Here is a 71,494-nt window from a genome sequence, read left to right as displayed (position 1 = left end):
GATGCTCTCATCCAAAGTGACAAACATGGGGGGGCTCCGTCCCTGAGCTGCCCCCCCTCATCCCTCCTATACATGCACTACATGTCGTAGACGAGCTGTCCTTACATGGTCTCAGTGAACATGGAAGACAGAAAGAGAGACAGAGAGACAGAGAGGTATCTGGACACACAGGGTCAGATACTGTCTGTGTGCTCCGGTGCTCCAAACCAGAAAGGCTCTGAGTCATAAGGATTAGCTGCTGGGGGGGGGGGGGGGGGGGGGGGTAGTGGACCCTAATCCCCAGGGGGAGGCAGAGGGTATTTCAGTTTCAGAGCACCAATTATGGCCTCATGTAGCGCTAGCTGAAGGAAATGATCTGTGGAGAGGTGGAGGATGAGAAGTAAATATAGAGGAGAGGGAGTGTAGGTTGAAAGAGACAGAGGGAGGATGAGGAGGGAGAGAGAGATACAGAGAGAGAGAGAGAGAGAGAGAGAGAGAGAGAGAGAGAGAGAGAGGGGCACAGAGAGAGAGAGAGAGAGAGAGAGAGAGAGAGAGAGAGAGAGAGAGAGAGAGAGAGAAGGGGGAGACACAGGTAGATGTTATTCTCAGATAAATGATGAGTTGGTGTTCTGGTCATCTAGGTCACAATGACACCTCAGGTCACACATTGTGTGCTTGTGTGTGTGTGTGCTTGTTTGTGTGTGTCATGTGTATGCAAGTGTGTTCAATGTTCTTTGTGGGTACTTCACTTTCACATCCAAGTCACAGTTCATTCCCAAGTATTATAAGCCTTCCTTCCCAGGAGATTCAAGAAGAGTCTGAAAGCCAAGCTTCATCTCTGACAGATATAGATGGAACAGGGTTAGGGGAACATGATGCTCCACGACGGTAGTGAATAACGTCTCCACTGGGATATCTAAAGCCTGGATATCTAGGGCCTGGATATCTAGGGCCTGGATATCTAGAGCCTGGATATCTAGAGCCTGGATATCTAGAGCCTGGATATCTAGGGCCTGGATATCTAGGGCCTGGATATCTAGAGCCTGGATATCTAGAGCCTGGATATCTAGAGCCTGGATATCTAGGGCCTGGATATCTAGAGCATGGATATCTAGAGCCTGGATATCTAGAGCCTGGGTCTACAGTCACGGACAGAGAGGAGCTGAAACCACGAGAATAATCACCAATGCACAGACCTGCCTGGTTACTGATCAGGTGGATCTGCTGATTGAGTGTTCAGCTGTATTCTGGAGGTCCTTCCAGGTCCTCAGGAGCCATGCTTCCTCCAAGGAGTGGAGCTGACCTCTGTCCTGGTCACCTTCTGAGCAGGAAACATCAGGTCACATGACCTGCTCCTGACAGAGAGGGGGAGAGATGGTTATGAGGAGATGGCAAAAGTACACATATCCTTCAGTCAAGTACAGAGAGTCATGTTTAAAAAGACTGGTAAAAGTTGAAGTGCTGACAAAAAAAATTCACTCAAGTTCAAGTAAGTTAAGTGTGGGCTCTGACATACAATTAAGTAAAAAGTTGCCATTATTACTACCTGTTTTAGTGTTACGGTGGTAACTGGACCTCATATATTAATACAAAAAGACAAAGACATGCAGCACATTTTGTTCAACCTTTTGAAAACAAAATTGGGAAATCTTTTTTCAACCTTACCTTATTATTTTTTTATAAGCTTTCTTGAATTTGTAAAAACAATTTTTTTACCTTTCTTAACATTTTTTGCGAAAATATGTTTTCAACCTTTCTAAACTTTTTTGCGAAAATATTTTTTCAACCTTTACTAAATGTTTTTCTAAGCTTTCTTGAATTTAGAAAATATTTTTTAACCTTGAAACTTTTTTGTTGCTTTTTTTCACACACAGTGAAAAAGGAGTAGAGTGGAAAACAGAGAACTCTTAAACAGAGTAAAGCACAGCAAAGTACAATAGAGTATAGGAGAGTATAGGAGAGTACAGTAGAGTATAGGAGAGTACAGTAGGGTACAGGAGAGTACAGTAGAGTATAGGAGAGTACAGTAGAGTACAGAAGGGTATAGGAGAGTACAGTAGAGTATAGGAGAGTACAGTAGAGTATAGGAGAGTCTTCATCAATGATACAAACATTTTTATTTTAACTTTTCAACCTTTAGATTTTTTGAAAATATTTTTGTCAATCTTTTGAAACCTTTTTGTTATTTTCTTTTTCAAACATCTATTTTTTTCAAAACGTTCCCCCCCCCAAATTTTTTTTAAATGCGAACCTGTCAAACTTTTTTAGGGTAACTTTTTTTCACAATCCACATGAAAAGAGAGAGGAGGAGAGAGAAGCCCATAGTCAGAACATTGGATAATGAAGGTAAATACTGATACCAGAATAAATCTACAGAGAGACAGCCAGCGAGAGGAGAGCCAGAGAGATCATCAGGTGTCTCTACTCAGAGCTGGTCTCTCCAGACAGCTCTCCTTATCAGCTCAGTGATGACATGAAGCTGTCAATGTTCCGCTGACACGCTGTGTGCGTGTGGACGTGTGGATGGTGTGTGTGTGTCTGTGTGTGGATGGTGTGTGTGTGGACGTGTGGATGGTGTGTGTGTGTGTGGATGGTGTGTGTGTGTGGATGGTGTGTGTGTGGACGTGTGGATGGTGTGTGTGTGTGGATGGTGTGTGTGTGTGTGTGGATGGTGTGTGTGTGGACGTGTGGATGGTGTGTGTGTGGATGGTGTGTGTGTGGACGTGTGGATGGTGTGTGTGTGTGTGGATGGTGTGTGTGTGGATGGTGTGTGTGTGGACGTGTGGATGGTGTGTGTCCGGTGACAGTGACTCACGCTGGCGTGCGAGCAGAAGTGATCTGAGCTACAACGAACGATTATGACAGCCATTTCCTGACATGTTCCAGCTGCCTCCACACACACATACGCACGCACACGAACACACACACCCTCAACCAGAGTGTTAGAAATGCTGTCTCTCTGTCACTTTCTCCCCCCCCCCTCCCCCCGAGGTAGTGTGATTGAGGCAGCTTTTAAAGTGGAGCTGGTCATCGAAACACGAGAAGAGAGGGGGGGAGGAGAGGAGGGAAGAGAGAGGACAGGACAGGAGAAATAAACATCCTGAGTGCATCAAACAATATCATGAGTGCCTCTCTTACAAGACGGAGGTAAAACAGGATCTCTAATGCAACATGCAGAGAAGGTATTACAGGAAGTATAGAGGTTTAGCAGGAAGTATAGAGGTGTAACAGGAAGTATAGAGGTGTAACAGGAAGTGATAAACAGCGTAGTGCTGCTGGCGTCAGGCCAAGAGAGGCCTGGAGAGGATGGCTGGACTAAACAGGTTCATTTATATTAAATTCATGTTTAACTATTCAAGTTTTATTTGGAAATTCTTTGAGATTTGTCATGTCAATGAAGAAATATCTAATATCTAATTGTGTGATGAGAGATGGATAGAATGAAACAGAAACACAGAGAGAGGCGGGGAGTGAGTTTGGGAGAACATTGTTATATATAAAGGTCAGCTTCTGAGAAGGCAAGGAAGAAGACACTCCTATTATCTGTAACTAGGCTGGATACCACACACACACACACACACCTCCCTTTCTCCCCCTGAGGGTCAGGAAAGCTTAGTCTGACATGAATTAGGTCCAAATCTATACAGTAAGTGTGGAATGATGGCCTTTCAATGTCCATGATGGGACACTTTCCTAATCACCCACCTGCTACTGACACACACAGCCACACACGATGAAGCACAGATACACACTCTGACTTACACCCACAGCCCGTAAAGCTCCTGGAACACTTTCTTTTAAACTTCCAATAGATAGAAGTGCTTCTCCCACAGTCAAGAGCAGGGATGGAGGGGGAGGTAGGAGGAGTGCCGGAGCGGGGGAAATTAAGCATGCTAATGTGTTCTCTCATATCTCCTGCTCACCAACCTCTCTCTCCCCTTCTCTCTCTCTCCCTGCCCCAGGGTTCTGATCCTCCAGCAATTCAGCTTTCACATTAAGACTCATATTCACTTGAGATGTAAAATAACATGACACACACACACACAAATACTCACACATGCACACACATGAATGTAGACTTTCAGACACACACACACACACACACACACACAGACAGACTTCCATAATGTCACCAGTATGCACTCACAGCCATAAAGCACAACCTTCAGGGAAGATGATGTTTTGGCCAATCATGTGTCATGTCGAATTAGCTCAGTGAAATGTCATTGGTCAGGCTATAATGTATGCACAGAACTCTGACGCAGAGTGACAGATGAAGGCCAGAGACAGAGTCTGGGGGGTGGACCAGAGAAAGGAGAGGAGAAGGTCTTGGAGGGGAGCGGAGGGAGGAAGGAGAGAGGAGAGAAGGAACAGCCATGTCGAAAGGACAAGAGGAGAGTGACTCAACAGTTACAAGGTCGTGACTGTGGAGGGATACGTGCCCCTGGGCCTGACCACAGAGTGACTCCTCCGCCCTACTTCCTGGTCCCTCCAGGACCCTGTAAGTGGAGCTCCTGACAGGGGAGACGAGAGGCTGATTGTTAGGAGAGGCTGAAGGAGCAGCCAGCGCCGGCCCCTAGATAGGAATGAGGGCTAATTAGGACACGATTACTGCAGAGTCTCACTGCTGTACAATCCATTAACCTTTAATCATCCAGTTCAACACATGCTATGGTGGTGGAGTGTGCATGAGTGTGCGCTCCCACCACCCTCTCACACACACTCTGAGATTATAGGCCTGGGTCTGGAGAAGTGAACAGGAGAATGAAAGAGGGAGAGATGTTCATCTACTGTCAGTTTATTTCCCTGTGTGTGTGTGTGTGTGTGTATGTGTGTGTATGTGTGTGTGTGTGTGTGTGTGAGAGAGAAAGTGGCTACACTGTAGTTGGGTATGTGTGTGTGACTCAGGAGGAATTACTGACCTCTGCTGGTGAGTAGGAAGAAGTGCAGGATCACTAGCTGCAGAGCACACACACACACACACACACACACACACAGACACACACACAGACACACACACACACACACAACTATAGAATGAACACACACAACTAAAGAATTGTCACACACACATACCCAACTAGAGTGTAGCCACTTTCTCTCTCTCACACACACACACACACACACACACACAGCTGAGAGGGTTATTTAATTAAAGGGTGTTTTGGGTCAGAGCAGGCAGCTGACCTATCAGCTTAGTCTGTCTGACATCCTCACCTTCCAATGTGGCTACAAACACACACACACACACACACACACACACACACACACAGACACACACACACACACACAGCATCTGAAGCTAGATGGGGTGTGAATCCTAATTGCACATGAAGCCCACACACAAGCAGCGACTAAACCAATCAGAGCAGAGACACACAAACACATCTGTCACCTCATTACAATATGAGATACTGTACGCACGACACAGGAGAGAACACAGTGTGTGTGTGTGTGAGTGTGTGTGTGTGAGTGTGTGTGTGTGTGTGCAGTGTGTGTGTGTGTGTGCAGTGGGTGTGTGGGTGTGTGTGGGTGTGTGCAGTGTGTGTGTGTGTGTGTGTGTGTGCGTGTGTGTGTGTGCAGTGTGTGTGTGTGTGCAGTGTGTCTGTGTGTGCAGTGTGTGTGTGTGTGTGCAGTGTGTGGGTGTGTGTGCAGTGTGTGTGCAGTGTGTGTGTGTGTGTGTGTGTGTGCAGTGTGTGTGTGGGTGTGTGGGTGTGAGTGTGCATTGCTGTGGCGGTTCTTGTGATGAGAATGTGGTAAAACATAATTATAGCATATCTGTTGACATGTGAGACTCGGAAAAGGGAGGGAGAGAGAGAAGGGGAGAGAGTGGGAGGGAGAGGGAGAAGGGGAGAGGGAGAAAGGAGAGAGAGAGGGGGAAAGAGAGATGGAGGGAGAAAGAGGGAGAGAGAGAGGGAGAAAGAGAGAAAGAGGGAGAGAGAGAGGAGATATCTGTCAACATAATATCGTACTTCACACAAATGGAACACAAACAGAAACATGTAAACACACATCAACACTCTTTCCCACACACACACACACACACACACACACTAACATACTCTCTACCACACACACGCACACTGTGACATATATATTACCAGACACACACACACATGGTGTATAGCACTGTCTGTGTCCAAGCAGCTGTAACAGCAGAAGCTGCATCAGAATCCTGCCTTCCAGAAGGGACAACTGAAGCCTTTCCAAAGAGAACATGCATACGACTAGAAACTACAGCTTAGATTTACCTTCTCCCATCCCAACACTTGGGTAAAACCTCCAAAGTTGGAAAGTTGCTTGCACACACACACACACACACACACACCAACTTCCTCTATCCCTTTCAACCTCTTTCCATCACAGCACCATTCAGCAACATTTACAATCTGCAGTAGTGTGTGTGTGTATGCATTTTTCTACTAGTGAACAGACATTTAGAAAGCTGTGATTTCCTTTATTCAACAGACAGCCTCATATATCAATGAGTGTGCATACCTGCATAGACGAGGTGAGAAACGTGTCTCCAGGTGTCAGGGGAGAGCTCCCTCCTCTGGGTGTCAGGGGAGAGCTCCCTCCTCCAGGTGTCAGGGGAGAGCTCCCTCCTCTGGGTGTCAGGGGAGAGCTCCCTCCTCCAGGTGTCAGGGGAGAGCTCCCTCCTCTGGGTGTCAGGGGAGAGCTCCCTCCTCTGGGTGTCAGGGGAGAGCTCCCTCCTCCAGGTGTCAGGGGAGAGCTCCCTCCTCCAGGTGTCAGGGGAGAGCTCCCTCCTCTGGGTGTCAGGGGAGAGCTCCCTCCTCCAGGTGTCAGGGGAGAGCTCCCTCCTCTGGGTGTCAGGGGAGAGCTCCCTCCTCTGGGTGTCAGGGGAGAGCTCCCTCCTCTGACACCGCAGGGGAAGCCATGTCCGGCACTCCTGCCTCTGAACCAGCCTCCCTCACCTTCCTGTCAAGACCAGCATGCATCTCACTAGCACACAGCCACAGGGTCCAGCCACTGGTAAATGTCAACTATTTTTAGACACAGTTCAACAGAAGGAGCCCCCTAGCCTGGCCTGGCCTGACAGATCCTGGTTTCAGATCTCCGTGGTTCTGGCCTGATAGCATCCTCCCTGGTCCTGGTCCTAGATCCCAGCGGCTGACCCACGGCAGAGATCTGAAACCGTCTGAAACATTCCGGTGGTCAGGAGGACGGGGAAGGGTCGCTGACCCTGGCAGCAGCTACGATCGCTGACACACACCGTAACCCTGGAAACCAGGAGACGCACCGTGCCCCCAGACAGGAACGTCTTCATGAGGACCAACGTCCCACAGCAACACCTCGTAAACCAGAACACTCCTTACAGTTCAGACTGGCCACACAGAGTGTTATTGACAGCACCCCCCCCCTCCCCTAGCACGCCCCTCTCCCCTAGCTCCCTCCCACCCCTCCCTCCCTCCCCCCTAGCTGCCCTCCCTCCCTCCCCCTAGCTCCCTCCCTCCTGCATCATAATTTGACTCCTGTTGATATTACTATGCAAATCAAACGGCTTCAAAAACATGGCAGAATCTAGTTATTCTCCTGAATGAACAAATGTCATACAGCGCCTGGGTAAATAAACACACACACACACACACACATGCACACACACACACACATGCACAAACACTCCTACACATACAGAGAGTAGAGGATTGCAGCAAACAAAACAGAAGAAAAATGACCTGAAATTGTCCTGCTGCGTCTTCGGGCTAAACAGGAATGATCTAGAAGACACGGGGGGGCGAGCTGGTGTAAGATGACTGTTTAAACAAGGAAGGGGGGGGGGGAGAGAGGGAGAGAGAGATGGACAGCTCTCTCTAGGTGATTCATAACGGACCTCTCAGTTTCCTCAGTGTTGTTACAGGTCAGGATGATCAGGTCACTCAACCAGACTGCTGCCTACATACCTGTTATCACAGATGATTACCACACTCACTGCTGCCTACATACCTGTTATCACAGATGATTACCACACTCACTGCTGCCCACATACCTGTTATCACAGATGATTACCACACTCACTGCTGCCCACATACCTGTTATCACAGATGATTACCACACTCACTGCTGCCCACATACCTGTTATCACAGATGATTACCACACTCACTGCTGCCCACATACCTGTTATCACAGATGATTACCACACTCACTGCTGCCCACATACCTGTTATCAGAGATGATTACCACACTCACTGCTGCCCACATACCTGTTATCAGAGATGATTACCACACTCACTGCTGCCCACATACCTGTTATCAGAGATGATTACCACACTCACTCACTCAACCAGACTGCTGCCCACATACCTGCTATCAGAGATGATTACCACACTCACTCACTCAACCAGACTGCTGCCCACATACCTGCTATCAGAGATGATTACCACACTCACTGCTGCCCAGATACCTGTTATCAGAGATGTTTACCACACTCACTCACACACACACTCACGTCTTTTCCATTGATCAAAGGGAGTATGTGGTATTCCTCAGCTCCACATACAGTACGGGGGCCTGCTGTGCTGACTCGTTAGCCGACACCCTGGGTCCACACGGCGTCTGTAGCGCTGAGCTCGGGCCTGGCTGAGGGCTGTCCCGGCCAGTCAGGGGAGCAACATGCTGTCCTGGGTCAAGTCATCACATCTCAGCTGTGAGACATGAGGTGCAACCACATGCTGTTAACACACAGCGGGAGTGAAGACTGCTCATGACAGCTTCCTGTCCCTCTAAGCACACAGGGAGTGAAGACTGCTCATGACAGCTTCCTGTCCCTCTAAGCACACAGGGAGTGAAGACTGCTCATGACAGCTTCCTGTCCCTCTAAGCACACAGGGAGTGAAGACTGCTCATGACAGCTTCCTGTCCCTCTAAGCACACAGGGAGTGAAGACTGCTCATGACAGCTTCCTGTCCCTCTAAGCACACAGGGAGTGAAGACTGCTCATGACAGCTTCCTGTCCCTCTAAGCACACAGGGAGTGAAGACTGCTCATGACAGCTTCCTGTCCCTCTAAGCACACAGGGAGTGAAGACTGCTCATGACAGCTTCCTGTCCCTCTAAGCACACAGGGAGTGTTTGGTGTGAAGGCTTGTGAGAGCAGAGCTCATCAGACTGGGGTTACTTCTCAGGCTGATGGTAGGTGGTAATCAAAAGGACCCAATACTTTACTAAAATGTATATAATTAAGTATTTATATAATAATTTACTAAATACTCACATTCTGCAACACACAACCTGGTTTCACAAACAACGTAGCAACACCCACACACAGAACCTGGAAGCACACACATAAATCCTCGCAACACACACTACCTAGGAATACACACACACAACCCTTTATCCAAACACTCTGGAAGGTTAATCTTTATTCACTGATAGTGTGTGACTGTGTGTCAGAGACAGAAAAAGACAGCAAAACACAACGTGTGTTAGAGAGAGAGAGGGAGAGTTTGTGTGTGAGACAGAGAGAAGGAGAGTGTTTCCAAATGCCTGTCAAAATGACTGCTTCATCTGGACTCTTCTATTTTGGTTCTGTACCAGGTGCGGGTGGGAGGGCAACATGCCTTCCTCCAATTCACACACACACACACACATCATACACACACACACACACATCATACACACACACACAGAGATCATACACACTTGTACCATACACCCTAACCCAGTCTAATCAGACGTGCATAGTCAGATCATGTGTGTGGGTGAGTCTACTGGCAAGCATGCTTCCTAAACATGTTTTGGGATAGATTAACACAAACTAAGACTGGATTCTACACAGCAGGGCTGGAAGCTTTTCAAATAAGACTTACATGAAAGTGAAAACATTCAACAATTCAAGTCAAACCAAACCACTAACCCAGACGTCTGACATCCTCTCGGACTGGCATAAGACCAAACACGCTTCAAAATAGACTTCCACGAAACACTGTTAATATTTCATCATCCCACTTAGCGAGACGAACATCAATGATTCATAGAAGGGAGTTCACAATTAGAGCTCTGCCAATCCGAGCTGCCATTAGAAATGGGTGTGGCAAGGAAGGAGGAAGGTGGAGAGGTAGAGGAGAGAAGTCTTCACACCTTTATTGCTGCAATTTCTTCTATATACATTGAGGATGAAGGAACATGGTGTTTTATGATTATGAAAGGTCTTTATATTACAGTGTGTGTGTGTGTGTCCTTTAGATCAGAGACGGAGGGGGAGGAGGGAGAGACGGAGGGAGAGACGGAGGGAGAGACGGATAATCAGCCCACTCCAGCCCTCTGGGACCAGAGCAAGACAGAGAGAAATGAAGAGATGGAGACCAGGGAGGGGAGGAGAGGTGGGAGGAGGGGTGAGGAGAGGAGGGGGAGGGGGAGGAGAGGAGAGGAGAGGAAGGGAGGAGGAGGGGGAGGGAGGGAGGGAGGGAGGGGGGAGGGAGGGAGGGAGGGAGGGAGGGAGGGAGGGAGGGAGGGAGGGAGGGAGGGAGGGAGGGAGGGAGGGAGGGAGGGAGGGAGGGAACCAGGAAAACACACAGGGACAGGGATTAAGTTCTTCTATCAGGTGAAGAATGAAGAGCTGGCAAAAAAGATCATGAGGACTTCCACACACCCACGCTGTCTCATGTTGTCAGCCAGAGATCTGCTCAGGATCTCTGTTGAATAGACCCTAGGCTACCGTTAACGATGAGCTACACTGAGAGCACTGACCAAGGTACAGCTCAGCGCGTGGACGGGCATGGGGTCCCGTGCGCAAAACTACATCCTTCTTACTTGTTGTTACAAACACCGCCTTCAAGGCTAGTTTCAGCACAACTTGCCTGAATTATGATACTGTAACCTAGTTGTACATCAATGACATGCTTTCTAGTTATGTTTCAGATTTAGCCAACATCATTAACATTAATAATTCTAGTTGAAAAGTAGGGTTTCTAATCAATGAGGCCTAATTAGGCTGTATCATTAATAACTTCGAAACGGCTGTAATTACCGTGGTGCGGCTCCGTCAATGTCCGTGAAACGTCTAGGGAAGAAACTAACAGTTAACACGCTGTTCACTCATTCAGGCTACATGTTGTTGCAAGTTTAATGTACACTGGGCCAACATACCTGGGCTGTTTGCTTTATGCAGGACGTTTCTCTGAATATGTTCCGAGAACTTTGTTCTCCGTCAATATTCTGATCTTGTCTAAATGTTTTTGCTATTAAGCAATCACGAAATCACAGCCAGTCCAAAAACATTTGCGGGTTTATTTCTTAATTCTGCACAGAATGGTCTCTTTATCTAGCTCACACGCGACGTTAAGATCGACTTCTTTAAAACCACCTGCGATGTCAAAACACTTGTTTTTAAATGTTTGTCTCCCTGCCAGAGACTAACATTTTAACCTACCTGAGTAGGCTAATCCTCCGTCAGACGCACCAGTAGTCGACGTAATCTTCGATGATTCCTCCACGGGACAAAGAGAAAATCTATGCTCCGAAGACAACCACCGTTCCCGATAGTCGTATAACTGTACAGTTGTGACGCTCGCACTGTCTCGAGAAATGCAGGGAGGGAGACAAGACTACATGTACAGCGAGTTTGAGTTCAACCCCTAGTGTTCGCTGTTTCAAAAGGCAACAACGATCTTAACGCAGTCTGACGGCGGTTGGAAAATCCATTCTTTTATTTTTATTTTACGGAGTTCAGAAGACTATAGGTCTATTTTTCTGTGTTGTGCGTCATTCCAGCGGACCGGCTCAGCTGTGCTAGATGTCCTGGTAGACTAGCCTATAGGCTACGTGCACTGAAGGCTATTGTTCTCAGCACTCAAAGAGTAAAATGGGTCGGAGCAGGTCGCGCTGTGGTCTGTAATCCCAGTGTGTGTAATTTGATTTGAATAAAAGTAGATTTGAAAAAGATTAAGGGAAAATTGTTTCTATAATGATTCCTCTAAGACAGTTAACTTGAGGATTACGACCGCTCTGTCTTCATATTAAATCCTCTTACGGGCCGCAGATAGGCTTGGACGGCCTAAACAATCCGTTGGAGAAAGGGCCAAAATGGGAAGAATACATGTGAAGCCCTTGCGAACACAGGAACCTCAAGAGATGGGGAAATTTAAATGCTGAAACTTTAACCCACATCGACTGTTTCCATGCCTTCTTTCTATGCGTTTATCCGTGAAACGCGACGCTGTTGACATGGTAACAGACGGCCGTCCAGGTCCGGTTCTCACACGTGAGAAGGCAGGCAGGTTTCGAGCTTGGCAGGGCAGAGGAGCAGAACCAAATACTTCTACGGTCACGTGCTGAAGGTTACATTGATAAACAGCAACCATCAGGCTCTGGCAGACAGGAAAAAATTACAGGGTGCACACACACACACGTCTAGTGAAATGAATGATTTCCAACTCTCTTCATCGTCTGAGTTTTGGAACAAACAACACCTCCAGATATCTGTGTGTGTATGTGTGTGCGTTTGTATGTGTGTGTGTGTGTGTGTGCGTGTGTTCACAAGACCCTTAATACAACTTCCCAAACATGCCAGACCCTCTCCTCTGGTGGTGAGAGATAACCTTTTATGGGTTTTAGTTCTGAGGAGTAAATCTCCTCCCAAGCCTCATCCCTCCTGGCCAGCGCTGCTGCCCCCAGGGGGGCCCTGCCCACACTGCTGCCCCCAGGGGGGCCCTGCCCACACTGCTGCCCCCAGGGGGGCCCTGCCCACACTGCTGCCCCCAGGGGGGCCCTGTCCACACTGCTGCCCCCAGGGGGGCCCTGCCCACACTGCTGCCCCCAGGGGGGCCCTGCCCACACTGCTGCCCCCAGGGGGGCCCTGCCCACACTGCTGCCCCCAGGGGGGCCCTGACCACACTGCTGCCCCCAGGGGGGCCCTGACCACACTGCTGCCCCCAGGGGGGCCCTGTCCACACTGCTGCCCCCAGGGGGGCCCTGACCACACTGCTGCCCCCAGGGGGGCCCTGCCCACACTGCTGCCCCCAGGGGGGCCCTGACCACACTGCTGCCCCCAGGGGGGCCCTGCCCACACTGCTGCCCCCAGGGGGGCCCTGCCCACACTGCTGCCCCCAGGGGGGGCCCTGCCCACACTGCTGCCCCCAGGGGGGCCCTGACCACACTGCTGCCCCCAGGGGGGCCCTGCCCACACTGCTGCCCCCAGGGGGGCCCTGCCCACACTGCTGCCCCCAGGGGGGCTGTGTGCAGCGGGCTGGCGTCTCCAGTTTGTTTGAGATACCAAAAGCTCCTAAAAGGGACACACACACACACACACACCTGTGTTCATAAATCACAGTGTAATTCTAGCCACTTCGTCCAGCTCGCTCCTTGGATAAGATGGATGCTCATTCTCGGGTAGTAAATACGTTTGAGGCTGTGTTAATATTATCCAGCAGGGTTCAACTGAAAATGATGATTCCTTTTCCCTCTCCTCCCTCCCTCCTCCCCCTCCCTCTCTCCCTTCCCTCACCTGTTTAATAGCCCTGCCCAGGGTTATATCATTGCCTCCCTAAATGGATAGTTTGTGGGTAAAGCGAGTGCTAAAAAATACTGGACCCCCAGGAGAGGAAAGGTGTTTGGATGGAGGAACACAGCCAGGTAGTCACTCACCTCAATCCTCTTTTCAAGTCCCCCTCTATCTCCTCTCCCACACATCTACATACTATCTGCAAGTCATTCTATTGCTCACCGTATCCATGTGAAATGACATTAATTACACATCATTACACTCACATGCCTTTAAACTTTAAAGTGAAGATACACACTGGATGTGTGTTCACAGCAGGTCTTCTACCTGATGGATTACAGCACCTGATGGAAAGTTCCACTTTCCTTTAGATTTTATTTCACTAGTTTCTTAACTCATGACATGGATTTAGTCTGGATCAGTGGTTCTTAACCTTTGTCCTCAGGGACCCCCTTGCCCTGCATGTTCTAGATGTTTCCCTCTTCCAACACACCTTGTTCTAATGAATGGATTACTATGAAGCGCAACAGAAGCCTGATAACGACCATTCATTTGAACCAGATGTGTTGGAACATCATATAGGGCGGGGTTTCCCACAGAAAATGTGTAAGTTAAGGTGGTAGGGAGAGGGAGAAAACAAGACAGAGTAACACGGCGGATATCACTCATAAAAAAAAAGCATAACTAATTTGACGGTTGTGTTACTAGTACTCTAACTACTGTACAGTAATGGTGTTGCGTACGTTAACTACTGATATTAGTCTAACAGGCTATTATCTTACGATAAACGTTTACTAAAGCTGGCTATATGAAATATCACGATATACTCAATTGATAAGAGGTCCACTACTGTGTTTAAATATGAAGAAAAATCCGTAATTTGATCAACATACCAGCTAATGTGCTTCGGAAACACTGAAAACGAATGGGGTTGAACGATGGAATTACACAACGTTTGTAACTATGGGTCGGCCCATGACAAGTATTACTTCCGCACTCTTCGATTACAATCAAATGATTTATATTGTTCTTCTATACTCTTTGTTACAATGGAAGTCTAGGGGAGTGTAACAACTCTCTTTTTCTAAGGCTCCGGCTACAACTAACGCTAGCCATACCTCGAACTATTCACATGCAAGGTTTATTTATATCAGTGTCAAGTAATTCCAACTGGGCCCTAGAATTGGCCACCCATTTCGAGAAACGCACACACAAAGTTTAAGATTTTTTACAAATCCCAGAGGATGTATTTACAAATAGACCCTTATGTATACAAATCAAAAATGACTAAAATAACTAAATGTAAATCATAAATATAGATTCAAATGCAGAAATAGAAAAAGTACACACACCCTTCACTCAGGTAGAAGTACAAAAACTAATGTTTAAAAAGACTTTGGTAAAAGTTGAAGTACTGACTACACTTTTTAATCAAGTATACATAAACATACTGAAACCTTTAAAAACTGTATGTCATTTTTGTACCTCTTTTTGAAACTTTTTTTGAAAACAAAATATATTTCAGAAAAAAAGCTTGGGCAAAAAAGTTTTGAAAGGTTGAAAAAATATTTTGCCAAAAAGTTTTCAACCTTTCAAAACGTAATAACCAAAAATAAATACAAATTCACACAGTGTAAGTACATATATTTGTGTAAAGAAAGTTACGAGTAAAAAAAATAGTGACGTAAAGTACTGATGCCAGAAAAATCTACTTTCATCTCTGTTTAAATGCCAATTTGGGAGGCAGGAGCAGAATGGAGCTGTGCTTGTGGATGGGAAAAACACATTTTTAAATAGTGGAACATTTGTAGATCATGGTATTTGCATTGCCTATATAAATCATTAGAGATATTTTCCTGCTCATATTTGAGCAGTATTACTTTTCTTTTCACTGTTAAGTTCAGTGCAACCGGATCGCAACTGCCCCTTTAAATGAGAAAACGAATGTTTTGGAACGTGATGCCATGTTTATGACGGTTTCAGACGCAAACAATTTCTCGTCTGAGAATAAGAGCTGACAATTTCACGTGTGTTTTACACTGAGAAGTTATGTTTAGTGTTTGTATGAAATATGTAACGTGTTATTTAAATATGGATATGATATAGTCTACAGTTGTCTCAGCAAGGCAGAGTTTGGAAGCTAGCAACGTAAGTAGTCTATAAAACTTAAAAGACCGTCTTGTTACTAATATTGTTTGGTTTGCACGCAGTAGCTCCTAAAGGCAGACACTCCTATTACAAAAAGTAGTTAATCAAAGACAATTCCATAAAAAAAAACAGAAAACTGTTTATTTTTTACAGAACTCGAGGCTGTCACTAGTTACATTGTGTCTGGAAACAAGGGAAACGTGCATTTCCGCTGATTATGAACATGAAGCTTGGCAGCTGCAACGATTACCCTACAGGGCAGGCCGTAACTACTGTAGCAGGCTATTCCTTAAATAGTTTTTCCCATCGAATTTACCCACCGTCACAGTAGTAGTTAACACTAAGTTCTTAAAGATGGGATATTTTTCCTTATAAGGAATTCGAGTCTTAATTCATAGTCAGAAAACCATCCGTAAGTATCCTGTTTCATTTAATTCTTTTCACAAATTATTTAATCCAAAGCGACATATAAATAATGCCTATATGACTACAACAGAAGATCAAGAATCAGAAGTTTGTAGTTGTAGTGTTTCGGTGGTCAGAGTCATGGAACGGTCTGTTTTTACCGGGCACAGAGCACAGTTTGCACACCTCTTTTTGAAAGCCCCTTTTTACCACATATAAATGCCAATTGAGATTCCCTTTTTTTGAATTCCGACTTAAATTCTCGCAATACAGCTTTATTTTTCGGTATTCTGACAAATAAATAGTTCTTGGTTCTTGTTCTAATAGTACTTGCTTTGACATCTAGATGAATCTAAAGGTCTTAGGCCAGCAGTAACATAAAGCAGACCAAATTAAAACCACTCTGAAGAGTTCTCCACTGTTCCCTCCCTTTGCAGGTGTGCTGTCCTCGCTGGGATGAGTGAGGAGGGTCTGGAGGTGAGTGAGGAGGGTCTGGAGGTGAGTGAGAGGATGGAGTACCGCTACCTGGTTCAGGAGGAGGAGGAGGTGCAGTATGTTCGTCACAGACGCTACGTGGGCCCTGCCCTGGTCCTGTCCAGGCGCTGCTCACTCCTGCTCTGTGTGGGAGTAGCCGCCCTGCTCTTCCTCGCCGCCTATCTGGCCTACCTGGCACAGACCCCGCGCCCTGGACACCTGGAGGTCACCACGGACTGTGGACGCTTCAGAGGAACGCAGGTAGGCCCAGACCAGACTGTATGTGCTGTCAGGGCCCAGACCAGACTGTGTGCTGCACAGGGGGGATTCCAAAACCACCACTGAGATACACCCCCCCCCCCACCCCTTGTCCTCCTCAGAAAGACGGCGCTTACTCCTTCAAAGGCATTCCCTACGCCGCGCCCCCCACGGGCCAGCGGCGCTGGGCGCCCCCGGAGCCCCCAGCGTGCGGCGAGGGGGTGAGGGACGCCACGCGGGTGCGCAGCATGTGCCCCCAGGTGCGCCCTCTGTCCTCCGCAGGGACGGTGATGGGAAACGAGGACTGCCTGTTCCTCAACGTGTGGACCCCCGGCATGGCGCCCGCCACGCCCCTGCCCGTCATAGTGTGGCTGCATGGGGGTTTCCTGCACATGCTCAGTGGGGCGGAAGAGGGCTACGCTCCCTCGGAGGCGCTGGCGGCACAGACAGGCATCGTTTACGTCAGCTTCAACTACCGGCTTAACGCCCTTGGGTTCCTGGCCCTGGAGGTGCTGAGAGAGGGGTCTCCCACCAACACCTCAGGTAGAGAGAGAGAGAGAGGGGGGGGGGAGAGGGAGAGGGAGAGGGAGAAAGGCTGAGGTAGAGTGGGAGGGGAGAGAGAGGGGGAGGGGATGGATCTCAGCTGGTTACCGCACAAACACAACTCTGAAATATTCATAGTATTTAGGCTGTGTTCCCTGTTGTGTTCGCTGTTTAAAACTGTGTACACCTATCCATTAAAATGTGAATATTTAATGGCCTAGAAGTGATTTTGCATTAGTGGTAATATGTTTCTCTTGTCACTGCCAGAAATTTGAGGTTTTACTTCCTACACAAAGACCCTCACACATTCAATTCAAACCCCTACATGCACATAGACAGACAGACACACACACACAGACATTCAAACACTGACACACATGCATGAACATCACACACCTACACACACAGCATTTACTGCAGGCCTGTTACGTTTAATTCTATAAAATCATTCTATTTCACCCTAAGGCCATGTTCACGCTTGACTCCTTTTTTTAACATTATTATCAGTTATTTTCCGTTAGTTATTAATCGACAGCTAGCTACTATGGCCAATAAAATGCAATTACTTGCTTTAGCTTTGGCGTTTGAGGAGCCAAAGCATGGTAACTAAGGTTGAAGGTTACTAGGGAGGGACACACTTGTGACTACTCTCCTCGTCCTGATCAGCTATCAGAAAGGCACTTGACGTCACCCAGCGCTATTCTGAAAAGTTGAGAAAACTGAACTCAAAAAGGCGTCGGGCTCAGCGCTTTTTTAGAAGTTTTTTAAAAGGCGGAAGCTTTTTAAAAAGGCGTTCCCTTTTTCCTTTTCCCATAGGGTTGTATGTAAAAAGGCCTAATTCTTCTGTTCTCCCGTTAGGGAGAGCAGCATCAGTAGGTGGAGAGCTATAGCGGTGCAGTAGACCAGTTAGGAAACAAGGACTAATCAAACTGGGATTAAGGCTGCGTTCTAAATCACATACTTTTATTAGATAATGTAGCTGCCCTTAAAATGCTACCCTTAAAATTTCCCCCAGGAAACTACGGCTTCATGGACCAGATCGCAGCCCTGCAGTGGGTCCAGAGGAACATCCAAGCTTTCGGAGGAGATCCTCACAAGGTCACCATCCTGGGCCAGAGCTCAGGTACCAACACCTCAGCACACTAGCCCCAGCACCCTAGCCCCAGCACACAGAACATGGGGATGGGTATAGCTCAGTGGTAGAACATGGGGATGGGTATAGCTCAGTGGTAAAACATGGAGATGGGTATAGCTCAGTGGTAGAGCATGGGGATGGGTATAGCTCAGTGGTAGAGCATGGGGATGGGTATAGCTCAGTGGTAGAACATGGGGATGGGTATAGCTCAGTGGTAGAGCATGGGGATGGGTATAGCTCAGTGGTAGAGCATGGGGATGGGTATAGCTCAGTGGTAGAGCATGGGGATGGGTATAGCTCAGTGGTAGAACATGGGGATGGGTATAGCTCAGTGGTAGAGCATGGGGATGGGTATAGCTCAGTGGTAGAACATGGGGATGGGTATAGCTCAGTGGTAGAGCATGGGGATGGGTATAGCTCAGTGGTACATGATGGTAGAACCCCCTCTGGTTCCCATCTCTAGGTGGGACCTCTGTGTGGGTGCTGATGATGTCACCTCTGGCGAGGGGGCTGTTCCGGGCGGCGGTGGACCAGAGTGGTTCGGCTCTGCTAAACGCCTCGCTGGAGAGGGCGGAGAGAGATAACCTGGTGTTCCTGAACCACACCGGCTGCTCTCACCTGGCCTGTCTTAGACAGCTGACCACCACTCAGATACTGGAGGTACACACACACACACAGCCCTCACACACACACAGCCCTCAGACACAGCCTCATGACCCCTCCCCTCCCAGGCCATCCCCTGGAGCCAGTTCCCGTCATGGGGGGCAGACGCCCTGCTGGACCTGCCCACCCGGGGGGAGATGCTGGGGGCAGTGGCAGTGGTGGACGGGCACCTCCTCCCGGCTCCCCCCCTGCAGATCTGGGAGGAAGGGGGCCACTTCAGCGACGTGCCCTTCCTCATAGGAACCACAGAGCAAGAGACGGACTTCCTGTGAGCCATCCTCCAATATGTGGACCTGGTCTGGTGTACATTATAGTTACACTTGACACATTTACATTAACTGTGTGTGTGTGTGTGTCCTAGACCGCCTTATGACAACATCTCCATGTGGACATGGGGGGACTATGATTGGTTCGTGAGGGGTGAGAACCAACTGTTGACTTCCTTCTATTCGGCCAGCAGGGGGCAGTAATACCCAATGGCTGTAGGCATCGTCACTTAACGTTAATACCATTGTCACGTAACGTTAATACCTACATACAATGTCATGAATTTATACAGCAAACATCATTAGATTTTTTAACGAGAAGGATGAATAGTAAATAATATATAATGTCTTTCATATATACAACATTTTTTTATGTTATTGTGTGTGTCTATTCAGAGAAACTCGACTCGTTTGGAGGGAATGTTTCTGAGGATGCGCTGTCTCTGTACCCCAGCTCAGCGCCTTGCCCCACCCCTGTCCGCTGCCCAGAGAGGGCCTTCACCACCATGGTGTCTGACCTGAGGGCCACCTGCCCCAACAACCACCTGGCCAGGAGGGCAGCAGGTGGGCACTCACATCCCGGATCCTCCTCCGTACAGCCCAAGCTGTCTCCGAGTGCTTCAGTGCCCACGCATCAGCTCCCACAACCAACCTGAAGGGGTTCAGCTTAGTCCTGAACTTACAGAACATGTCATGAAGATTTCTATGACGATGATGAATCCATGTCTGTGAAACAGGGCCTTGGAGCTCTTCAGTCAGATTAGATTAAAACGTTTGCGTAAAGGGCCTTTTCTCAAAGTGTGTGTTCCGTGTTTATCCCCCACAGCGGCTCTGAGCAGTCCTGTGTACCGCTACCTGGTCACACACACCCCGTCCCGGCCGGTAGCGGCCCAGGGGGGCCCCGGGGCCCCCGGGGGGGGGCTGTGGTCTTTCCCTGGCCGGTTCTCCTTCCACGGCCTGGACACCATGGCCTTCTTCCTGGGACTGGAGGGGCTGCTGGGGGGGCTGTCGTCCCAGGACGCAGCCTTCCAGGAGCTCATCATCCACAGCCTCGTCCACCTGGCCAGAGAGGGTGAGACACTCTTCATCCTGATCCTCCTCCTCCTCCTGTCCATCCTAACCTGTCTCCTCTTCCTCCTCCTCTCCTCATCTGCAGGTAAGATGCCGGAGGGGTGGCCAGAGTACCCAGAAGGCACTGCAGTGCTGTCGGCCAGTCTGAAGGTGGTGAGCTCCTACTCTGCTGACCGCTGCAGACTGTGGGAGGAGAACGACTTCTACAGCTACGCCTGGATCAACTGACCCCTGACCTCCTCACCCCCTGACCCCCCTCACCACTGACCCCCTCACCCAGGAGGAACACAGGAGCAACTAAAGGGAAGACATAGAGACAGAATAAATACCTTCATGATCGGCAGTTAGATGTTGCATCCAAGGTCATGTTGCATCCTCTGGATCCGAGGTCTTTTGGAGTTATTTTTGACTGATGTGATTGGAGAAAGTTCAAAGTTAACTAAAGAAGGGACACATGTTACTGGTTTATTTCCACTTGAAATGATGAAATGTAAAATCCACTGCATTGTTGCATACAATGATGATGTCACTTCTTGTATGTTTTGCATAGCTTCCTGAGGCACAGCCAGTAAAATGACAGGAGTATAATATATGATATTAATATAATATGATACACAGACAAATCTGGTTTATTATTTATATCCCCTCTAATGGACATCGATTTAGGGTTAATAACTTTGCAACCAAATTGCCCTTCAGTAGTGATTTAGTCCAATTTAGAGAACATTTAGGATTTCCTAATGAGGTGACAAACGTGAATGTAATTCTAGTTGGTTAAGCAGTATAATAGTTTAATCTTTTTAATTGTTATAGTCATGCATTTGGCTTGCTATGTTGTAAAATAATTTTAGTTTCCTTAAAATATGTTTGAGTTACCCAGTTGATAATGACGCCTTCATTACTGTGGTGGTGCTTTTATATGAGCTGATGTTCTGACTGTCACAAGCATGTTTTGCTTTGAGGGATACACAGACCTTGTTTTGTTTATTTTCTTTCATTTGTAACTTTGCACTCAGGCTTAAAGCAACAGAATGAGGCTAATGCGTCATGCAGCGCACCCAGAATGCCTCCTCGCCATTACTGGCTGGATTCTGCTTATTTAACTTTGTGTAGCTGGCAGCCTTTTACTCACATTCATACACACACACACACACACACACACACACTTGCGCACACACTCAAACGCACACACCCACACCATCCTTTGAAAACGTTCCTTTCATGCAACTGTTCCAGAAGGCTGAAGAGAGGATGAAGAGAGGATGAAGAGAGGATGAAGAGAGGGAGGTAAGAGAGGATGAAGAGAGGGAGGTAAGAGAGGATGAAGAGAGGGAGGTAAGAGAGGATGAAGAGAGGGAGGTAAGAGAGGATGAAGAGAGGGAGGTAAGAGAGGATGAAGAGAGGGAGGTAAGAGAGGGATGAAGAGAGGGAGGTAAGAGAGGGATGAAGAGAGGGAGGTAAGAGAAGGATGAAGAGAGGGAGGTAAGAGAGGGATGAAGAGAGGGAGGTAAGAGAGGATGAAGAGAGGGAGGTAAGAGAGGATGAAGAGAGGGAGGTAAGAGAGGATGAAGAGAGGGAGGTAAGAGAGGATGAAGAGAGGGAGGTAAGAGAGGATGAAGAGAGGGAGGTAAGAGAGGATGAAGAGAGGGAGGTAAGAGAGGGAGGTAAGAGAGGATGAAGAGAGGGAGGTAAGAGAAGGATGAAGAGAGGGAGGTAAGAGAGGATGAAGAGAGGGAGGTAAGAGAGGATGAAGAGAGGGAGGTAAGAGAGGATGAAGAGAGGGAGGTAAGAGAGGATGAAGAGAGGGAGGTAAGAGAGGGATGAAGAGAGGGAGGTAAGAGAAGGATGTCTTCCTGTTACAGCTGTGATCTCTCCTGTCACACCATGTTCCTCTGACCTCTGTTTGCCAGCACATCTGCAGGGTTATTCATGAACCTTGTAGTGTTCAGAACCATTCTGCTGTTTTGTACTACTGCACACTATGCTGTTACGCTTGTTCTTCACCTGTCATGCATCAGGTCTGAATACTCAAAGATCACGAAGAGATCACTTAATAAAGGAAATTGACACCAAACTGAGACTTAGTGTCGTGGCCAGTATAACAAGGTGTCATGTGGCCAGTATAACAAGGCCATTCTGGACAGTGAAATGATTGTGACATAAAAGTGAACGTCATATAAAACGCTGCAGCAGACGTAGTAAAAACTAGGATTAGGGCCTGGAAAGGCATCTGGCATTGAGACATTAGCGACACAGTTGCCGACATAAAATACATAAATACAAATATGGCAACAACAAAAGTCTACCAGACTGGAAGCTCCGGTACCGTCTACCAGACGGTCATGAGAACTGTGTTTTGTTGTGATGGTCACAGGGCTCTCAAGTGTCACGCATTGAGAGCCATGCGGTCAGTACTTTAACTCTGTTTTCGAGGTAAAATTATCTAAAGCTAGCAGAATAGCGAACATGTCTATACTCCATGTAGGCACAATAGAAACGACTACAACTATGTCCAGCGGAGGGCGCCACAGCGCAAATACACCCAACCGGGTACCACATCGCACGAGGTGAGTCGAGACAAAAATAACAAACCGTCTGCATCACTGTTCCTTTAAGAAAGCATCAGAAAGCTCTCGTGTGTTTCTGTCACCAGTGCCACGCTGCCGCGCGTGCTCAGTGCACAGTTCTGCACTAATGTATCACAGGCTCGCGACCCCGTTGGCTGCGTGCGTTCCGGCGGACCGGGAACGGGCTATTGTTGTCATCTCTGCGATTTCGGTGACAGCTCCGCTGAGTCTCAACATTTCACGAGCGACTAAATAATGCCAAAAGGAAGTATTTGTTTTGCAACTGCACGGATAGCGCAGAGAGATATCCTAAATAAAAGGTAAATACACCGCTATTAAAAAAATTGTAGTCATGTACCGCTTAGTTATCACATAAATACCGACATACAAATATCTATATTTCTACACAACGCAGTGGCTTAACGTGCTAGGTCTCACCCGTTGGTGGTCGATGTTAAATAAATGTGAGCGATTCAATGACGTTCTGTTAAATTTGAGGTGAAACTGGGCCGCTGAAGTAAATAACAACACACGGCTCTGCATCAACCAGCTCGAGCTTGAATAGTGTTATCATCATAGTTAACATACAGATGCACGAGGGTTTCATAAGTTTGGCATTGTTAGGCTTCATTGTACCTGTGAGAGAGAGAGAGAGAGAGAGAGAGAGAGAGAGAGAGAGAGAGAGAGAGAGAGAGAGAGAGTGAGAGAGAGAGAGAGAGAGAGGGAGACAGAGAGAGAGAGAGAGAGACAGAGAGAAAGAGAGAGACAGAGAGAGAGAGAGAGAGAGAGAGAGAGAGAGAGGAACAATAAGGGAGTGAAAGAGATTTTTAGTCCAGATGTATGACTGACATCACAGATAATAGAGGTCATCCTACAATCCAGTTTCACACTCTCACTTATTACACTTTCATTCAGCACCTTGGTCCAAAGTGACGTTCAAATAGAGTCAAATTACAGTGTATTTCTGTGGTCAGAGTCCAGGAAAGGTCTATTTACCAGGAGCACTCCAGTTACCACATCCCCCCACACAGCAGGGGGGTGAAGTGGGAGGGGGGAGAGAGGGAGAGAGAGAGAGAGAGAGAGAGAGAGAGAGAGAGAGAGAGAGAGAGAGAGAAAAGGGTTTGAGCCTGCAGAGGAACCCCATCAGTTAAGAGTGACCTACTGCATCAGTTCAGTCATAACATGACATGACATCATCAGCTCCTCTACAACTCTGCTGTCCTCACACCACCTCAGAGTTCACACATCCCCTGGTCTCCTGCACTGTATCCTATCTAGACCCTGCCCTCTGACCACACAGGTGTAGAGACCCTGCCCTCTGACCACACAGGTGTAGAGACCCTGCCCCCTGACCACACAGGTGTAGAGACCCTGCCCCCTGACCACACAGGTGTAGAGACCCTGCCCTCTGACCACACAGGTGTGTAGAGACCCTGCCCCCTGACCACACAGGTGTAGAGACCTTGCCCTCTGACCACACAGGTGTAGAGACCCTGCCCCCTGACCACACAGGTGTAGAGACCCTGCCCCCTGACCACACAGGTGTAGAGACCCTGCCCCCTGACCACACAGGTGTGGAGACCCTGCCCTCTGACCACACAGGTGTAGAGACCCTGCCCCCTGACCACACAGGTGCAGAGACCCTGCCCTCTGACCACACAGGTGTGTAGAGACCCTGCCCTCTGACCACACAGGTGTAGAGACCCTGCCCCCTGACCACACAGGTGTAGAGACCCTGCCCTCTGACCACACAGGTGTAGAGACCCTGCCCCCTGACCACACAGGTGTGTAGAGACCCTGCCCCCTGACCACACAGGTGTAGAGACCCTGCCCCCTGACCACACAGGTGTAGAGACCCTGCCCTCTGACCACACAGGTGTAGAGACCCTGCCCCCTGACCACACAGGTGTGTAGAGACCCTGCCCCCTGACCACACAGGTGTAGAGACCCTGCCCCCTGACCACACAGGTGTAGAGACCCTGCCCTGGCCCTGACCACACAGGTGTAGAGACCCTGCCCTCTGACCACACAGGTGTGTAGAGACCCTGCCCCCTGACCACACAGGTGTAGAGACCCTGCCCCCTGACCACACAGGTGTGTAGAGACCCTGCTGTAGAGAGGGTAAACGAGGGTTAGGATTAGATCTCTGCCTAAACCACACATTAGTTGTTTGATGGAACTCCCTTTGTTCTGGAATCCTGAATCGCACACTTTGATTACATAATCCTGCTGTGGGAGATATTCCCAATCCAGAGGGTTAACGTGCGTCCAGATTATGACCCTGGGATCTTGCACTGGAGAATGTGGATTAACTGGGATTACGCCTCTCCACTCTTTGTTTGAGAGGGAAGATTTTTATAAGCAGTCTGGTTGGTTTAGTGGTTTCCCTTCCGGCTAGTGAGGAAAGGGTTGGGGCTGGGGCTGGGGCTGGGGCTGGGGTTGGGGCTGGGGTTGGGGTTGGAGTTTTCCTTGCTGTAAATATTAAAACTTCCTAACCTTAATTAACCTCTCCAGAACTCAGACATTGGTCAATGCCTTCCCCTCCAAGGTCAAACATGTACTGTAGAAATGCCAACCCAGGTTAGGTAACCCCTCCTAACCCTTTCTTAACTATCATACAAAGATCTGAGTGGGTTTAAAAGCATCTGTCATCCTTTGTTTTGAAAACCTATCATTCGCCCACAGCCATCTGTTGCCTTCAGTTTTTCTGCGTTGGCTGATGAGAAAGATATTTTTCGGACATTTTTATATTATTTTGTGTTGTCGTCCTCGCAGATATTGACATGAAGAAAGATATTGCAATGCTGATAGCGGAGGAACGAGCAGACATCATCTTGAAGTATGACAAGGTAGGTTCTGGATCCTCATCGCTACTGTGTAGCCAGGTACTGCATACAGGTGAGGTCGCCTGTGCTCATTAAGTAGTGTGATGGATTCCAGGAGTTCCAGCGTGTTCATGGTTTTCTAGCTTTCTGAAGCTCTTGAATGGTTTTACATGTGTGTGCGTGTTTGAGTTTAAGTTGCATCTGACTCCTGTGTGTGTGTGTGTGTGCGCCCAGGGCAGGCAGGAGGGAGGAGAGAGGGAGCAGTGGGAAGATGCAGACTACAGTCTCTACAGAGTCACAGACCGCTTTGGCTTCTTGCAGTAAGTCATCTCTAACACACACACACGCACCTGTTCTGTGACACATGTGTGTATCAGTGGTGGTGGCCCCCAGTGTTCCTGATCTCACCTGCTCTTCCTCTGTCCCTCAGTGAAGAGGAGCTGCAGAACACTACTGCCCTCGAGGAGAAGGTATGGGGCCGGGGGAGGGGGGCTGGGGGAGGGGGGCTGGGGGAGGGAGGCCGGGGGAGGGGGGCTGGGGGAGGGGGGCTGGTGGGGGGGGGTGTAGGGGGGCCGGTGTATGACTGTGTTCTCCTTCTCAGAGGAAGCAGCAGGAGGTGGACAGGGTGGACAAATGGCTGAAGATGATGAAGAAATGGGATAAATATAGAAACAGTGACAGAGTGAGACTAACACACACACACACATCCAAATCACACTTAGGGTAGAAAGCCTCTTACTGCACTCACCCCACCATGTGTTTACATTCTGCCCCTGTCCCTGCCCCCTCCCCTTGCCCCTTCTCCCTGCCCCCTGTGCCCTCTCCCTGCCCCCTTTGCCCTCTCCCTGCTCCCTGTGCCCTCTCACTTTGCCCTCTCCCTGCTCCCTGTGCCCTCTCCCTTTGCCCTCTCCCTGCTCCCTGTGCCCTCTCCCTGTGCCCTCTCGCTGCCCCCTGTGCCCTCTCCCTGCCCCCCAGATGAGGAGGAGAGTGTACAAGGGCCTACCCCTGCAGGTGAGAGGGCAGGTCTGGGCTCTGCTGCTAGACCTGGACAAGATGAAGACTGAACACCAGGGGAAGTATGAGGTAGGACTCTCTCTCTCACACACACACACACCCACAGAGACACAAACACAATATGGCCGGATTGTTCTTCATAGATGTCAGAACTGAAGGATTACACACGCACACACGCACACACACACACAGACACACAGACACACACACACACTCACACCAAATGCTTCCCCCCCAAAACCCAGAGGATTACATCAGTTAAACCAACAGATGGAGATGAAAGTGAGAAACACAAACACCAGAGGTTCACCCCTGTCCTGTTTACTCAAAACAACAACAACAAAATAAAAGGATATTATTATTGTACGTTGTTTCAGAAGTAGCTTAAGCAGTGTCATTGTTTTATCTGAATTTGTTATTGTTTTTAGAAAATGAAAGAGCAAGCCAGAATATCTTCTTCCGAAATAAAACAGATTGATCTGGACATCAACAGAACGTTCAGGAACCATATCATGTTCATGGATCGATTTGGAATCAAGTAAGTTACCAGCTGTGTGTGTTTGCATGCGTGTGGGTGGGCGGGTGTATGTGTGTGTTTGTGTGGGTTTGTGAGCTGTAACCTTGCTGCTATGGGGGGGTGGTGGGGGTGGTGGAGGGCGATTCAGCTAATCACTTCCCCCCTCTTTCTCCCTTCTCCTCTCCCTCCCCTGTCCCTCCCTCCTCTCCCTCTCCTCTCCTCTCCTCTCCTCTCCCTCCCCTCTCCTCTCCTCCCCTGTCCTCTCCCTCCCCCAGGCAGCAGTCCCTGTTCCAGGTCCTGTCTGCGTACTCTGTCTACAACACGGTGAGACTGCCCTGCTTGCTGTGTGATGTGCAGCTTAGTGGTTAGAGCATCTGCATGCACACACAAGAGGTCAAAGGTTAACAACCACCCCTTCCCCCTGACCTCTGACCCCAGGAAGTGAGCTACTGTCAGGGCATGAGTCAGGTGGCTGCTCTGCTGCTCATGTTCCTGAACGAGGAGGATGCCTTCTGGGCCCTGGCGCAGCTGCTGACCAATCACAAACATGCCATGCACGGTGAGCGGACCAATCAACACTCAGATATGATGGGATTCCACCAATCGCATGTTTCATGTGCAGGGGTCTAACCAATCACATCACACCAATGAGCGTGTTTATTTATAAACAAAATAAATAAACACGCTCATTGGTTCTCGTTATTACCTCAGTGATGTTGGGATAAAAGTGTAAATGTTATTCTAGAGAACATGATATTATTCATAAATGTTAAACAGGATGTTTTTCCTGTCCCAGGGTTCTTTGTCCCTGGCTTTCCCAAGCTGCTGAGGTTCCAGGCGCATCATGACCAAGTCATCTCCAAGCTGCTTCCCAAGCTGAAGAAACATCTGGTGAGGTCCACCTTTAGGGTGCCCTGCGTTAAGCAAGCAGGTTAAGGAGTTAAGAACAGGTTATGAACGATAGGATCTGGTACTTTATTATCACACCTGCTGAGAGACATGAGCTCTGATCATCCCTCTCTCTCTTTCCCTGTCACTCTCCCTCCTGATCCCTCTCTCTCTCTCTCTCTCTCTCTCTCTCTCTCTCGCTCTCTCTCTGTCTCCCCCCTCCTCTTTCATCCCCTCTCTCCAGGACAAGGAGCAGATGTTTACAGGCATCTACAGCACTAAGTGGTTCCTGCAGTGTTTCATTGACAGGGTGAGAACAGCACAAGTCTTTTTCAACAACGACAAAATCCCCAAAAAGTTTTGAAAGTGAGAAAAAATATTTCGTTTCGATAACATGTTTCAAAAGGTAAAAAAAAAATCTAAAAACATTTTGTATACAAAGTTTCTAAAGGTTGGAAAAATATTTTTGAAAAAAGTTTTGAACGGTTCAACAAATATATATTTTAAAACGTTTGAAAAAAATCTTTTTGAAAAGAAGGTTGGAAAAATATTTTCAAAACTGTTTTGAAAGGTTCAAAAATCCAACATCACTGCAACATTACAGCAGTCAGAATTCCTGGCAGCCATTAAGGAACATTTTCCCAGACATTTTACATCTGCATTGGACATTAACAAAATGTACCTTCGATCCAGAGAGGCTTAACCAAACATCCACTCATCACCCTCTCAGCATCCACAGCCCTCAGCCCTGTGGGCGAGGAGGGTCTGGAGGGGAACGAGCCCTCTCAGCATGTTCCTGGGGGGGGGGGGGGCTGTGGCCTGGGACAGAACCAAGTCTGAACTCCTGAACAGTAGAGGGGGATAGAGGGTTGTTGAGGAGGAAAGGGGAGAGAGAGATCCTGATGGAAATAAAACCACAAAGTGACTGTACTGTATAATTTTGTGTATTTGTGGTGCGCGTGTGTGTGTGTGTGTGTGGTGGACGTGATCCAGACCCCCTTCACCCTGACCCTGCGGCTGTGGGATGTGTTCATGCTGGAGGGAGAGCGTGTCCTGACAGCTATGGCCATCACCCTGCTGAGGGTGCACCACAGTGAGGCCACACGCTCACACGCTCACACACAGACACATACACTCACACACACTCACACACACTCACACACACACACACACTCACACACACACACACTCACACACACTCACACACACTCACACACTCACACACACACACACACACACACTCACACACACACACACACACACACTCACACACACTCACACACACACACACTCACACACACTCACACACACACACACACACTCACACACACTCACACACACTCACACACACACACACTCACACACACTCACACACACTCACACACACACACGGGGGGGGGGACTATCAACATTTACCTCTCTCTCTTGTATGTATGGTGTGTGTGTGTATGTATGGTGTGTGTATGGTGTGTGTGTGTATGGTGTGTGTGTGTGTGTGTGTATGTATGGTGTGTGTATGGTGTGTGTGTGTATGTATGGTGTGTGTATGGGGTGTATGGTGTGTATGGGGTGTATGGTGTGTGTGGTGTGTGTATGGTGTGTGTGTGTATGTATGGTGTGTATGGGGTGTGTGTATGTATGGTGTGTGTATGGTGTGTGTGTGTATGTATGGTGTGTATGGTGTGTGTGGTGTGTGTGTGGTGTGTATGGGGTGTGTGTGGTGTGTGTGTGTGTGTGTATGGTGTGTGTGGTGTGTGTGGTGTGTGTGGTGTGTATGTATGGTGTGTGTATGGGGTGTGTGTGGTGTGTGTGGTGTGTGTGTGCAGAGTGTCTACAGGCCATGTGTCTGGAGGACCTGAGGGAGTTCCTGCAGGAGACCATTGGCCGCTCTCTTCTCCACAGTGATGACATCATCATCCAGCAGCTGCAGGCCTCCATGACTGAGCTACGCAGGAGGAAGCTGACCCCGCCCCCAGGTACACCCTGACCCCGCCCCCAGGTACACCCTGACCCCCAGGTACACCCTGACCTCTAACCCTGCTATGTGTTCTGTCCACAGCCAAACCGGAGGAGTTTCCTCAAAGGCCTCTGGGTGTGGAGGTCCCAGGGCCCGGCCCAGCCTGGCCCCCCAGCGGAGCCCCCTCCCCCGGGACAGACCGGCCCAGAGCTGGCCTGAGGCTCCACCTCTCCAGCTACCTTCCAGACCGCATCTCTCCTGACCACAGCCCCCAGGAGGACAGGAAGGAGGCTCTGGGGGAGGACGACCCCCCACCCTCCCCAGACCCCGTTCTTGTCCACTGCCAGGGCCCCCTCAGCCCGGACGGGCCCCTGCATGCAGGGCCTCCCCCATACCAGCCACCAGGGGGCAGTGCTTCAGAGAGAGAGCTGCTGGTGTATACACACACACCTCCTCACACACCGCCACACACACACACACCTCCTCACACACAGCAGAGCCTTGATGGGCCTCGACCTGTGCCCCTGCCTGCCACCCCCTCCTCGCCCCCCAGCGCTCCCCACTCGCCCTGCAGGATCCCCAGGACTCAGTCTGCACCATGGGCCCAGGCTCCACCCCAGGCCTCCAGGCTGACCTGGCCTGCCAGCCTGTCACTCAGTGACTGCTCAATGCCTGGAGGAAGCCTCCTCGCTGCCCCCCCCCCCCAGCCCAGCCCCCCCCAGGCCTGGCCCCCCCAGCCCAGCCCCCCCCCCCAGCCCAGCCCCCCCCAGGCCTGCCCCCCCCAGCCCAGCCCCCCAGCCCAGCACCCACAGCCCCCTCCAGCCCCCCCCCCCCACCCAGCCCCCTCCAGCCCCCCAGCCCAGCACCCACAGCCCCCTCCAGCCCCCCCCCAGCCCCCTCCAGCCCCCCTAATCCATCTGAAACAGCCTCCTTCATTTTTATAGTCCAGTAATGTTTTTATTGATGAGCAACTTGTTTAGCTAGAGACATTGTCTTTATGAAGTCTTTGTAAACAATTTTAGAGCATAGTTGTATTCATATTTTTGCTACTTTGTTGTTTGTATAAGAATAATTGCCTTATTTTGGTCAGCGCTACAGTAATCGCAACAGTAATCTTGCCATGCAGGCTAAACTCATCAAGCAGGGCGTTTCCACCTCCATATGAGTGATCTGAGTGACACCCCACCAGCAGGCTCCAGGCCCCACCAGGGCCACACCAGCAGGCTGCAAGAATAGAGGAGATTCTGGGTTCTCTCGTCAAACTTTATTTAGTAAGTAAAAGCAGCAGGATGAAAGCTGTAACGTTGTGCTGGTAACGCATCCTTTTGGCTTAATATTTTTGTTTGGCTGGAATGTTTGGTATTTAAAACACACTTAAGAGTTTGATGAGAGGATGATGTACATTTTTGTTCATTTTTGTTAATAATTATTATTGTATTTCAGTAGGCCTAGGTATGTAGAAGGAGACCTTATTAAAAAGGCTTAGATGGTGAAACGATGACGATTGTAAAAATGTAGGTACTAATAGTTGACATGGTCAACACTTCCCTTGTATTATGATAATAACGTTAAAGTGTGACCTCATTTCAAATAATGTGTCCCTTAATCGAACTGTAGTCAGTTAGTTTGTAAGGAAATAAGTTTTCAGAGAATAGGTTGTGGTAGTGCGACACATAGTGGAATGTTTATGAACACGTACATGGTGCTTCTAGGAATCAGAGACGGAACTGTCAAGTCAACTTGGAATTGTTTTCATTTTTGCTTGATTGTATTTTCCTTAAAAACAATTCCATGTCCAAAAGCTTGTAAGCTATTTTCTCAGCTTTTCTAAGCAAAATTGAGTGCTGTGGACGGAGAAGAGAACAGAAAGTGTTCTCTGATCGTCATTAGAGTTGTAGGTTTTTATTTTGTTCTCCACATAGGAAGTCTAGTTGTCAGGCGTCATGGGTGTAGACTACATTTAAAAGTCAAGACATTCTTTTGGGGTTATGAATAGCAAAGCAGGCTATGCTATGAACCTGGACACTGGTCTTTTGGTCAAATAAATGCTTTCCAACGTTTAACTCAGTTTCTCTTATTGTGTTTATGTCGTTTAACCCTGTCTCTCTTATTGTGTTTCATGGCAAGTTGATGTCATAGCGCACCTACATTAAATCTCAGCACCCCTAAAAATAATTATAAAAAATATACAACATTTTCATTATTAACTAGCCTACTTACTAACCGAGAGTGAGGTCACGTCGAGAAATATGAAACTGAGGCTGGAACGTATGGAACCGAGGTTTGATGTTTCCCGGCATGACCGAACGGTCGAGGTTAGTAAGTAGTTTATTATATGGCATTTTTAGCTTCTTTTCATTTTGTAAACGAAAATAAATGGTACCTCTAGGCTAATTGTAGCTAGCTCTCAAGTCTTCTCACGCTGTGTTTCATGTGTTGCCTAGCAACTCATTACTTTTGATAGAAAGCGGACAACATGGTTCTGCTAAAATGGCTTTAATTTCAACACAAAATAACGACACAAGTGATTAAGAGTCTAGTCTTCATCCTCACTTTCAGTGAAAAATCTTTTCAGCATCATCTGGATAGTAAAACTCAGCAGCTGACTCGTCGCTCATATTGAACATGACGTCAGAGGGCAATACGGAGCCGTATTGACCGTTGAGGAGGGCACGCGTCTGGCATGACCTAACTCTATGGGCATGACTCCCATTAGCCAATCACAAAGCTCGTACCGTCGTTGCCATGTAATAATATATTATTATACGTTCCAGCCTCAGTTTGATATTTCCCGGCATGACCGCACTCTCGGTTAGTAAGTAGCCTAGTTATTATTATCTTAAATAGGTTTTAGTGCTCAAACGTAAGAATTTGCAAACATGTCTGTTAGTGACAGATAACAAACATAACTTGTTCAAAGGGCTTTATGTAAGGGATAATGCCCGCGACGAGGTGTCCAAAATCACCTGATAATGGACGATGCGGAGGCGTGAACCGTTCGACGCGCAGCGGAGTTTATCAGGTGATATTGGGCACCTCGAAGGGCATTATCCCGCTTATACCATGGTCACTTGCCAACGATTTTTTTTCACAAACATTAATTTATGTTTTCATGCGTTTTGCAAAATAAATCTAACGTTTTTAACGTTAGCCAACTCTGATATTTTATAGTCCGCTCAGCTCATAGAACCAACACCGGCTTTCCCTTGGCTGAGCTATTAGCCTGAAAGCTAACGTTATGCTAGCAAGATTCAGAGGCAATAACATTGTGTACGGTTGACAAAGAGTAAATATAATTGTACAGTATGTTTGACAATAAGATTTGCTAGCTAACCAGCCATGTCACTGTCCCAAAATCAATATCAAGATTTTCACGAACAATATCGGTCATACTAGGGGCTACAGTATGGCCGCAGCCTGTGGAGCAAGTTGAATAGCAAATGGTTGTGAGATGATCGCATCAAAGTTGACATTTTCTCCAAACAGTGATTATTAATATAATAATTTGACAGTATGTTTAACAACAAGACTAACCATCTATCGAGCCATGTCATTGTCATAAAATCAAGATTTTTACGAAGAAAATAATCGGCCATGTGTAGAGTTGTTGCTACTGTCGTGTGGCTGCAGCCTGTCTGAAGTAGGCCTAGATTGACTAGCGAGGTGAACAGCGAATGGGATGTGAGATGAGCGGTTACGTGACACTAACACACTACATTCAGAAAAGAAACATTTTTCAAATAGGTTAAAATAAATATTGAAGTCACTCATTGTTGTAAATACAAGTTAGCTTGTTAAAGTCTTTCCAAATAGTAAATGGAGGCTTTGACTCCGTCCCTGTTGTTATGGTTACTTATTTCAGATATGTTGTACAGGCTTCTGTGTAGCCAGCGGAATAATTTAGAACTGTGAAAACACAGTTTTGCTGCAATGACGCAGTAGGTGTCCGTTATCACCCTATAATGTACACCCCTGCAGCCCATCAGAATCGGGTATTCACCCAGACCATGGTATAAACAGGTTAAATATCCAATGTCGCCATGCACCTTCAACGTTGGTAGTCTGCCACTAAAACCAAAGGAGAAAAAGTAGGTAGTAATTTCATGGCGCAGATTTCAATTTTTTCATTCATTCAATATTTTGCATAGTAATAATAATACATGTAATATTTGTCATCCAGTTAAATTAGTGATTTATTATCAAGGGGGTTTAACAATTTTGCAAGGCACTGTATTCATGTCACATTCTCATTGGGGGCTGAGCCCCCCTAAAGGTCTGACCCTAGAATTGCCCCTGGAACCTACTTATATGTAATAAATATATTTTTAAAGTATAGGTGAATTCGTTAAAAAAACATGTATTTATCTGAATAGTAAGAAGACAACGTAGACTTATAATAAAGGTGACATTATCTTTGGACTTTACAGGTTTTCTGCTTGATTGACGTTGAAATGTCCTGGGTAGGTGGAAGAGTGTTCTTAAAACATGGATGACTGCTATCATGCGTATTAATAAAATCCGTCTAGTCTAATCAGACTGTATAGCCTATAAACAGCATCGTTTAATATTGATTCTAAACTTAATGTTTTGTGTTTGTTGTGCGCATGTATAAGCGGTGACCGGTGTTTGATTGGTTACGGAGCATCAACAGATGATTGGTCCTCTGTAAGGTCTGCCCTCCCTTTTTAAAGTTGGCTATAGTTTTCAAGACCGTGCGTGAGAGAACGCAGTCATACTTCAGAAACAACTGGCAATTCCACACACAGACCTGTTCGATTCCACCTCAGCTATCCGTCAGACTGCTAGGAGCAGCACGGAATCTGTATAGTGCGTGTCTTGTGTATCTGGCCAATGTGGTGAAACAGAAACGCGGGCTTGCTTTTACTTATGTCTCACGTGCGTAAAGAGACCTGCGTAGCTTAAACCGTGTTGATACCCACCAGTCAAACCCTACCGAAGACGAGTTGTCTCCCGATGAAGATCCTGGAGGACGTCAGTCTGGACTCGGGGTACGGAGCCTCGGACTCCGGTAAGTCTCTAAGCATCTCCTCGTCCAGATCCCGACACTCCCAGGCGCACGCTAGCTCCCCGCCGCTGGGGCCATGGTGGCACCACGCCGGCTCTCTGAACAGCAGGACCGGGAGTTGGGACACGGACAGCGCTGGACCGGAGGACACGGAGGACATTCTCTCTAAATGCCCCCGGTTACCGGAGCTGGAAGAATACCCCTGGACCGATCAGGAGGTGGGTGAGGTCATGCGTAAAAACGGCATCGAAGACGACGCGTTCTCCGCAGACGCTATCCACCGTCTGTCTGTGCTTTTGCGGAGAGCTCTTGTTCGGATCTCACGTGAGACACAGAGACTCAGCAAGCTGCATCAGCGATGCACACGTTTTGAGGTCCAGAGTGCCGCGAGGCTGGTGTTGAGCTGGGGGCTCGCGGAAAGGTGCGTGGCGGGGACGGTGAGGGCCATCTCACTGCACTGCATGAGATCAGGTGACACGCGCCGTAAACGGGGCAAATCCGAACGCTGCGGGCTGACTCTCTCCGTAGGACGGTTTTTCCGGTGGATGGTGGACACCCGTGTGTCCGTCCGTATCCACGAGTACGCCGCAATATGCATGACCGCGTGCATAGAGAGCCTGGCAGAGGAGGTGGGCGCGCGGTGCGCATGGTGATGGCGCACGAGAGGGGCCGCGGGGAAACTCAGATCACGGTGACCGCCGAGTTCCTGGAGGGGCTCGTGAGCAATGACACGGAGCTCTGGGGGGTCCTGCAGAACTACGAACACCTCATTTGCGGTAAAAACGCCAGCGGTGAGTTTTAATGCCTACTGTTCCGGGGCTATGTGAGTTTAACCTACATACCGGTGGGTTTCAGTGTAACAAGTCTTCCTTTAGCAGAATGAAAAATTAAATGAAGAACATGTCAAATCTAAACCTGTGTCGAGTTGGATCCCTGTATCACCATCCCTCATGTTAAAACTGTGTTCTGACTCCTGTTTGTTAATCACACACGTTGCTGGTGTTAACTCGCCTCAGTTAGGCAGGAATGGTTGTAACGGTTTATCAGGCACCACAGTGGGGCTGTATCTTTTGTACATTGTTAAAGACGTGAGTCTGAACTGGAGCAGAATATGTTCTGTTCTGCCTCTCAGTTTGGGCGGGAAGGCAGTGATGAGTCATCAGTGATGACAGCCTAATCCTGCTGGTGTCAGACCACTGGTGACTGAACACCCCTCGGGATGACTGGAGCCAGGGTGTGCGTGTGTGCGTGTGTGCGTGTGCGTATATTGGTCGTCTGTCTGTGTTTTGGTCGGTGTGTGTGTGTGTGTGTGTTAGCAGGGATGGTAAGCAACAAAGTACAAATACTTTGTTACTGTACTTGTACACAAATATAGGTACTTTCTACTTACATTTTAAAGCCAGGCTCGTTACTTTAGTTTGAATCTGTATTTGTTGGCATGATCAATATGATTTATTGTATTTGCGCACCTTTTTTTTTTTTTTTCCCTGGATGCACAACAGACGTAAGTTAGTCAAACAAAGCTACCATAGAGCAAGGCAGAAGGCAACAAGAAGATTTTCCCCCAAAAGTTTGCATCATTGATGTGTACTTGTTTGGATTCTACTGCACTCTATTGTACTCTATTGTACTCTATTGTACTCTATTGTACTCTACTGCACTCTATTGTACTCTATTGTACTCTATTGTACTCTACTGCACTCTACTGCACTCTATTGCACTCTATTGTACTCTATTGTACTCTATTGTACTCTACTGCACTCTACTGCACTCTACTGCACTCTATTGTACTCTATTGTACTCTATTGTACTCTATTGTACTCTACTGCACTCTACTGCACTCTATTGTACTCTATTGTACTCTACTGCACTCTATTGTACTCTATTGTACTCAATTGTACTCTATTGTAATCTATTGTACTCTATTGTACTCTACTGTACTCTATTCTTTTTAGGCTTCTTTGTCCTCTCTTTAGTGATGAGACTCGCAATGTCAACATGACAGAGAATAAAGACATTCCTGATCACCCATGGACATATAACATAAGATAATCCTTTACTTGTCCCACAATGGGGAAATTTGGGCATTGCATCAGTAAAGTGTACAGAAGTATACATAGAAATGTACAAAGTTAATACAATAAATAATCATAAAAATATATAAAACAATAACACCAGTTGCATATGGAGACCAATTATAAATAAATAATATATGAGGGGGATGTTCTGACCCAACAGATCCTGAGTTTCTGCAGAGAGCTCCACACACACCACACACACCACACCACACACACCACACACACCACACCACACACACCACACACACCACACCACACACACCACACACACCACACACCACACCACACACACCACACCACACACACCACACACACCACACACACCACACCACACACACCACACCACACACACCACACACACCACACCACCCACACCACACACACCACACCACACACACCACACACACCACACCACACACACCACACACACCACACACCACACACACCACACACACCACACACACCACACCACACACACCACACACACCACACCACACACACCACACACACCACACCACACACACCACACACACCACACACACCACACCACACACACCACACACACCACACCACACACACGAGTGGAGAGTGAACATAATGACTCACAGATGATTACGGGAGCATGGACATGGAGGGTACACACGTGCACACACACACACACACACACACACACACACCACAGGTAGGGATCAGAAAACATGATGTTGTGCTTTGTCCACCCTGAAGACTCTCTGAGGCCTCTTGTTGTGAATGAATGGTCTACATGAACAGAGCCCTGTTCTTTATGCACACACACACGCGCGCACGCGCACACACACACACACACACACACACAGGGCTGTTCAGTAGGTGTGTGAACGGGCCTGTGTGGATAACAATCTGAACTCACTATGAACAAGCTGGGGGAGGGGGATGGTTCTATGTCGGCATCAACACCAGGGTGATGAAGTCTGACCTCAATTACCCCCAGAAACATGCACATACTCAAACACACACACATACACACAAAGCAGCCCTCTGTGAATACTTTGTTATTACAATGTTAGGAGTTGAACGACCTATTGAATTTGGAATCACAGTCAACCCTCTCCCCTCTCCAACCCACCCCTCTCTCCCCCTTCTCCCTCCCCCTAACTCCCTGACCTGGCCTCAGTAGAGAAAGCTGTTTCTATTGTTCAGGAGACAGAGTCAGCTAAACACCCCTCTCATCATGACACAATGACCGTGTGTTTTTTTGTAGCGTTTCCATGTGTGTGTGTGTGTGTGTAAGTTGGGTCCTGTGTTCTTTATAGGATGGGGGGGGGGGGGGTGGATGATGTTCTTAACATATGAGTGGCTGGGTAGCTCAGACCTCATGCAGAAAAAAAGTGTCTGATTCAAAGTTTTCTGGGCATGGAGGTTGACTCAACACAGCAACTGGCAAACTATTAGAATCAGGTGTGCTGGAAAAGGCATGGAGTGTAACCCTACAGGAGGGTATCTCTCCAGGAGCAGGGTTGGAGTGTAACCCTACAGGAGGGTATCTCTCCAGGAGCAGGGTTGGAGTGTAACCCTACAGGAGGGTATCTCTCCAGGAGCAGGTTTGGAGTGTAACCCTACAGGAGGGTATCTCTCCTGGAGCAGGGTTGGAGTGTAACCCTACAGGAGGGTATCTCTCCAGGAGCAGGGTTGGAGTGTAACCCTACAGGAGGGTATCTCCTCCAATGTATTATTGGCACTCCTGGATTCTAAATAATTGTTCTGATCCATTCCCTCTCCCTCTCTCACCCCTTCCCTCACCCCCATCCTCCAGGTGAGCTGTCGGCTCCAGGCCAGGTGAGCTGCTACCTGCTGGGTGCCCAGGCTCCAGGGGGGAGCAGGGAGGACGTGTACCTGCAGATGGAGCTTAGCAGCCTGGAACATGCCCTGCTTTCCACCTGTGTAGGAACCATCTCAGAGCTCAGTGAGTCTGGGTGGGTGTGGGGGTGGGCTCTATGTGTGTGTGTGTGTGTGTGTGTGTGTGAGTACACTGACACTAGGTAACAGTCTCTTGGTTGTTCCAGGAAAACAAGGCCTCACATTCACCTCCCTCTGTCGCCACCCCCGCTCTCTCCTACACACACACACACACACACACACACACACACACACACACACACACACACACACTCACACCCTTTTTATGAGTGTCCTCATTGTGTGTTTCACCTCATCTGAGGATCCATTTAAAACACTTGAATAAAGTCCAGAACATTCTAACCTGGTTTGTGTTAGTGTGGATTCTCAGACTCGGTTATGGTCACCCCTGAACAAGAGGGGAAGATTTACACATAGCTCTGGTTTGCTGTATATATGTATAAATGTGCTGTGTTGTATTAAATATAAAATGACTACTTCCTGTCAGGTGACCTGGTGTCTCGGGCCATGCGCCACATGCATCGCTCCCGAACAGTTGGCCCCACCCTTAGCACTGCTCGGCCAGCCAATCAGCAGCCAGTATCCTGGGCCTCAGACGCCCTGCACACTCTCTTCTACTTCCTGTCGTCCCAGGAAGAGTCCCTGGAGAACCCCCCCACCATGACCCTGCACAAAGACAGGTGTGTGTGTATGTGCTATTCAGGCTTACTTTCTGTCACTTTATCTGTCATCAATTACAACCACTGGCTTTAGTAATCCATTTGTCTCAAATCCAATCCCTCCTCTGCTCCTCCACCTCCTTCTCCACTTCCTGTTATTCCACTTCCTGTTCCACACCTTCCTGTTCCACACCTTCCTGTTCCTCACTTATATGTTCCTCTCCTCTCAACAGGCACTTCCTTTTCCTCGCCCCTCTCGTGGAGTGGATCCGAATTGCCGTGGGGCATGCTGAGCACCGAAGGAGCCTATTGGTGGACAGTGATGATGTCATGCAGACGTCTCGCCAGCTCCTCCCAGGGCTGGACTGCAAGCCCCGACAGCTGTGGTGAGACGGTCAACTTAATAACTGGTCAAACTAACATGCTGTCCAGTTTACAACAGGTCATGTTAAAAAAAATGTGTAGTTTACAAATGTGCAGTTACCAGAACACTTTGGTTAAAACTTGCAAAACACTTTGAACAAAAAACACAGTAATGTTACGTTTACAGAAAGTTAACAGAAAACAGAGAAACAACCCATATTCATCTCCCTCCCTCCCTCCCCCTCCCTCCCCCCCCCTCCCTCCCCTCCCTCCCTCCCTCCCTCCCTCCCTCCCTCCCTCCCTCCCTCCCTCCCTCCCTCCCTCCCTCCCTCCCTCCCTCCCTCCCTCCCTCCCTCCCTCCCTCCCTCCCTCCCCTCCCTCCCTCCCTCCCTCCCTCCCTCTCCCCATCCCCCCTCCCTCCCTCCCTCCCTCCCTCCCTCCCTCCCTCCCTCCTCCAGGCCAGAGTGTCTCCCTGGCTACTGGGCGGGGCCTGTGAAGGCCCTCTGCACCGGCCTACAGCAAGAGCAGGGTTTCAAGATGCTGGCCAGTGGGAGGGCCGACCTGGTGACCCCGGCCTTGCTGCTGCTGGGGGAGGAGGGGGTCAACACCCTGGACCTGCAGGTAGGAGGAGGTGGGAGCAAGGGGGAGGAGGGGGGAGGATAGTTTCACGGTCCATCCAGCCACCAACCCCAGCTGTGTCCTGCCGTCCAGGGTCTGAGTCCTCTGATGTTTGCCTGTGCGTCTGGAGACGAAGCTCTGGTCCAGATCCTGCTAGAGGCTGGGGCCCAGCTGCACCTGCAGGTGAGACCACACACACTTGGACCTGCACCTGCAGGTGAGACCACACACACACACACCTGGACCTGCAGGTGAGACCACACACACACCTGGACCTGCAGGTGAGACCACACACACACCTGGACCTGCAGGTGAGACCACACACACACCTGGACCTGCAGGTGAGACCACACACACACACACCTGGACCTGCAGGTGAGACCACACACACACCTGGACCTGCAGGTGAGACCACACACACACACACACACCTGCACCTGCAGGTGAGACCACACACACACACACCTGGACCTGCAGGTGAGACCACACACACACACACACACCTGGACCTGCAGGTGAGACCACACACACACCTGGACCTGCAGGTGAGACCACACACACACACACACACCTGCACCTGCAGGTGAGACCACACACACACACACCTGGACCTGCAGGTGAGACCACACACACACACACACACCTGCACCTGCAGGTGAGACCACACACACACCTGGACCTGCAGGTGAGACCACACACACACCTGGACCTGCAGGTGAGACCACACACACACCTGGACCTGCAGGTGAGACCACACACACACACACCTGGACCTGCAGGTGAGACCACACACACACCTGGACCTGCAGGTGAGACCACACACACACACACACACCTGCACCTGCAGGTGAGACCACACACACACACACCTGGACCTGCAGGTGAGACCACACACACACACACACACCTGGACCTGCAGGTGAGACCACACACACACCTGGACCTGCAGGTGAGACCACACACACACACACACACCTGCACCTGCAGGTGAGACCACACACACACACACCTGGACCTGCAGGTGAGACCACACACACACACACACACCTGCACCTGCAGGTGAGACCACACACACACCTGGACCTGCAGGTGAGACCACACACACACCTGGACCTGCAGGTGAGACCACACACACACCTGGACCTGCAGGTGAGACCACACACACACACACACACCTGGACCTGCAGGTGAGACCACACACACACCTGGACCTGCAGGTGAGACCACACACACACACACACACCTGGACCTGCAGGTGAGACCACACACACACACACCTGGACCTGCAGGTGAGACCACACACACACACACCTGGACCTGCAGGTGAGACCACACACACACACACACACCTGGACCTGCAGGTGAGACCACACACACACACACCTGGACCTGCAGGTGAGACCACACACACACACACCTGGACCTGCAGGTGAGACCACACACACACACACCTGGACCTGCAGGTGAGACCACACACACACCTGGACCTGCAGGTGAGACCACACACACACACACCTGGACCTGCAGGTGAGACCACACACACACACACCTGGACCTGCAGGTGAGACCACACACACACACACCTGGACCTGCAGGTGAGACCACACACACACCTGGACCTGCAGGTGAGACCACACACACACCTGGACCTGCAGGTGAGACCACACACACACACACACACCTGGACCTGCAGGTGAGACCACACACACACCTGGACCTGCAGGTGAGACCACACACACACACACACACCTGGACCTGCAGGTGAGACCACACACACACCTGGACCTGCAGGTGAGACCACACACACACAGATGTGGACAGCTACTTTCCATTGGACATTGGACATTGGTTCCATTGGCTCCTGGTCATCCTCCCATCCCTGCTGTATGGCTGGTCTCTGTCAGGTCCCAGGATGCTCTCCCAGACGGCCCTCTGTCCACACAGACACCCGGGGCTGGACGGCCCTCAGCTTCGCTGTGCTGCACGGACACCTCTCTGTGGCTCAGGTGAGGCCTCACTTCCTGTTAACATCCTGTCAGGTCAGACCTCACTTCCTGTTAGATCTACAGTGAGTCCAATATGTATTTGATCCCTTGCTGATTTTGCCGGTTTGCCCACTAATAAAGACATGATCAGTCTATAAATTTATGATAATATGTATTCAAACATGGAGAGACAAAATATCAAAAAGAAATTCCAGAAAATAACTTTAAAGAATATATTTTAATTAATTCGTATATCATTGAGGGAAATAAGTATTTGATCCCTCTGGCCAAACACACTCAATACTTAGTGGCAAAGCCTTTGTTTGCAAGCACAGCAGTGAGACGTTTTTTGTAGTTAACCACAAGTTTAGCACACACACCAGGTGGAATTTTGGCCCACTCTTCTTTGCAGATCCTCTCTAAATCATGAAGGTTGGTGGGCTGTCGCCTGGCCACTCTGACCTTCAGCTCCCTCCATAGATTTTCGATCGGATTGAGGTCCGGTGACTGGCTGGGCCATTCCATGACCTTGATGTGATGTTTCTTGAGCCAATCCTTTGTTGCCTTTGCTGTGTGCTTCGGGTCATTATCATGTTGGAAGACCCAACCACGGCCAATTTTCAGCTTCCTGGCAGAGGGGAGGAGGTTGTCCTTCAGGATTGTACGGTACATGGCTCCATCCATCTTCCCAGTGATGCGGTGAAGTGGCCCTGTACCCTTGGCGGAGAAACACCCCCAAAACATTATGCTTCCACCTCCATGCTTGACGGTGGGCACAGTGTTCTTGGGGTCATAAGCAGCATTTTTTTTCCTCCACACATGACGGGTAGAATTGAGGCCAAAAAGCTCAATTTTGGTCTCGTCCGACCACATAACTTTCTCCCAATAACTTGGTTCATCTTTCAGGTGATCATTGGCGTACTTAAGGCGCGCGTCCACATGTGCCTTTTTGAGAAGGGGTACCTTTCGGGCACTGCGGGATGTTAACCCATTGCTGCGCAAAGTGTTGCCTATTGTTTCCTTGCAAACTGTGGTCCCAGCTGCCTTCAGGTCATTTGCCAACTCCTGCCGAGTGGTTGCAGGATGATTTTTGACCGTTCTCAGAATCATTGCTACCCCACGAGGTGGAATCTTCTTAGGAGCACCGGACCGAGGTCTGTTGATGATCATGTTATGCTTTTTAAATTTTCTTACAATTGCACCAATGGTTGTTACCTTCAAATCCAACACCTTGCTAATCTTTTTGTACCCCATTCCAGCTTTGTGGAGATCAACAATCCTGACTCTGAGGTCCTGAGACAGCTCTTTGGTCTTCCCCATGGTGAACAGTTTGGAATCTGTCTGATTGTCTGATTCTGTGAACAGGTGTTTTTCACACGAGTGAGTAGTGAGAACAGGTGGCTTCAGTTCAGGTAACAAGTCGATTGGGAGTGTCTACCTGGTCTGTAAAAGCCAGAACTCCTAATGAATACTAAGGGATCAAATACTTATTTCCCTCAATGAAATACAAATCAATTAATATATATTCCTTAGGTTCATTTTCTGGATATTTTTTTTGATATTCTGTCTCTCCATGTTTGAATACATATTATCATAAATTTATAGACTGATCATGTCTTTATTAGTGGGCAAACCGGCAAAATCAGCAAGGGATCAAATACATATTGGACTCACTGTATCAGTAGCATGACATGTTCAGTCTCAGTGCTGCTATGTTGTTGGTGGCTTTGCTGGTGGGCTGGTCATGTGACCGTCCTGTGTGGTCATGTGACCGTCCTGTGTGGTCATGTGATCCTGGGTGGTCATGTGATCCTGGGTGGTCATGTGATCCTGGGTGGTCATGTGATCCTGTGTGGTCATGTGATCCTGGGTGTGGTCATGTGATCCTGGGTGGTCATGTGATCCTGGGTGTGGTCATGTGATCCTGGGTGTGGTCATGTGATCCTGTGTGGTCATGTGATCCTGGGTGTGGTCATGTGATCCTGGGTGTGGTCATGTGATCCTGGGTGTGGTCATGTGATCCTGGGTGGTCATGTGATCCTAGGTGTGGTCATGTGATCCTGGGTGTGGTCATGTGATCCTGGGTGTGGTCATGTGATCCTGGGTGTGGTCATGTGATCCTGGGTGTAGTTGCTGCTGGAGGCGGGAGCAGAGGTGGAGGGAGCTGCCATGACAGATGGGCAGCACTGCTCCACTGAGACGCCACTACAGCTGGCCTCCGCTGCTGGTGAGCACACACACACCCTATCTATCACACACACTAACACTCACACACACACTCACACACCCCGTGTGTGTGTGCAGGTCACTATGAGATGGTGAGCCTGCTGCTGGTGTTTGGGGCTGACCCCCTGGTCAGGGAGCAGGAGGCCGGGGTCACGGGGTCATCGCTGGACGAGGACCTCAACTGCTTCAGCTGCGCCACTGCTCATGGACACAGGTGTGTGTGTGAGGATGTGTATATATGTATGTATGTGTTTGTGTATATTTATGTGTGTGTATTCATGTGTGTGTGTGTGCTCCCTGTGCAGGGACGTGTTGATCAGGCTGCTGGGCCAGCAGAGGCAGCTGGGACCAGACTCAGACATCCTGTCCCTGGAGGAGATCCTGGCTGAGGGGGTGGAGGATGGGGCCCTCCCCCCAGGAGGCCCAACCTCTGGCCTCCTCTCTGGCCTCAGCGCTCCCCGCTCCAGCCCCACATCCTCCACCCCCACCCCCAGCCCCACATCCTCCACCCCCAGTCCCCTCAGCTCCAGCCCCCTTCCCCGACTGTCCAAGCCCAGGATGAAGGCTCTCCAGCAGGCAGCCTACTGCAGCGCTGAGCACGGCTACCTGGACATCACCATGGAACTGAGGGCTCTAGGTATGGTAAAGCTACTCTCCCGTTTACCTTCTCATCTGGTCCAAATGCCTCATTTATCACCTGTTGTTACATTACATTACGTTTTAGTCATTTAGCAGAGCTTTCCATCAAAAGCAACATACAAACAGTGCATCTAGGTAGAAGAAGACCAAAGATCAGAAATTCAGAGTTCTACAGTATTTAGGCCTGGGTCAAGGAAATGTCTGTATTTACCAGACACAGTGTAAAGTAACATCTCAGCTACCAAACACAGTGTAAAGTAACATCTCAGCTACCAGACACAGTGTAAAGTAACATCTCAGCTACCAGACACAGTGTAAAGTAACATCTCAGCTACCAGACGCATTGAAAATTAACATCCCAGCTACCAGACGCAGTGAAAATTAACATCCCAGCTTCCAGACACAGTGTAAAGTAACATCTCAGCTACCAGGCACAGTGTAAAGTAACCACATCTCAGCTACCAGGCACAGTGCAACAATAATATTTCAACAGTTGAACAGTAACATCCACAGCGTATGGCCCATTAGAAACATAAATATCACCTCTGACCTCTGACCCCCAGGCGTGCCGTGGCAGTTCCACGCCTGGCTGCTGTCTCTCCAGAGTGCCTGGCAGCTCTCCAGGGACGACGCTGTCCTCGTCCTCCTCTCAGACTTCCCCTCTCTCAGGCCGGAGGAGTACTGCGAGGCCCTGGTCTCGTCCGGCCTACCCCTGCTGTTCAGCATGTTTGCCTCCAGCAAGGTGCTTGATGACACAACAAGCGCTAATCCATGATTAACACAACATGTTAAAACTGCTCCATATTAAATTGTTACTACATCATTTACGCAAAAACATATTTTGATCTAATCTTCTTTATTTATCTTGTTTATCTTCCAGTCACTCTGTGTTTTGTGTATACATGTTAGTGCTCCTGTTAAACCCAGCACACTGAGCTCCTACTGACTTTCCTTCTCCAGGACTCTGAGGTGACCAGGAGGCTGGTCTCCATCTTCTCTCACTGCTACAGTCCTGCTCCCATTCCTGCTGTTCCTCCTCTTGACCCCTCCCTCTCCATCCAGCTAGGTACCTCTATACAGCTAGGTACTCTATACAGCTAGGTACTCTATACAGCTAGGTACTCTATACAGCTAGGTACCTCCATCCAGCTAGGTACTCTATACAGCTCGGTACCTCTTTACAGCTAGGTACTCTATACAGCTAGGTACTCTATACAGCTCGGTACCTCTTTACAGCTAGGTACTCTATACAGCTAGGTACCTCTTTACAGCTAGGTACTCTATACAGCTAGGTACTCTATACAGCTAGGTACTCTATACAGCTAGGTACCTCCATCCAGCTAGGTACTCTATACAGCTAGGTACTCTATACAGCTAGGTACCTCTTTACAGCTAGGTACTCTATACAGCTAGGTACTCTATACAGCTAGGTACCTCTTTACAGCTAGGTACTCTATACAGCTAGGTACTCTATACAGCTAGGTACTCTATACAGCTAGGTACCTCCATCCAGCTAGGTACTCTATACAGCTGGGTACTCTATACAGCTAGGTACTCTATACAGCTAGGTACTCTATACAGCTAGGTACCTCTTTACAGCTAGGTACTCTATACAGCTAGGTACTCTATACAGCTAGGCACCTCTTTACAGCTAGGTACTCTATACAGCTAGGTACCTCCATCCAGCTAGGTACTCTATACAGCTAGGTACTCTATACAGCTAGGTACTCTATACAGCTAGGTACCTCTATACAGCTAGGTACTCTATACAGCTAGGTACTCTATACAGCTAGGTACTCTATACAGCTAGGTACCTCTATACAGCTAGGTACTCTATACAGCTAGGTACCTCTCCATGGTAGCTTTGTAGACTAGCTTACGTTTGTTGTGGGTGATAGTCAGGAAATTAAAAAATGGGCGCAATGACAAGAAATAATATTGATCAAGCCACCAAGTACAGATTAATACTAAGTGCTGTCTCCCTGCTGTCAGACGCTGGGTTCCTGAACAGCGAGGAGATGTCTGACGTGACCTTCCTGGTGGAGGGACGGCCCTTCCACGGACACAGAGTCCTGCTCCTGTCAGCCTCCGCCAGGTGAGCCTACCTGTAAGTGTGAGTGTGAGTGTGAGTGTGAGTGTGAGTGTGAGTATCATCTCTCTGTGTTCCTGCTCAGCTTCAGATCTCTGTTGGGTCCAAGTGGGTCTGGCGGTTGCCCTGACAACAGGATCATCCACGTCAGTGACATCACGTATGGAACGTTCGAGGTACGCTCCATGTGGTGATGTCAGCAGAGGGTAGGGGGGAGGGAGGGGGCAGAATCATTTTAGACTAAACATTTTCTTCGACTTGAATGTCCTGAATGAAGTGATTTGTTCCAGAAAATGATGTCGTCTCTATACTGTGGAGGGACAGAAGGACTGACTCTGACACAGGAAGACTCCATGGAGGTGATAACACACACACACACCTCACCATGGACGTGATAACACACACACACACACACACACCTCACCATGGAGGTGATAACACACACACACACACCTCACCATGGAGGTGATAACACACACACACACCTCACCATGGACGTTAGAACTAGGGTTGCAACTAATGGTTCTTTTAATAATCCATTAATCTGTCGATTATTTTTTTGATTAATCGATGAATCGGATAAAAACAAACAAAAAAGCATTAATTTCCAACCCATTATTCAAAAACAGAACTGACAAATTCACAGTGCAAAAAATCCTCAGAATGTGCACAAACAGGCACACAAGTTATTAATATTAGCGTGGATTTAATGCTGTTTTCAGAGATGAGAAATGTATTTGAGATTTGTTAAAAGCATTATTGAAAATTGAAAGGTTGTGGAAGTAGGCCAGACTTTATTAGAATAACCTGGTGTTTGTGAGATTTTTCAGTACAATTCTGAAAAGGTTGTAAAGATTAGTGAGGATTTCATGGATTTTTCAGAGATTAACGATTTCTTATAATTTTGTTCTAAACTTAATTCAAAAGGTAAAGGGTGCGGAAGTATGCCAGACAATATTAGAATAATCTGGTGTATATTTGAGATTTTTTGACACAATTTTGAAAAAGTTAAGATTTGCGAGGATTAAGCTATTTTCAAAGATGAATGATTTTCTATCACTTGTTTTGAAACTCCATTGAAAAAGTAAAGGCTGTGGATAATACTCTCCGCAACTTATTGAGTAGCGTAAAAGTTGCGCGACACAACACATCGATAATTAAATTGTTGCCAACTCTTAATAATTGTTGCAGCCCTTGTTAGAACACACACACACATTCACACACTGCAGAGTGCAGTACTGTTGGTGGTGAGAGTCTGTCTATGGTTAAGATGGTGTTAATGATGCCTCCTCCCCTTCCATCCAGTTGCTGCCAGTGGCCTGTCTCTTCCAGCTGGGGGCGCTGCTGAGGTGCTGCGAGGCGCTGCTCTCCCAGGGCGTGACCCTGGACAGCTGTGTTGGGCTGTATGAGGCTGCTGAGGTAGGGGACCACAGCCAAGAACTCTTAACTCACCACCGCATATATATGTATATTTGTATACAAGCTGGTGGGTCAACTCAGCACTGCAGCTATATACAAGCTGGTGGGTTGTCTGTTACTAGGACTGTATTTTCAAGATCCTCAAGTAATCAAAATGTATATGTGTGTGTGTGTGTGTGTGTGTGTGCTTGCTTGTGTGTGTGCGTGTGTGTGTGTGTGTGTGTGTGCAGGGCTTTGGGGGGACAGAACTCAGGAGGTTCTGTGAAGGTTTCTTCCTGCAGAACATGGAGGAACTCCTGGAGAGAGAGGACTTCCACAGACTGATGCTGGAGGCCCCCCCTCCCCTGCTGGCAGGCCTGGAGGATACCCTGGTGGAGAGGCTGTGCTCCCTCCACCCTACCTGCAGGAAGTGACATCACACTGAGGAAATGGCCTGTGTGCAAAACATCACTTGTGTACAACATCACTTGTGTAAAACATCACGCATGCAGAACATCACGTGCAGAACATCACATGTGTACAACATCACTACAGTGCTAGCATAGCCATTTCTAGCTCTGCTTCACAATATGGCTGCCTATTGTTATAGGTTAATCATGTAATACATGAATGTTAATAAAGTATGAGACCTATACATGATGCAACACACCAGTAACCAATTGATATTATGTGTTAGTATACCGAAAATGTCAGTAAATCGAGATGGTGCTGCTGTCTGTCCTGTCAAAAAACATTCAAACAGGTGCTGTTATTGTTTTTCACCGCTCCTTCCTGTTAAAAGATTTGCCGTTGTGTTTTCCTATTTGCCGTTGTGTTTTCCTATTTGCCGTTGTGTTTTGCATTTCAGGGCCACCGTACATCACACATGTAGAACATCAAGCGTGTAGAACATCAAGCGTGTAGGACATCAAACATGTAGAACATCACGTGTAGAACATCACGCGTGTAGGACATCACATACAGCTCATGTGCCCCCTCCTGACAAAAAGGAAAGCTCAGAGCAGCTGAAAGGTGACCAGCCCGGGATGCCTGGGACACACTGGCTGCAAAGCACCCAGAAGCGTCACGATTAGCTACGACTGGCTCAAGGCGCTGCCGCCCTCCGCCATCCCCTTCTCCCCATGCTGTCTGTGTGTTCTCTCCATCAGGGGGATTATATCTCTATTGCTCCCTGCCTCATATGTCATGTATGTCGCATTGAGGAGGCAGGGAGCGCTTCCCTTAGATCATTCACTCCGCCAAAGTCAAAGAGAAACACTGGTGCCCTATCCTTCCTGTGTGTCAGTATCTGCTCCTTGGGTTGTGACACTAGAAGAAAGACCGATAGAAAAGCCTTCATTGTCCTTGTATTTGCATACAACAACATTTGGAGGGCAATCAGCACTTCTGTGGAAATCAAGTATAGAAGAACACAAGTCAAGACTCGCTGATACCAAGGAGAGGGTTTAAAAACCTGCCCATTCCATGGAACCATGAGATTGCATTGAGGAGGCAGGGAGCGCTTCCCTTAGATCATCGGTTCCCAAACTGGAACCACCCAGGGGTACGCGAAGTGGTTCAGGGGGTACATGGGGAGAGTATTTGATTTGCGTTTTCAAAGTAAAAAATAAAATTAAAATAATACATTTTCAAACTGAGATATAAATAGACGTGAAATCTTAAATAGTCTGAATCGCCAAATTGCATTGCCAAAAATGTATAGCCATATGCAGCAAAATAATTACACTACAAAAAATGGCTACATGTAGTGACGTATAGTTAAAACATGCACAACGGTGCATCAGAATTTCACTTGCTGATGACTTGTGTAGGAAAGCGGGAGCTTGTTCCGATGGCTGCACGAACATGGACAAGTGGTTGGAAATAGTTCATCCCCGTCCAAAGAGACACCATTGGCTTCTACCAGTAGGCCTACAATTGAGGATTATCTTGCCGGTGATAGCAATTTAGAACTTGCTCTTACGAGTTCTTGGATCAGGGTGCCAGCAGCAGTACATTTGTTGCTAGCCAAGCTACTAACATGGCCACTGACAGTGAGTCTGATGCAGAGCTTCCACCTCCTGGTCGTATTGGATGTATTGCTAATAAAACTCAGTTTGATTATTTTGATCTAAACTTCCATCCGAGTCCTGAAATCCCTGACAAGTTTGAAGTGTTAAAAGCTGTAAATGTGCGCCGGGGGGGGGGGGGAGATGGAGATTGAATGTCAGAAGGGGTACGGGACTGTACAATGTTTGGGAACCACTGCCTTAGATCATCCACTCCGCCAAAGTCAAACCTATTTCCATGTCATGGTTATCAATCAATGCTCAAATCTAATATGTGAGTGTCTTGACTGAACTCTCTTTCCAACACGCAGCATATTTATTGGGCTTATCAAACTGTCAAATCTCAGGAGTAAGCAAAGTAACACTTTGGAAAGATTTGTTGTAATCAAGACCAAGAAAGATATGTTTAGCTGTAACTATTGTCATAAGAGAGGACAAGTATCCCGCTAACATTGTGTTTTTGAACCAGAAACCACAGACCACAAACCACAGATGACAGACCACAAACCACAGGCCACAGCCGGCATACCACACACGACAGACCACAGACCACAGCGACAGACCCGACTGCCCAGCACAAAGGACTGCCACCTCTCAGCTATCTATCAATATTGTTCACAAATCACATGATATACAAGAAACATCCCTCCACAAGTTAGGTAAATAACAGTTAAAGTTATTTTGACGGCAAACTTTGAAGAGTCTAGGGAAACATCTTAAACATTGTAGAGAAACACTGGTGCCCTATCCTTCCCAGGGCCGGATTAAGGCAATGGGCTTTAGGGGCTGCAGCCCTGGGCCTCGCGATCAGGGGGGCCTCAGGTTACCAGATGCCGAGTGGGTCAACGGCACCGCGCATAACATCAGAAACATTCAGAGTGAAAACAAAAATAATGTGCGAAAATGTCCGGTCAAAGAAAGCATGAGAAATCCGCAATAGGAATGAGCTCTTATAGCTTCGGTGACTTGTTAGAGTCCTAAATGGCTGTCAATCAAAAGGATATGCAGTCTTTCGACAGACCCTCCAATACGGTGGCCCTGAAGTGCAAAACACACCCCCTAATATGAGTACATCCCCCATGACTTGTTCACCTCCCCCCAATACAAAAACACGCTCCCCCAAATGGAAAACGACATTACATTAACTCAAAAACACATTACATTAACTCTGAACGGAAAGGGTAGGTACTACACTTTAGCGCTGATTGGATGTAGTAGGCTAACTAACAAGAAGTAATAAATTGATCGACAGAAGTACAAAATGCAATAGCCTGACAGAGTTAAGTGCACCAGGACATTTATTTGGGTATCAAAGCATGTAGCATTGGCTACGTATGCAAAAGCATAAATTGCGTGGTGCCCTATCCTTCCTGTGTGTCAGTATCTGCTCCTTGGGTTGTGACACTAGAAAAAAGACAGATAGAAAAGCCGTCATTGTCCTTGTATTTGCATACAATGAAATTTGGAGTGCAATCAGCACTTCTGTGGAAATCAAGTATAGAAGAATACAAGTCAAGACTCGCTGATACCAATCGCCCATTTCATGGAACCATGAGATTGCTGGGCATGTACAAACACACACACCCACACACACACACGCATCTGCCTAGGAAGTAATAGTAGGCGTGTTAAAGCTGTGCTCAGAGGTTAAAAGGAGGTGAGAAGATGCTGAGATTCATCGTTGGTTTACCACAAACAGGTAAGACTTTCCTTTTAAGATGCGGAAATCTTTCATTCTGTGCCATCCATCCATCATCTGACGCTTGTCCGGGGATCGGGTCGCGGGGGCAGCGACCTAAGCAGGGAGGCCCAGACTTCCCTCTCCCCGGCCACTTCCACCAGCTCTTCCTGGGGGACCCCGAGGCGTTCCCAGGCCATCCGAGAGACATAGTCCATCCAGCTGTCCTGGGTCTTCCCCGGGGCCTCTTCCCAGTGGAACGTGCCCGGAACACCTCACCAGGGAGGCGTCCAGGAGGCATCCTAATCAGATGCCCAAGCCACTTCAGCTGGCTCCTCTCGACGCGGAGGAGCAGCGGTTCTACTCTGAGCCCCTCCCGGATGACCGAGCTTCTCACCCTATCTCTAAGGGAGAGCCCGGACACCCTGCGGAGAAAGCTCATTTCGGCCGCTTGTATTCGTGATCTCGTTCTTTCAGTCACTACCCATAGTTTGTGACCATAGGTGAGGGTAGGAACGTAGATCGACTGGTAAATAGAGAGTTTCGCCTTTCGACTCAGCTCCTTCTTCACCACGACGGACCGATGCAGAGCCTGCATCACTGCGGACGCCGCACCGATCTGCCTGTCGACCTCGCGCTCCATTCTTCCCTCACTCGTGAACAAGACCCCAAGATACTTGAACTCCTCCACTTGGTTCAGGATCTCCTCCCCGACCCGGAGATGGCACTCCACCCTTTTCCGGTGGATTACCATAGCCTCAGATTTGGAGGTGCTGATTCGCATCCCAGCCGCTTCACATTCGGTTGCGAACCGCTCCAGTGAGAGCTGAAGGTCACGGCCCGATGAAGCCAACAGGACCACATCATCTGCAAAAAGCAGCGACCCGATCCTGAGGTCACCAAACCGGACCCCCTCAACACCCTGGCTACGCCTAGAAATTCTGTCCATATAGGTAATGAACAGAATCGGTGACATAGGGCAGCCCTGGCGGAGTCCAACCCTCACCGGAAACAAGTTCGACTTACTACCGGCAATGCGGACCAAACTCTGGCACCGGTCGTACAGGGACCGGACATCCCCGATCAGGGAATCCGGTACCCCATACTCTCGGAGCACCCCCCACATGAGCCCCCGAGGGACACGGTCGAACGCCTTTTCCAAATCCACAAAACATGTGTAGACTGGTTGGGCGAACTCCCATGTACCCTCCAGGACTCTGCGGAGGGTATAGAGCTGGTCCACTGTTCCACGGCCAGGACGAAAACCACATTGCTCCTGAATCCGAGGTTCGACAATCCGACGGACCCCTGAATAGACTTTCCCAGGGAGGCTGAGGAGTGTGATCCCCTTAAAGTTGGAGCACACCCTCCGGTCCCCCTTTTTAAAGAGGGGAACCACCACCCCGGTCTGCCAGTCCAGAGGCACTGTCCCCGATGTCCACGCGATGTTGCAGAGTCGTGTCAGCCAAGACAGCCCTTCAACATCCAGAGCCTTAAGGAACTCCGGGCGGACCTCATCCACCCCAGGGGCCCTGCCACCGCGGAGCTTTTTAACCACCTCGGCGACCTCAGCCCCAGAGATAGAAGGGCCCCCCCCGATGTCCCCAGACTCTGCCTCCACGTCGGAAAGCGTGTTGGTGGAATTAAGGAGGTCTTCGAAGTATTCCTTCCACCGATCCAGGACGTTCCCTGTCGAGGTCAGCAGCGCACCATCCGCACCGTATACAGTGTTGACAGAGCACTGCTTCCCCCTACTGAGCCGCCGGATGGTGGTCCAGAACCTTTTTGAAGCTGTTCGGAAGTCATTCTCCATGGCCTCGCCGAACTCCTCCCATGCCCGGGTTTTTGCCTCCGCGACCGCCAAAGCCGCATACAGCTTGGCCTGCCGGTACACATCAGCTGCCTCAGGAGTCCTACCGGCCAATAAAGTCCGATAGGCCTCCTTCTTCAACTTGACGGCATCCCTCACCTCCGGAGTCCACCACCGGGTCCGAGGGTTACCGCCGCGACATGCACCGACCGCCTTGCGGCCGCAGCTCCGGTCAGCCGCTTCAACAATGGAGGCCCGGAACATGGCCCATTCGGACTCAATGTCCCCGGCTCCCCCCGAGCCATGATCGAAGCTCTCCCGGAGGTGGGAGTTGAAGCTCCTTCTGACAGAGGGTTCCGCCAGCCGTTCCCAGCAGACCCTCACATTACGTTTGGGCCGGACGAGGGAATCCCCGGGAGGAGCGCTTTCCAGCACCCCCCCCAGAGACTCCAAAAAGGGTGGGTACTCTGAGCTGCCGTTTGGTGCATAAGCACAAACGACAGTGAGGACCCGTCCCCCCACCCGAAGGCGGAGGGAGGCTACCCTCTTGTCCACCAGGGTGAACCCCAATGTACAGGCGCCGAACCGAGGGGAAACAAGTATTCCCACCCCAGCTCTACGCCTCTCACCAAGGGCAATTCCAGAGTGGAAGAGAGTCCAGCCCCTCTCAAGGAGACTGGTTCCGGAGCCTATGCTGTGTGCGTCGAGGCGAGGCCGACTATATCTAGCCGGAAACTCTCTACCTCGCGCACCAGCTCAGGCTCCTTTCCCGCCAGCGAGGTGACATTCCACGTCCTTAAAGCTAGCTTCTTCAGCCGAGGATCGGACCGCCAAGGCCCCCGCCTTCAGCCGCCGCCCGTCTCACACTGCACCCGACCCCCATGACCCCTCCTGCGGATGGTGAGCCCACTGGAAGAGGGTCCCACGTTGTCTCTTCGGGCTGTGCCCGACCGGGCCCCATGGGAAAAGGCCCAGCCACCAGGCGCTCGCCATCGAGCCCCACCCCCGGGCCTGGCTCCAGGGGGGGGCCCCGGTGACCCGCTTCCGGGCAGGGGCAACTGAGAACCATTAATGTTTTTCTTCATGGTTGGTTTTTTTGAGCCACACTTTGTCTGGTCTTTCACCTGGAACCTGTTTGCCTTGGGTGACCCTACCAGGGGCATAAAGCCCCCGACAACATAGCTTCCAGGATCACTAGGACACGCAAACCCCTCCACCGCGGTAAGGTGGTGACTCAAGGAGGGACTCCTTGGGTTGTGACACTAGAAAAAAGACAGATAAAAAAGCCTTCATTGTCCTTGTATTTGCATACAATGAAATTTGGAGTGCAATCAGCACTTCTGTGGAAATCAAGTATAGAAGAATACAAGTCAAGACTCGCTGATACCAATCGCCCATTCCATGGAACCATGAGATTGCTGGGCATGTACAAACACACACACCCACACACACACGCATCTGCCTAGGAAGTAATAGTAGGCGTGTTAAAGCTGTGCTCAGAGGTTAAAAGGAGGTGAGAAGATGCTGAGATTCATCGTTGGTTTACCACAAACAGGTAAGACTTTCCTTTTAAGATGCGGAAATCTTTCATTCTGTGCTACTCAGTTTTGTACTTTGGGTTGTGTTGAAAGTTTAAATATAATATGTTTAATTGTCCATTGACTGCTTTGATGTACATAAACAATTGGACACTAGGACAACTATTCTGAAATTGGAAAATATTAGATGATTGATCATACCACTCTTTGCTTTAAAATTGTGCCTAATTTTCCTCAGAATATCAAGCTAGTCTTGCATTATAATACGGTTAGATATAAAGAGAGAACACAGAAACAAGTCATTATGAAAATCTAGAACAGATTTGTCTAGAACAGCATTCTAGATTCTAAAATCGAGAACAGCATTATCTGTCTTCCAGGTTAAAAATGCAGTGTGCTGATATCAAGCTGGAGGTTCGCACTACAAGAGGTGGCTACGCTCGCATGAAATGGGACAACATACCTCACAGTCTGCTAAATGTGGGCGCGAAGTTGGAGCTCTACAGCTGGGATGTTTTACAGTCATACAATTTTACGGAGAGCCACGGATACCTAGACACCAGACACAGCCTGAACCGTGGACTGCAGCTCCGACTCGTGACCAAGGATGATGAAGTCATCAGGGAGAGCCCCATGCTGGATGATGCATACTGGAACCCCCCCACTAAGATTGCAGGTTATGAAGCCAGTCTGCAACTGTACACGGAGAGTGGCTATGCCTGTGCTCGCCTTTTCATTAACAAATCCTTTACTGATTATAAAACATGTTTTGCAAACTCATGGGTTGGATTGTACCCATCAGAGGGCAGTTGTAGTACAAACGTGCAGAGGGGCCAATGGGAATGGGTAAAAAAATTATATTTACGAAGCTTTGCAGGTGATCATTATGTGTACGAATTTAAATCTTGCATTGCTTTGCCACCTGGGTCACAGGCCCGCTTCTTTCTGACATGCAAGTATGATAAGATTTGTGCAGTCACTGCACTATGGGAGAGTGAAACCTGTTGTTACACAGGAGGTCCCTAGTATTCCTCTCCTCTGTGTTAAAGAATGATGATGCTTATCTAAAGCCATAATAAATCAATTACTGAAAATATTTTTAGGAGTCGCTTGAATGAAATTGATGTTGACTGACTCTAGTCAGTGAAGCTGAAGTACCGTAATTTACATAGAAAGATGTGTACATATATAAACCGCACTGGACTATAAACCGCAGGTGTTTTAATGTATAATTACCATATGTAATTAGTTGTCAGGAAAGAGATGGCTACCACTACCTGAACGCTGAACCGCAGGTCCGACTCGCATCCAAGTATAATACAGTCCCCCCTCCTGACTCACAACTGGCCACGGCGACTCAGTGGCAAACTGTGAAGAGACTAGGCACACAAATTAATGTCAGGAAAAAGATTGCATGCCCGTAACTAGCAGCTGTGTTAGAGTGGGATCATGGTTGGGCACGCTTTGCTACCTCTTACTGTGCAGTCAGTGGACCATTTACAATTTATAAGTTTGAAACTGAAAAGTTTGAAACTGAAAATTAAGTTGAAAGTGTTGAATATTAACTGTACAGGGCTAGGCACACTATTTGCTTGTATAGACAAGCAAAATAACACTTTTGCAAAGATTTGCTGTAATCAAGACCAAGAAAGATACGTTCAGCTGTAAGTATTTTCATAGATGTTTAGCACTAAGAGAGCAACACCTGTAGGTGATTAGTTGTGTGTCTCACCTGTAGGACATTATCTATCAAAACTTGTAGTTGGAGAGCAATTACTAGTTAAAAGCCACTTCCAGACAATAAAAAAATAGCTTTATTTTACCAAATAGATCAGTCCAGTACTATGTAGAAGCTGCCAGTTCAAGATGTCAGTTGACACATAATGCCCGGGCCGCTAAAGAAGGCTGCAACAACTTCAAATAAAAACGTGTGCCTGTGTGATTATTGGAAGACGACAACTACTTGTTTAATAAGATACACTTTGTATAGGGGATAAGGACAACAAAAAACAAACCTACTCTATTGTTGATTTTTTTTTTTTGCATTAAATTACAATGACATAGTTTCTATCCTTTCTATGTATCAATATCTGCTCTTTGGGTTGTTACCATTATCTGCTCTTTGGGTTGTTACCATTATCTGCTCTTTGGGTTGTTACCATTATCTGCTCTTTGGGTTGTTTATTATAAAAACCAATGAAAATAAACCGATTGATCTGTTGAGCCAGCATGCCTGTAGTTGTTTTGTTTGTTTGAGAGAAACAAGCGTTGCACACAACACACACGCGTGTGACGATATGTAACGGACGTGGCCACGCTCCGTCACTACAAGGCGTCGTTCGCCACTCGCTGGGCTCGAACGCACGACCTCTGACTTGCCAAGCGCGACCACTACCAGCTACGCCAAAGAAAAACTAGCTATTTGTTGACGTGGGTGGCCCATTACATACCTGAGGAGTGAGTTTCACCGATTCACACCGGTTACACGTGCAGACATAGCCTACTGAGAGTAGCCCCAAGTTGAATTAGAAAATCAGCCTGAAATTCAAGGAGATGGACAACATCAAATTATTTCTCGAAGTTGAAAAGCACAGGGACTTGTATGACACCCAGCACCAATTTTACAAGGACAATGTAGAATGCTGGGATGCTGTTGGCGCCGCTGTTACATTACATTTACATTACATTTAGTTATTTAGCAGGCGCTCTTATCCAGAGCGATTTACAGTAAGTACAGGGACATTCCCCCAGGCAATTGCCTTGCCCAGGGACACGGCTGGGATTCGAACTAGCAACCTTCTGATAACAGCCCAATTCCCTAACCGCTCAGTCATCTGACCCCTACTGTTGGATCAACACGTTTCCTCGATATAGCCTATGACATGTTTATGTACCATGTTACCTTACATGTGAAAAAGGACAGCTCAGAGTGGCCAAAAGTCTTGGTAAATGGCGCGGAGAAATGCGCGTCTGGTGTGAACAGCCTTGAGACAGTCGTAGCCGATCGTGGCGCTTCCGGGAGTTTCGCAACCAATGTGTCCCAAGCGTAACCAATTCACTTCTTCGGCGGCAGCCGGTTGCGACGTTGCATGAAGTCGAACACACGTAATGCACACACGCAAATTTGCGCAAATGAGACAAATTTGCCCTATTAGTGTCCATGCAAAAAAAATCCATGGCGGTGTTGCAAAAGTTGATCAATGAGATATAGCCTAACTGACGTTTTAGAAGAAATGGAGGGCAAGAGTAGGCTATCAGTCTGTGGGCATCCTCTGCTATTGGTCACTACGTATTTGTTTATAGTAGGCCCACTAGGCCTAGTCATTTCGGACATGGTTAACGAAGGAAAAAAACGGTATGACTTTTCATCCAAACCTTCTCGACCTCCTAAACACGGGCACTGCCTTCTCCCCGGGGCTAGGACACGGCTGGGGTCACAGCCTGAAATGTCCTACCGTCACCGGCAGGTCTATTTAGCCCAGTCACGTCATCTCACACAGATCAATTTTGATAAATTGGGGTTAGATCTTGATTGAGTTTCCGAACCGAACCCTTTCCCGTGGCGTCGTCTCTGGGTCATTTCAGAAAGAGGTCGGACGCGGCTTTAAAGTTAACAGATTTATTTTCTTTTGCACTGCAGTTGTTCACAGTTATGTTACAGGGGACACATCATCAGAGTTTGTTTAGTTCCAGCTAACATCACTGCTGTCTAACTGTGCTTCGTGTTCCCAGTGTGCACCAGGAAGGAGAACAGCGATGGGTATTGCTTTGTTTTCTCTGGGTCACCAGAATGCCATGCCCCTCCTAGGGGACTGTGTGTGTGTGCGTGTTGGAGAATGAGTGAAAGAGTAACCATAGTAACAGAAGATGCAGGAGGGAATAAAGAAAATGAAAAACAAAACAAAAGTTATAAATAAAAAGCGATGTGAGGGGAGGAACAGAACAGAACAGGAAACAGAGCAGGAGAACAGGGTAACAACATCAACAACATGCAAAGAAAAGACAAATGTTTGACATGCAAACAACAATCCAAGGTAAAAGCTAAGAGTAGGAACCTTCTTAGTTTTAAATAAGTTCATCAGCAAACTGGCATATTTACAGGAGGAGGGTTTGGTGAGTCTGGGGTGGTTGCACGCACACAGGAAGGAGCTGACAAGAGGCTCCTCCCTCAGAGAGGCTAGTCTACATTCTTAAATTACGGTAAATCCTTTTTCCAAATGTATATGACAAGCTTTCTCATCAAAGCTGGAAAAAGAGTAGATGTTCACAAACATTGCATTAATCCTGAATGACCAATAACTTAAACATGGAAAACATTTGTTTTAAATAATCAGATGTAAGAAACACATTTTCTACATCATTTATATAAATAGTTTAACCCACCATAAATAAATAAAAAACAAATGACAAAATACAATAAGGTACAAAAATATACACCATATGTTTACAGTTGTCTGAATCCCGCAGATACCTCAAATAAACATGAACGAAAAAACAAACCGAACGACTCGTCGATCAAGATAGGAGATGAAAATGTTCATGGATATCAGGATTAAACATTTCCTGAAATAGAAAAAATATGTGGCAACACAACTTTGCTAAACATAATGTCACAACTACACATTTGTACATATGCAACGTATTCAATCTGTACAACAGAATAGATCATTCATTTGTGTACCCTCCCCTCCCTCCCTCCCTCCCTCCCTCCCCCAGCCCCTCCCCACCCAAAGTATTCAGTCATCGGAGGATCCTGAAACCAACTCGTACAGCAACACCACAGTCCAGTGTTACAGCCCAGACGTTCACAGAGACGACATTAAGAGTTACAATCCAGCCAGCGTCCCTCTGTCCTGACACCTCCACACTGCCTCCACAGAGCCACTCTGCCTCCACAGGACCAGGGGGCTCTGCCTCCACAGGACCAGGGGGCTCTGCCTCCACAGGACAAGGGGGCACTGCCTCCACAGGACCAGGGGGCACTGCCTCCACAGGACCAGGGGGCTCTGCCTCCACAGGACCAGGGGGCTCTGCCTCCACAGGACAAGGGGGCACTGCCTCCACAGGACCAGGGGGCACTGCCTCCACAGGACCAGGGGCACTGCCTCCACAGGACCAGGGGCTCTGCCTCCACAGGACCAGGGGGCACTGCCTCCACAGGACCAGGGGGCTCTGCCTCCACAGGACCAGGGGCTCTGCCTCCACAGGACCAGGGGGCACTGCCTCCACAGGACCAGGGGGCTCTGCCTCCACCCATCACTGTGTGCAAGTCCATACATCCCCCAGTGGGTGAGTGTGTAGGAGAGAGAGAACAAGAGAAAGACCGTGTGTGTGTGTGCAGGTTTGCCGAATATCTTTGTCTTAAGGCTCATCTCCGTGTCTTCAGCGGTGTCTGGGGTGAGGGGTGTGTGTGTGTGTTGGTCAGGGTGAGGGGTGTGTGTGTGTGTTGGTCAGGGTGAGGGGTGTGTGAGTGTGTTGGTCAGGGTGAGGGGTGTGTGTGTGTGTGTGTGTGTGTGTGTGTGTGTGTGTTGGTCAGGGTGAGGTGTGTGTGAGTGTGTTGGTCAGGGTGAGGGGTGTGTGTGTGTGTGTGTGTGTTGGTCAGGGTGAGGTGTGTGTGAGTGTGTTGGTCAGGGTGAGGGGTGTGTGTGTGTGTGTGTGTGTTGGTCAGGGTGAGGTGTGTGTGAGTGTGGAATGGAAGGGGCTTGTGAAGAGTGTCTCTTTCTCTGGCTCCTGGAGGGAGCTGTGCTAGGCCCCCCCACACATCTCCAGGAGCAGGACTTTAATAGGTGTTTTGGATGATCCCTGGTGGCAGAGAAGTCAAGCCATCACACACCCACACAGGACACACCCACACACAGGACACACACACCCACACAGGACACACCCACACACAGGACACACACACCCACACAGGACACACCCACACACACAGGACACACCCACCAACACAGGACACACCCACACACAGGACACACCCACCCACACAGGACACACCCACACACAGGACACACCCACCCACACAGGACACACCCACACACAGGACACACCCACCCACACAGGACACACCCACCAACACAGGACACACCCACACACACAGGACACAGTTGCATGTGCTACTTGTTGTTACATACTGATCCACTCAAACAGGCATTCCATCAGACAGTACAAAAGTCTTTAGGCAATAGTCAAAAAGTCGTGTTTTTTAAGTCGTTTCTTTCAGAGGGACATGTGTCCTAACTTGTCAGCAGTTCTCTGGGTTGGGGTTTGTTTTAATGAACTGTTAACTCATCCTCATCATTCTCATCATCATCTAGCCATGCATCGCTACAGCTCCTTATCAGGGTTGTTCCTGTGTCCTGGCGGAGGCGGCCATCTTTGTTTTGTCTTTGCCCGGGGGGCATTTAGAGTCAGTGGGCGGGGGCTCGTTATGCCTGGAGCAGGGGGCATGCTTGGTGGGGGGGCTGGGCGTGGCTGGGGGGGCAGGGGGGCGTGGCGCTTGGCTGCTCTTCTCGTCTGAAAAAAGCTGTTTAATTACGTCAAAGAAGTTACTCAACGGGCTGCCTAGGAAGACAGATGGAGAGAAGAAGAAAAGAGAGAGAAAACAAACAACGAATGAGCGATGGGTTAACGCCAGGAGAGGTGCTGATGGAGGGATGAGGAGGGGGGGACTGGAGGTAAGGAGACTCTTGGGCCAGAAACTAAGATTGGGGGATAATGTTTGGTGTTTGATAATGTTTCTCTCACCCGTCAGTGTAGTTAGTCTATATAACGGGGGGAGAATCAGGGTGTTTAACAAGAGCTGTGGAGGTACGCCTAGAAACACTGAACAGCTATGGTCCAGTAGACCTGGTCAGAGTTGGAGTCTAACCGTGGTCCTTTGGTTCAGGTGGTGCCTAGTTGGCAGAGTCTCCTTCCCCAGGCTGGAACAGGTGTGTGTGTGTGTGTGTGTGTAAGGGGGGGGGGGGGGCTGAGAGGAGCTCTGGGAGTACTGAGGCTGAGCATCTGGACTTCCTGCCTAAACACTTCTTTGAGACTGAAGGAGGAGGAGGAGAAGGAAGGAAGCCACCTCAGAGTGTTGACTTCCTCCTCCTTCCTCCTCCTCTGACTGGCTCTGTGACAGTGTAGAGCGAAGGAAACAAGAGTGTGTGGTGTGTGTGAGGTGTGTGTGAGGTGTGTGAGGTGTGTGTGGTGTGTGTGAGAGGTGTGTGAGGTGAGTGTGGTGTGTGTGAGGTGTGTGTGAAGTGTGTGTGGTGTGTGTGGTGTGTGTGGTGTGTGTGAGGTGTGTGTGGTGTGTGTGAGGTGTGTGTGAGGTGTGTGTGAAGTGTGGGTGGTGTGTGTGGTTTGTGACAGTGTAGAGTGTGTGAGGTGTGTGGTGTGTGTGTGTGAGGCTCCTAGAGAGCTCCTCCCTGCTCCCAGAGCTCTGCTCAGAACACAGCAGGGGTCTGAACAAGTCAAATACTCACACAGGAACATGACAATACTGCAGACATGCACACACACTGAGTGACACATTTCAACCTCAGCACATTAGTCCTTAGTCTGTCATTAGGGTTTACACAATACCCCTTCAACAGCCTCCTACTGATCCTGGAATAACATGTTTGTACACTGGGATCTGGTGATCTCTGTCTTGTTTTGACTTGGGGCTAGGCTCACCTTTCTTAGTGAGAGTAGAAAGATCGTGGACAGGAGATTGAAGAACACACTGTGACACTGTGACACCGTGCACAAGACCTGTTATATGGTGAGTAGTGCTGCACACTCACACTCTCTCTCTGTCACACACACACACACTCGTACATGCTCACACACACAGGTGAGGTGTACCCTAAGGCCTTAGTGTGTGTGTGTGTGTGTGTGTGTGTGTGTGTGTGTGTGTGTGTGTGTGGTGGGCATAGCAGCAGACTGACGGGAGTGTGACAGGGTGCTGACACTGTAGGCCTGTGAGGAGGGTGTGTGTGTGTCTGTGTGTGTCTGTGTGTGTGTGTGTGTGTGTGTGTGAGAGGGGCAGGGAGGGGGGTGAAGGGTAGCTAGCTGATCTTACCACGCTTGGAGGGTTTGCTGCCTGACTGCTGAGACACGTCTGGGAGCAGAGGTCATAGGTTAAGGTGACTTCACACCTGCATCAAGTCTGTCCTGACTACAGTCAGGTGTGTCTTTCTGAGTGCTGCTGTCCAGAACAGCCAGGTGTGTCTGAGTACTGCAGCTGTAGTTAGGTGTGGCATGACATGTTTCTTTTTCTCTGCCTCACACACACACACACACACACACACACACACTCTCCTTCTCTCTTAGAAAGTCTGTATGTATTTATGTATGTAGTGGTGTAAAGGGTGTCTACCTGTGTGTATCATACCTTCATATAAACACAGTTCAACAAAGCATGCAACGTCTTTGGTTCCGCACACGTTCTAGGTGCACACAGTAATATAAACATTCATGTAACCACCATAAACAGGGCTTAGGGTAGGTCTGCCTGTCAGGTGGCCATGCTTGTCATCCCTGTGTTGTAGGAGAGCGACCACCTGGACACTCTGGAGCACTTGCTTTCCTGCACACAGCAGACACACACAGTCCAGCCCAGGCACTGACCCAACCACCACAAGAGGAGGACTAGCTGCTATCATTCAGTTTAGAATGGCAGGTTGTGATGAGGGTTTTAGAACATATAGCTCTAGGTCCACATCGATCCTAGATGGTGCCATGCCAAATAGAGCAACAAAGACGTTAGAATGCCAAGACAATCATCCGATCATTTCAGGTCCAACATCGGAGAACTGTAAACAACGACCTGTTGGTTCGTTATTCGTTGTTTGGATTGCTAGCGTTGGTGTTAACAGCGGACGCACAAACTCTGTCCATCTAAAGCAGCGACTGTTGGAATGCTACGAAGCGAAGTGTCAGGACCGTGGTTTACATAAGTCACTGACGTTGCTTTATATCGATGTATAGTACTCTTCATAGGACTGAAACTGATGACAAATTACGTAAGTTGTTTTGTGAAAAGGGTACCACCTTGTAGCTAATCACAGTAGGATGTATTAAAATCTTAGCATTTATTATTATTCAATTTTTGGGGGGTTTATGTTAGTTGTGTTATTGTCGTGGGAAAGTGGAGAGGGCTAGCTAGCGCTAGCTGTGTGGCGTGCCAGAGCGACCGTGCGTACGTGTGTGTGGAGGAGAAGCGCTTCCACACTCTGCATGCCAGAGACTCTGTCTCCTGGGGGAGGCTGCACACGCAGGAGATCAGGATGACAAAATGCAGGATGGTATGAACCGGCGGAGAGAGAGAGGGTTAGGGAGGAGAGGGAGAGGGGGGAGGGCTAGGGAGGACAGGGTGGAGGGTTAGGGAGGACAGGGGGGAGGGGGGAGGGTTAGGAAGGAGAGGGAGAATAAAAAGGCCACTCTGCTTCAGTTGTGGGAACGTAAAGATTTCCACGTCAGTCGGAACATAAAAGATTTCCACGTCAGTCTGAAACTTTCATTTCCTGGACTGACTGTGATAAAGCAGAGCTGGTCTCACTTTAGAGGAAAGAGAGAGGGAGGAAGAGGAAGGTACGGACTGGAGGGTTATTCAAACAGCTAGATGGTGAGGGTGGGTGAGGTAGTGAATAGTTCAAATGCCCGATAACAGTTCCCATCTGTGACAAGGTTTGTGGAACATGCTAACTGCCCTAGGCATGCTACTTGGGTTAGATGCTAGCCAGGCTAGTTGCCAACTGGGCATGGTGTGTTAACAGTGCTAGATGTGCTTACTGGGCTAGCTGCTAAATGAGTTAGGTGTGCTAACAGTATTAGGTGTGCTAGCTACTAAATGGGCTAGGTGTGCTAACAGTATTAGGTGTGCTAGCTACTAAATGGGCTAGGTGTGCTAACAGTATTAGGTGTGCTAGCTACTAAATGGGCTAGGTGTGCTAACAGTATTAGGTGTGCTAGCTACTAAACGGGCTAGGTGTGCTAACAGTATTAGGTGTGCTAGCTGCTAAATGGGCTAGGTGTGCTAACTGGGCAAGGAGCTAAGTAGCTGTATAACATCCACACTGGTTTCAAAGTAAGATCCTTTTTGACGCTCCTGTCTCAGCCATTACTGGTGAGCTGATACTGGCATTTGTGACGTAAACTGAAGATGTGTTTACACATGCAGCTAGCACTACCCTGTCTTACCAGCAGAGGGGGCTCTTATCAAGCCAATCACCACAGTTAAAACCACAACACTGATGAACCAACAAGGACATGAACACAGCAGAAGGTTGCTCTCCTTCCTTCCCTCTCTAATCATCCCTTTCTTCTAGGCAGCCCAAACAGCCAATCAAACGTAGAAGTGACTCCAGGGGGCGGGCCAGCTACAGTCTAAGTGAGCTGTAATTGGACAGTGGAGAAACATTCAGTTCCTGTATCTTCACCTCCTCTGCTCTGGTCACACTCCCTGTGCCAACACACACACTTGTGTGTTATATACATAAATACATATTTCATGTAAATAGTTTATAAATACTGGATGTGTGTGTGAACGAGACAGAGGAAGTGTGTCAGACCAGGGGAAGCCCTGAGCTGTGTGGGTGACTGCGTTAGCTGTGTGGGTGACTGCGTTAGCTGTGTGCCTCTGAGCCCAACCTCTACCTGCCTGGCGGGGAGTGCCAGACTGGTTGCCACGGTAGCCGTGTGTGAGGTATGTTGCCATGGTAGCCGTGTGTGAGGCGTGTTGCCATGGTAGCCGTGTGTGAGGCGTGTTGCCAGGACAGGTCATGCATGCCGGGTGCCTGAAGCGTGTGCCGAGCAGTGACAGGTGCTGGGATGCTTAGAGAGGCTGGGGTCAGGGGTCAGGTGGGTGAGGAGATCAAGGTCAGGGGTGAGGGCTGAGGGGTCAGAGGGGTCAGAGGGGTCAAGGTGAGGAGGTCAGGGCTGGGGGGTCAGAGGGGTCAAGGTGAGGAGGTCAGGGCTGGGGGGTAAGAGGGGTCAAGGTGAGGAGGTCAGGGCTGGGGGGTAAGAGGGGTCAGAGGGGTCAAGGTGAGGAGGTCAGGGCTGGGGGGTCAGAGGGGTCAAGGTGAGGAGGTCAGGGGTGGGGGGTCAGAGGGGTAAGAGGGGTCAAGGTGAGGAGGTCGGGGGGGTGAGTGGTAAGGGGGTCAGGGGTCATAGGTGTCCTCTACTCACCAGATATCTGGGTCTGGACACCCGGCTGCTCATGAGAGCTCAGCAGCTGGGCCTGGATGGTCTCTACCACACGCCTGAAACGCCGGCTGGGACCTGCGAGGGGGAGGGGGGAGTCAAGTTCTACAGCAGTTCAAAACACAGACTGTACCCTCCCTCCCTCAGTGTGTGTGTGTGTGTGTGTACCAGATAGGAGGGTGAAGGTGACAGAGTAGATGCCGTTGTCCCGGGTGGCTGCAGTGCTCTCTGTGTAGGTGATGTCCACCTGAAACTTGACTGGCTTCTGAAACATGGTGGGACCTGCTGAAGACTTGTACTCCGCCCGGAAACTAGTCTGGGAGATCACACTGTGGCTTAGACTAGGGATCTACAGAGAGAGAGGAGGGAGAGAGAGGGAGGAGGGGAGAGAGAGAGCAATTAGGAAGAAATGGAGAGAAGGAGAAAGAGACAGACAGAGGAGAAAGATGTGAACATCAGCCATTTAGAGGGATGGAGGGAGTGGAGGACAGGAGAGGACAGGAGAGAAGAGGACAGGAGAGAAGAGGACAGGAGAGAAGAGGACAGGAGAGGAGAGGACAGGAGAGGACAGGAGAGAAGAGGAGAGAAGGGGAGAGGAGGGGAGAGGATAGGACAGGAGAGGACAGGAGAAGACAGGAGAGGACAGGAGAGGACAGGAGAGGACAGGAGAGTACAGGAGAGAAGAGGAGAGAAGGGGAGAGGAGGGGACAGGAGAGGACAGGAGAGGACAGGAGAGGAGGGGAGAGGAGGGGACAGGAGAGGACAGGAGAGGACAGGAGAGGAGAGGACAGGAGAGGAGAGGACAGGAGAGGAGAGGAGAGGAGAGGACAGGAGAGAAGAGGACAGGAGAGGAGAGGACAGGAGAGGAGGGGAGAGGACAGGAGAGGAGGGGAGAGGACAGGAGGGGAGAGGAGGGGACAGGAGAGGACAGGAGAGGACGGGAGAGGACAGGAGAGGAGAGGAGAGGACAGGAGAGGAGAGGACAGGAGAGGAGAGGAGGGGACAGGAGAGGACAGGAGAGGACAGGAGAGGACAGGAGAGAAGAGGAGAGAAGGTGTTGCTGTGCTTACAGACAGGAAGGCGTGGACAATGTCAGCCTTGATGGAGCTCAGAGGTTTGTCTCTGATCACGATGAAGATCTGCTCCTCCTTCTCCAGGTTGATGAAGTTCCCGAACCATGACTTCTTAGCCAGCCTGGAGGAAAAACAAAGGGTAACACTTTAGATGAGCTCACCAAATTCATAATTTATTAACCAATTTGTTACCTATTAGTTAACGGTTTGTTCAACATTAGTTATTTATTGTTTATACAAAATGTATCATTAGTAAAGTATTTGTTCACACAGTTAGGGTTAGTTTTCGGGTTTAGGGCTAGGGTGTAGGTTTAGGGTTTAAGTTTTGGTTAGGGTTTAGCTTTACTAATGCTTTACTAATGACACATTTTGTATGAACAACAAATAACTAATGGGGAACGAACCATTAACTAATAAGTAACAAATTGGTTAATAAATTATGAATTTGGTGAGCTCATCTAAAGTGTTACCAAACAAAGGCTTCATGTACAGAGGGACAGAGTGACAGGGTCATCATGTGTCAGAGGGACAGAGGGACAGGGTCATCATGTGTCACATGTACAGAGGGACAGGGTCCCTCCCCCCTCGCTCTCTCCCCTCCTCCCTCTCTCCTCCCCCCTCGCTCTCTCCCCTCCTCCCTCTCTCCTCCCCCCTCTCTCTCTCCCCTCCTCCCCCTCATCCTCTCTCCTCCCCCCTCTCTCTCTCCCCTCCTCCCCCTCATCCTCTCTCCTCCCCCCTCTCTCTCTCCCCTCCTCCCTCTCTCCTCCCCCCTCTCTCTCTCCCTCCTCCCCCTCATCCTCTCTCCTCCCCCCTCTCTCTCTCCCCTCCTCCCTCTCTCCTCCCCCCTCTCTCTCTCCCCTCCTCCCCCTCATCCTCTCTCCTCCCCCCTCTCTCTCTCCCCTCCTCCCCCTCATCCTCTCTCCTCCCCCCTCTCTCTCTCCCCTCCTCCCCCTCATCCTCTCTCCTCCCCCCTCTCTCTCTCCCCTCCTCCCCCTCATCCTCTCTCCTCCCCCCTCTCTCTCCCCTCCTCCCCCTCATCCTCTCTCCTCCCCCCTCTCTCTCTCCCCTCCTCCCCCTCATCCTCTCTCCTCCCCCCTCTCTCTCTCCCCTCCTCCCTCTCTCCTCCCCCCTCTCTCTCTCCCCTCCTCCCCCTCATCCTCTCTCCTCCCCCCTCTCTCTCTCCCCTCCTCCCCCTCATCCTCTCTCCTCCCCCCTCTCTCTCTCCCCTCCTCCCCCTCATCCTCTCTCCTCCCCCCTCTCTCTCTCCCCTCCTCCCCCTCATCCTCTCTCCTCCCCCCTCTCTCTCTCCCCTCCTCCCCCTCATCCTCTCTCCTCCCCCCTCTCTCTCTCCCCTCCTCCCTCTCTCCTCCCCCCTCTCTCTCTCCCCTCCTCCCCCTCATCCTCTCTCCTCCCCCCTCTCTCTCTCCCCTCCTCCCCCTCATCCTCTCTCCTCCCCCCTCTCTCTCTCCCCTCCTCCCCCTCATCCTCTCTCCTCCCCCTCTCTCTCTCCCCTCCTCCCCCTCATCCTCTCTCCTCCCCCCTCTCTCTCTCCCCTCCTCCCCCTCATCCTCTCTCCTCCCCCCTCTCTCTCTCCCCTCCTCCCCCTCATCCTCTCTCCTCCCCCCTCTCTCTCTCCCCTCCTCCCCCTCATCCTCTCTCCTCCCCCCTCTCTCTCTCCCCTCCTCCCCCTCATCCTCTCTCCTCCCCCCTCTCTCTCTCCCCTCCTCCCCCTCATCCTCTCTCCTCCCCCCTCTCTCTCTCCCCTCCTCCCCCTCATCCTCTCTCCTCCCCCCTCTCTCTCTCCCCTCCTCCCCCTCATCCTCTCTCCTCCCCCCTCTCTCTCTCCCCTCCTCCCCCTCATCCTCTCTCCTCCCCCCTCTCTCTCCTCCCCCTCATCCTCTCTCCTCCCCCTCATCCTCTCTCCTCCCCCCTCTCTCTCTCCCCTCCTCCCCCTCATCCTCTCTCCTCCCCCCTCTCTCTCTCCCCTCCTCCCCCTCATCCTCTCTCCTCCCCCCTCTCTCTCCTCCCCCTCATCCTCTCTCCTCCCCCTCATCCTCTCTCCTCCCCCCTCTCTCTCTCCCCTCCTCCCCCTCATCCTCTCTCCTCCCCCCTCTCTCTCTCCCCTCCTCCCCCTCATCCTCTCTCCTCCCCCCCAGGAAGGTCTGTTTGGTCTTAGGACATGGGAGAAAGCTCTTCCAACTAATGAACTCATTTGCATATTCTACCCATTTTACAATTCACCATTTGAAGGTTAAAAAACATATATGCAAACCAGGAAGGCTATCAGGCCGACTTTAAGCTACTTCAATGGACCACCATTGACTGAAACAAAACATGATTTATTTTTTCTTCCTGAAATGGATCGTTCATGCCCTTATCCTTCCACCCCCCAACCCTCATTCTCTGATAGTCCACACAGGGATGGCATCATCCCAACCTCCCCCCTCTCCTCTCCCCCCCTGGCCCCCACCAGACCCCCGCTCTCAGGGCCCCTGGCAGGATCCAGTTTTGTGTTTTGTTGGCCAATGTGACATGTTCTTGGGGTGTGGCGTTGCCATGGTTACTTACTCTGGAGAGGAGTCTGGCGTGAGGCTGGACATGTCTTCCTGAGTCGGGACTGTGGAGACAGGCAGACAGGCAGACAGACAGACAGACAGACAGACAGGCAGGCAGACAGGGAGACAGACAGACAGACAGACAGACAGACAGACAGACAGACAGACAGGCAGACAGACAGGCAGACAGGGAGACAGACAGACAGACAGACAGACAGACAGACAGACAGACAGACAGACAGACAGGCAGGGAGATAGACAGGGAGATAGACAGGGAGACAGACAGACAGACAGACAGACAGGGAGATAGACAGACAGACAGGCAGACAGACAGGCAGGGAGATAGACAGGGAGATAGACAGGGAGACAGACAGACAGACAGGGAGACAGACAGGGAGATAGACAGGGAGATAGACAGACAGACAGACAGGGAGACAGACAGGGAGATAGACAGGGAGA

General features: G+C 49.2%; 3 protein-coding genes and 1 pseudogene across 6 annotated transcripts in view; 3 read left to right on the top strand and 1 right to left on the bottom strand.

The window, feature by feature from the left end:
• The first annotated feature begins 13,423 nt into the window (after positions 1-13,423).
• On the top strand, positions 13,424-21,276 carry LOC146246487 (uncharacterized). 3 transcript variants are annotated; one of them, XM_084683000.1, is made up of 10 exons: positions 15,362-15,586; positions 16,429-16,726; positions 16,846-17,266; positions 18,282-18,389; positions 18,865-19,061; positions 19,133-19,332; positions 19,426-19,484; positions 19,727-19,894; positions 20,157-20,402; positions 20,487-21,276. In XM_084683000.1, exons 2-10 carry the CDS (start codon positions 16,448-16,450, stop codon positions 20,627-20,629), a joined length of 1,821 nt encoding a protein of 606 aa, XP_084539126.1. In that variant the 5' UTR covers positions 15,362-15,586; positions 16,429-16,447; the 3' UTR covers positions 20,630-21,276. The 3 variants fall into 3 exon arrangements, with proteins under 3 accessions (XP_084539124.1, XP_084539123.1, XP_084539126.1); XM_084682998.1 differs by lacking the exon at positions 15,362-15,586 and adding an exon at positions 13,424-13,569 and having other exon boundaries at positions 20,157-21,276; XM_084682997.1 differs by having other exon boundaries at positions 15,350-15,586; positions 20,157-21,276.
• Positions 21,277-23,006: 1,730 nt separating this feature from the next.
• On the top strand, positions 23,007-31,405 carry LOC146246486 (USP6 N-terminal-like protein). The gene is made up of 15 exons (XM_084682806.1): positions 23,007-23,288; positions 25,744-25,817; positions 26,028-26,113; positions 26,224-26,263; positions 26,395-26,475; positions 26,769-26,876; positions 27,236-27,345; positions 27,600-27,648; positions 27,763-27,883; positions 28,121-28,215; positions 28,457-28,522; positions 29,206-29,305; positions 30,039-30,188; positions 30,272-30,826; positions 31,362-31,405. The coding sequence occupies exons 2-15, from the start codon at positions 25,752-25,754 to the stop codon at positions 31,403-31,405; spliced, it is 1,671 nt and encodes a 556-aa protein (XP_084538932.1). The 5' UTR covers positions 23,007-23,288; positions 25,744-25,751.
• A 1,568-nt stretch (positions 31,406-32,973) lies between these two features.
• Positions 32,974-49,949, top strand: LOC146246485 (ankyrin repeat and BTB/POZ domain-containing protein 2-like; annotated as a pseudogene). Its single transcript, XR_014732316.1, has 17 exons — positions 32,974-35,986; positions 39,066-39,215; positions 39,657-39,849; positions 40,062-40,214; positions 40,650-40,812; positions 40,903-40,992; positions 42,714-42,815; positions 44,925-45,021; positions 45,099-45,234; positions 45,326-45,657; positions 46,223-46,401; positions 46,620-46,725; positions 47,652-47,754; positions 47,834-47,924; positions 48,039-48,107; positions 49,054-49,167; positions 49,398-49,949. The product of XR_014732316.1 is annotated as an ankyrin repeat and BTB/POZ domain-containing protein 2-like (transcript).
• Positions 49,950-62,369: 12,420 nt separating this feature from the next.
• The window catches only part of brsk2b (BR serine/threonine kinase 2b), a 60,046-nt gene continuing 50,921 nt past the window's right edge, over positions 62,370-71,494 (bottom strand). Inside the window, 6 exon segments of the mRNA XM_084682204.1 lie at positions 62,370-62,802; positions 64,286-64,324; positions 67,393-67,485; positions 67,576-67,756; positions 68,478-68,601; positions 71,049-71,097. Coding sequence (XP_084538330.1) covers positions 62,579-62,802; positions 64,286-64,324; positions 67,393-67,485; positions 67,576-67,756; positions 68,478-68,601; positions 71,049-71,097 — 710 coding nt within the window. The 3' untranslated portion in view covers positions 62,370-62,578.

Source organism: Hypomesus nipponensis, chromosome 19, assembly GCF_054491055.1.
Source record: "Hypomesus nipponensis isolate SF chromosome 19, ASM5449105v1, whole genome shotgun sequence".
NCBI lineage: Eukaryota > Metazoa > Chordata > Actinopteri > Osmeriformes > Osmeridae > Hypomesus > Hypomesus nipponensis.
This window is presented reverse-complemented; position numbering and strand designations above follow the sequence as displayed.

Bases quoted from the DNA above. Each gene is read 5' to 3' on its own strand.
- LOC146246487 (XM_084682998.1), top strand. From the start codon at position 16,448: ATGAGTGAGGAGGGTCTGGAGGTGAGTGAGGAGGGTCTGGAGGTGAGT. The intron at 19,333-19,425 runs GTGAGCCATCCT...TGTGTGTCCTAG, and splicing joins GAGCAAGAGACGGACTTCCT to ACCGCCTTATGACAACATCT. The intron at 19,895-20,156 runs GTGGGCACTCAC...TATCCCCCACAG, and splicing joins CCTGGCCAGGAGGGCAGCAG to CGGCTCTGAGCAGTCCTGTG.
- LOC146246486 (XM_084682806.1), top strand. From the start codon at position 25,752: ATGAAGAAAGATATTGCAATGCTGATAGCGGAGGAACGAGCAGACATC. The intron at 26,476-26,768 runs GTGAGACTAACA...CCTGCCCCCCAG, and splicing joins AATATAGAAACAGTGACAGA to ATGAGGAGGAGAGTGTACAA. The intron at 27,346-27,599 runs GTAAGTTACCAG...TCCCTCCCCCAG, and splicing joins ATGGATCGATTTGGAATCAA to GCAGCAGTCCCTGTTCCAGG.